The sequence below is a fragment of the Eleutherodactylus coqui genome, chromosome 7, assembly GCF_035609145.1.
Source record: "Eleutherodactylus coqui strain aEleCoq1 chromosome 7, aEleCoq1.hap1, whole genome shotgun sequence".
Lineage (NCBI taxonomy): Eukaryota > Metazoa > Chordata > Amphibia > Anura > Eleutherodactylidae > Eleutherodactylus > Eleutherodactylus coqui.
In genome coordinates this window covers 19976328-20040622 of record NC_089843.1, presented here as the reverse complement: position 1 = coordinate 20040622, position 64295 = coordinate 19976328, and the positions used below count along the sequence as shown (strand labels likewise).

The window sequence follows — 64295 nt, the reverse complement described above, 5'->3', positions numbered from 1 at the left end:
AGGGGGCTGTCATTCTCTGTACCCCCTCGATGAAGTATATATGTGTGTAGTATATGAGCAGAGGGCTGTCATTCTCTGTATCCCCTGGATGTAGTGTATATATGTGTGTAGCATATGAGGAGAGGGCTGTCATTCTCTCTACCCCCTGGATGTAGTGTATATATGTGTTTAGTATATGAGAAGAGGCTGTCATTCTCTGTATCCCTCTGATGTAGTGTATATATGTGTGTAGTATATGAGGAGAGGCTGTCATTCTCTGTATTCCTCTGATGTAGTGCATATATGTGTGTAGTATATGTGGAGAGGACTGTCGTTTTCTGTACCCCCGGATGGAGTGTATATATGTGTGTAGTATATGAAGAGAATGTTAAAATCGCGATCGCGCAAATTCGCGATTTATCACGATTTTAGCTTTTCAAGTCCCATAGACCATAGACCCCTAGTGTGTAGTCACCCTAAGCCTGAAGTACCCTGCGTTGGTTCGGAAGCTCGCTGTAACATCATGTATTTTTGTTATCCATTAAAAGCTATCATATCTACAAGATTACGTGGCTTCTCTTGCTGGGAACAATCACATATATCTGTGTAGTATATGAGGAGAGGCTGCCATTCCCTGTATCCCTCTGATGAAGTGTATATATGTGTGTAATATATGACGAGAGGGCTGTCATTCTCTGTATTCCTCTGATATAGTGTATATATGTGTGTAGTATATGAGGAGAGGGCTGTCATTATCTGTATCCCCTGGATGTAGTGTACATATGTGTGTAGTATATGAGGAGAGGCTGTCATTCTTTGTATTCCTCTGATGTAGTGTATATATGTGTAGTATATGAGGAGAGGGCTGTCATTCTCTGTATCCCTCTGATGTAGTGTATATATTTGTGTAGTATATGAGGAGAGGCTGTCATTCTTTGTATCCCTCTAATGTAGTGTATATATGTGTGTAGTATATGAGGAGAGGCTGTCATTCTTTGTATCCCTCTAATGCAGTGTATATATGTGTGTAGTATATGAGGAGAGGCTGTCATTATATGTATCCCCTGGATGTAGTGTATATATATATATATATATGTGTGTGTGTAGTATATGAGGAAGGGCTGTCATTCTCTGTACCCCTCTGATGTAGTGTATACATGTGTGTAGTATATGAGGAGAGGCTGCCATTATCAGTATCTCCTGGATGCAGTGTATATATGTGTGTAGTATATGAGGAGAGGCTGTCATTCTCTGTACCCCCTCTTGTAGTGTATATATGTGTGTAGTATATGAGCAGAGGGCTGTCATTCTTTGTATCCTTCTGATGTAGTGTATATATGTGTGTAGTATATGAGGAGAGGGCTGTCATTCTCTGTAGCCCCTGGATGTAGTGTATATATGTGTATAGTATATGAGGAGAGGCTGTCATTCTCTGTATCCCTCTGATGTAGTGTATATGTGTGTATAGTATATGAGGAGAGGCTGTCATTCTCTGTATCCCCTGGATGTAGTGTATATATGTGTGCAGTATATGAGGAGAGGCTGTCGTTCTCTGTATCCCCTGGATGTAGTGTATATATGTGTTAAGTATATGAGGAGAGGCTGTCATTATCTGTATCTCCTGGATGCAGTGTATATATGTGTGTAGTATATGAGGAGAGGCTGTCATTCTCTGTACCCCCTCTTGTAGTGTATATATGTGTGTAGTATATGAGCAGAGGGCTGTCATTCTTTGTATCCTTCTGATGTAGTGTATATATGTGTGTAGTATATGAGGAGAGGGCTGTCATTCTCTGTAGCCCCTGGATGTAGTGTATATATGTGTATAGTATATGAGGAGAGGCTGTCATTCTCTGTATCCCTCTGATGTAGTGTATATGTGTGTATAGTATATGAGGAGAGGCTGTCATTCTCTGTATCCCCTGGATGTAGTGTATATATGTGTGCAGTATATGAGGAGAGGCTGTCGTTCTCTGTATCCCCTGGATGTAGTGTATATATGTGTTAAGTATATGAGGAGAGGCTGTCATTATCTGTATCTCCTGGATGCAGTGTATATATGTGTGTAGTATATGAGGAGAGGCTGTCATTCTCTGTACCCCCTCTTGTAGTGTATATATGTGTGTAGTATATGAGAAGAGGGCTGTCATTCTCTGTATCCCTCTGATGTAGTGTATATATGTGTGTTGTATATGAGGAGAGGCTGTCATTCTTTGTATCCCTCTGATGTAGTGTATATATGTGTGTAGTATATGGGGAGAGGCTGTCATTCTTTGTATCCCTCTGATGTAGTGTATATACAGTATGTGTGTAGTATATGGGGAGAGGCTGTCATTCTTTGTATCCCTCTGATGTAGTGTATATATGTGTGTAGTATATGGAGAGAGGCTGTCATTCTTTGTATCCCTCTGATGTAGTGTATATATGTGTGTAGTATATGAGGAGAGGCTATCATTCTTTGTATCCCTCTGATGTAGTGTATTTATGTGTGTTGTATATGAGGAGAGGCTGTCATTCTTTGTATCTCTCTGATGTAGTGTATATATGTGTGTAGTATATGAGGAGAGGCTGTCATTCTTTGTATCCCTCTGATGTAGTGTATATATGTGTGTAGTATATGAGGAGAGGCTGTCATTCTTTGTATCCCTCTGATGTAGTGTATATATGTGTGTAGTATATGAGGAGAGGCTGTCATTCTTTGTATCTCTCTGATGTAGTGTATATATGTGTGTAGTATATGAGGAGAGGCTGTCATTCTTTGTATCCCTCTGATGTAGTGTATATATGTGTGTAGTATATGAGGAGAGGCTGTCATTCTTTGTATCCCTCTGATGTAGTGTATATATGTGTGTAGTATATGAGGAGAGGCTGTCATTCTTTGTATCCCTCTGATGTAGTGTATATATGTGTGTAGTATATGGAGAGAGGCTGTCATTCTTTGTATCCCTCTGATGTAGTGTATATATGTGTGTAGTATATGAGGAGAGGCTGTCATTCTTTGTATCCCTCTGATGTAGTGTATATATGTGTGTAGTATATGAGGAGAGGCTGTCATTCTTTGTATCCCTCTGATGTAGTGTATATATGTGTGTAGTATATGAGGAGAGGCTGTCATTCTTTGTATCCTCTGATGTAGTGTATATATGTGTGTAGTATATGAGGAGAGGCTGTCATTCTTTGTATCCCTCTGATGTAGTGTATATATGTGTGTAGTATATGGAGAGAGGCTGTCATTCTTTGTATCCCTCTGATGTAGTGTATATATGTGTGTAGTATATGAGGAGAGGCTGTCATTCTTTGTATCCCTCTGATGTAGTGTATATATGTGTGTAGTATATGAGGAGAGGCTGTCATTCTTTGTATCCCTCTGATGTAGTGTATATATGTGTGTAGTATATGAGGAGAGGCTGTCATTCTTTGTATCCTCTGATGTAGTGTATATATGTGTGTAGTATATGAGGAGAGGCTGTCATTCTTTGTATCCCTCTGATGTAGTGTATATATGTGTGTAGTATATGGGGAGAGGCTGTCATTCTTTGTATCCCTCTGATGTAGTGTATATATGTGTGTAGTATATGGGGAGAGGCTGTCATTCTTTGTATCCCTCTGATGTAGTGTATATATGTGTGTAGTATATGAGGAGAGGCTGTCATTCTTTGTATCCCTCTGATGTAGTGTATATATGTGTGTAGTATATGGGGAGAGGCTGTCATTCTCTGTATCCCTCTGATGTAGTGTATATATGTGTGTAGTATATGGGGAGAGGCTGTCATTCTCTGTATCCCCCTGGATGTAGTGTATATATGTGTGTAGTATATGGGGAGAGGCTGTCATTCTCTGTATCCCTCTGATGTAGTGTATATATGTGTGTAGTATATGAGGAGAGGCTGTCATTCTCTGTATCCCTCTGATGTAGTGTATATATGTGTGTAGTATATGGGGAGAGGCTGTCATTCTCTGTATCCCTCTGATGTAGTGTATATATGTGTGTAGTATATGGGGAGAGGCTGTCATTCTCTGTATCCCTCTGATGTAGTGTATATATGTGTGTAGTATATGGGGAGAGGCTGTCATTCTCTGTATCCCTCTGATGTAGTGTATATATGTGTGTAGTATATGAGGAGAGGCTGTCATTATATGTATCCCCTGGATGTAGTGTATATATATATATGTGTGTAGTATATGAGGAAGGGCTGTCATTCTCTGTACCCCTCTGATGTAGTGTATACATGTGTGTAGTATATGAGGAGAGGCTGCCATTATCAGTATCTCCTGGATGCAGTGTATATATGTGTGTAGTATATGAGGAGAGGCTGTCATTCTCTGTACCCCCTCTTGTAGTGTATATATGTGTGTAGTATATGAGCAGAGGGCTGTCATTCTTTGTATCCTTCTGATGTAGTGTATATATGTGTGTAGTATATGAGGAGAGGGCTGTCATTCTCTGTAGCCCCTGGATGTAGTGTATATATGTGTGTAGTATATGGGGAGAGGCTGTCATTCTCTGTATCCCTCTGATGTAGTGTATATATGTTTGTAGTATATGGGGAGAGGCTGTCATTCTCTGTATCCCTCTGATGTAGTGTATATATGTGTGTAGTATATGAGGAGAGGCTGTCGTTCTCTGTATCCCCTGGATGTAGTGTATATATGTGTTAAGTATATGAGGAGAGGCTGTCATTATCTGTATCTCCTGGATGCAGTGTATATATGTGTGTAGTATATGAGGAGAGGCTGTCATTCTCTGTACCCCCTCTTGTAGTGTATATATGTGTGTAGTATATGAGAAGAGGGCTGTCATTCTCTGTATCCCTCTGATGTAGTGTATATATGTGTGTTGTATATGAGGAGAGGCTGTCATTCTTTGTATCCCTCTGATGTAGTGTATATATGTGTGTAGTATATGGGGAGAGGCTGTCATTCTTTGTATCCCTCTGATGTAGTGTATATACAGTATGTGTGTAGTATATGGGGAGAGGCTGTCATTCTTTGTATCCCTCTGATGTAGTGTATATATGTGTGTAGTATATGGAGAGAGGCTGTCATTCTTTGTATCCCTCTGATGTAGTGTATATATGTGTGTAGTATATGAGGAGAGGCTATCATTCTTTGTATCCCTCTGATGTAGTGTATTTATGTGTGTTGTATATGAGGAGAGGCTGTCATTCTTTGTATCTCTCTGATGTAGTGTATATATGTGTGTAGTATATGAGGAGAGGCTGTCATTCTTTGTATCCCTCTGATGTAGTGTATATATGTGTGTAGTATATGAGGAGAGGCTGTCATTCTTTGTATCCCTCTGATGTAGTGTATATATGTGTGTAGTATATGAGGAGAGGCTGTCATTCTTTGTATCTCTCTGATGTAGTGTATATATGTGTGTAGTATATGAGGAGAGGCTGTCATTCTTTGTATCCCTCTGATGTAGTGTATATATGTGTGTAGTATATGAGGAGAGGCTGTCATTCTTTGTATCCCTCTGATGTAGTGTATATATGTGTGTAGTATATGAGGAGAGGCTGTCATTCTTTGTATCCCTCTGATGTAGTGTATATATGTGTGTAGTATATGGAGAGAGGCTGTCATTCTTTGTATCCCTCTGATGTAGTGTATATATGTTTGTAGTATATGAGGAGAGGCTGTCATTCTTTGTATCCCTCTGATGTAGTGTATATATGTGTGTAGTATATGAGGAGAGGCTGTCATTCTTTGTATCCCTCTGATGTAGTGTATATATGTGTGTAGTATATGAGGAGAGGCTGTCATTCTTTGTATCCTCTGATGTAGTGTATATATGTGTGTAGTATATGAGGAGAGGCTGTCATTCTTTGTATCCCTCTGATGTAGTGTATATATGTGTGTAGTATATGGAGAGAGGCTGTCATTCTTTGTATCCCTCTGATGTAGTGTATATATGTGTGTAGTATATGAGGAGAGGCTGTCATTCTTTGTATCCCTCTGATGTAGTGTATATATGTGTGTAGTATATGAGGAGAGGCTGTCATTCTTTGTATCCCTCTGATGTAGTGTATATATGTGTGTAGTATATGAGGAGAGGCTGTCATTCTTTGTATCCTCTGATGTAGTGTATATATGTGTGTAGTATATGAGGAGAGGCTGTCATTCTTTGTATCCCTCTGATGTAGTGTATATATGTGTGTAGTATATGGGGAGAGGCTGTCATTCTTTGTATCCCTCTGATGTAGTGTATATATGTGTGTAGTATATGGGGAGAGGCTGTCATTCTTTGTATCCCTCTGATGTAGTGTATATATGTGTGTAGTATATGAGGAGAGGCTGTCATTCTTTGTATCCCTCTGATGTAGTGTATATATGTGTGTAGTATATGGGGAGAGGCTGTCATTCTCTGTATCCCTCTGATGTAGTGTATATATGTGTGTAGTATATGGGGAGAGGCTGTCATTCTCTGTATCCCCCTGGATGTAGTGTATATATGTGTGTAGTATATGGGGAGAGGCTGTCATTCTCTGTATCCCTCTGATGTAGTGTATATATGTGTGTAGTATATGAGGAGAGGCTGTCATTCTCTGTATCCCTCTGATGTAGTGTATATATGTGTGTAGTATATGGGGAGAGGCTGTCATTCTCTGTATCCCTCTGATGTAGTGTATATATGTGTGTAGTATATGGGGAGAGGCTGTCATTCTCTGTATCCCTCTGATGTAGTGTATATATGTGTGTAGTATATGGGGAGAGGCTGTCATTCTCTGTATCCCTCTGATGTAGTGTATATATGTGTTTAGTATATGAGGAGAGGCTGTCATTATATGTATCCCCTGGATGTAGTGTATATATATATATGTGTGTAGTATATGAGGAAGGGCTTTCATTCTCTGTACCCCTCTGATGTAGTGTATACATGTGTGTAGTATATGAGGAGAGGCTGCCATTATCAGTATCTCCTGGATGCAGTGTATATATGTGTGTAGTATATGAGGAGAGGCTGTCATTCTCTGTACCCCCTCTTGTAGTGTATATATGTGTGTAGTATATGAGCAGAGGGCTGTCATTCTTTGTATCCTTCTGATGTAGTGTATATATGTGTGTAGTATATGAGGAGAGGGCTGTCATTCTCTGTAGCCCCTGGATGTAGTGTATATATGTGTGTAGTATATGGGGAGAGGCTGTCATTCTCTGTATCCCTCTGATGTAGTGTATATATGTGTGTAGTATATGGGGAGAGGCTGTCATTCTCTGTATCCCTCTGATGTAGTGTATATATGTGTGTAGTATATGGGGAGAGGCTGTCATTCTTTGTATCCCTCTGATGTAGTGTATATATGTGTGTAGTATATGAGGAGAGGCTGTCATTCTTTGTATTCCTCTGATGTGGTGTATATATATGTGTGTAGTATATGAGAGGGCTGTCATTCTCTGTATCCCTCTGATGTAGTATATATGTGTGTTGTATATGAGAGGAGGGCTGTCATTTTCTGTACCCCCTGGATGTAGTGTATATATGTGAGTAGTATATAAGGAGAGGCTGTCATTCTCTGTATCCCTCTGATGTAGTGTATATATGTGTGTAGTATATGGGGAGAGGCTGTCATTCTCTGTATCCCTCTGATGTAGTGTATATATGTGTGTAGTATATGGGGAGAGGCTGTCATTCTTTGTATCCCTCTGATGTAGTGTATATATGTGTGTAGTTTATATATAGATAGTGGCGCAGTATGCATGTGTTATTCTCCCCGCCCTAGTGGACAGTTATACGGCAGCTGTTGGATAAGAGGAAATAAGGGGGGGCTCATGGTGCAGTGGATTGTGGGTAGAGGACAGACGGCATCCTGGGAAGAGCTCGGTAAGGTCTAGAAGGATCTGAGGTTTGGTTACATTGTAATTATTGTTGTACGTTGTATATTATTGAGCCTGCAGCCATTATATGCCATGTACCTCTGCAGACAGGCGGTGTATATACTCTGTATACTGTGGTGCTGGCAGCCTGTCCTACCTCCATCTGCAGGTGACAGCTGCGGTCCCTTGCTGTCATTCCTCTCCGGGCTCGCAGGGGTTTTGCAGGGTTTTCCTGACATGAGATTCGTGTGTTTTACGTGTTTCCATCGCGCCGGCGGCGGCTCTTGTTCTCTTGTTTCCTATAGAGGAGCCTATTGGGAAACACCAGAAAAATGTCAAAAACAAGAAAAACACGCTGCGCTTATTTCTGACTGTTTACAAGAGATTTGCCAGAACCGCGGTGCCCGGAGCGATAGAAGTAGTTGGCACCACAAAGAAAAACGTCCGATACGCTCGTCAGTTTACTTTAAGAAGTGTTATAAAACCTAATGAACGTTGGGGTAAATAAAGGGGTATTTGGAGCAGATTTTTAGCGCGCGTTCGTTTTGGTGCATTTTTGACGCAGATCCAACAACACGAAGAGATTGGTTTTTTTCTTGATTTTGCCCCCATTTTTGATTGTTATTTTAAATGTTGACTAATTATTTTGTATCAGTAGATGATGCAGAATAAAGTGTTTGGAGCTAAACCTATTCCTGAAGCGGGGCGATTCTGGCGCCCGCAGTGAAGGGATTGGCGTACTCTGCGGAGCACAATAAACTACATGAAGAGGGTGGGTTTTCACGTTTTTCCCCCATTTATGCATTAAAATCAGTAATTAGACTGCTGACTATTTTTTATATTTGTACATAAAGCAGAATTTAATTTGTGATGCAGAACATTTCAGAATACAAGTTGGCGCACGCAGCACGGAATGTGAAAATTGGCGCATTTTTGGTGCAGCTTTCCTATTTTTGTTGCGGTGTAAATTGTGCCAGATTTGCACGTTTGTGCGACATTCTGGAGAGGTGGCGGGAGTTATGGCTGTCAAGCTCTATAATGACGTGGCGCGATATGTGCCAATATCCATATATAAGGGCCAATGTCCCATCGACATGAAGCGAACTTCTGGACGCGGCGTACTTTGCCCCAAAAAGGCAAAAAATGTCAGCATCAAAATTACAAAATGTAGTATTTTAAGACAAGGACCGTGGGGGAGATTTAGGTTGTTGCTTAGATCAGTTTCCATTTTTGAGACTTTTTGATCCTTTTTTGCGTCCCGGTTATCACTTTTCTAAAAGTAGGCTGGGTTTAGTAAAATGAGGCCCCGCCTCTCGCAGCCCAAAGGGCTCAATATAATTTACACCAGGGACTGCCGTAAATTATAGAATGAGTCCACGTAGATCTCACCTCGTGGCTCTCAGACTGTAAAGATTTGGCGCAGTTCACTGCGGTGGCACGCTGTGGATATAAGACTATTACGCTAGTGTATATAACCTTCTCCCTGTATACGACACCGGACGTTAGATCATCTGCTATCTGCGGGTTGTGGTAACTTGTAAGTCCTACTGCGACCCAACTGAGGGCGCCGAGTCACGGAGCGCACAGCGGTCTCTGGTCGTCACTGATTTCACTGGTTGTGCTTACACTATCAGGATTCTCGCGGGTTATTACTACACCGGACGAAGAAACTTGTGCGCACGAGCGCAGAATTTGAATATTCTATAAAAAATAAAATTAAAATCACAGTTCTTGCGCCAATACGCTCCGTAGCGGCGGGAGTGTTAGCACATGCGCCCATCTGAAGGAAATGGGACGCTGAATTGTCACGGATTTCACAGCGAATTGCATGTGGATTGGTGTGAACGGCGCTCTGGACTTCCTGGGAGCGGTCCATGCTGGAATAAGTCACATATAACTTACGACCAAAATCCATCCAAGTTAGACTCTCTGCGAGCTTCGTGTCAGTCGTGTTTACATTGCGATACGGACGGAAGTTGCACAAGAAAAGAACCTATTGCTGTGAATGGGTTCGCGTACGCCAGTGATTCTCCGTAGAGATGCCTCGCACACGGCGTAGCGCACTACTGAGTGTCCTTGTGCTCCGCGATGGGAGTTGCGCACGAGAACCTTGTGTGCATCTCGCGTCACCCATATTAATACGTCCCACGTGACGTGGCGCCGTGTGGTCCTAATCTATAAGGACTGGAGCAAATAAAAAAGTGTGGCTTTAGGGTTTAACCGTTTCTTGGGAAGTGGTCGTCATTCCACGTCAAGTGGCCTAATTTGGGAGCGGATCCCGGCTCGACCGCCTTCAATGTTGCTGCCATGTTTCCAGGATGTTCCTCCACCGCCTGCGGAGTCTCAGCTTGCTGTATAGTTTGGTCGAGGCACCAGAGACATTTCATAAAAGTTGCTCTTCCCTCGCAGGTCATTGCGAAAAATATCCAAGTTTGTGTTGCCGCTGTTCTTGACCGAGGTGAACTCTCTGAAACTTGGTCAACTTTTTGTGTAGAATTCGATGATGTTCCAGGCCGGGCTCCCTCAGCGTTGGTCGGTGGCTAATAAGGCCCAAAGCGGCTGCTTAATGTTGTCCCCACGCTTGGGAACCTTTAATATTAACAAATAGCTTAAAGGGGTTTTGTCATTTAAAAAAAAATCAATACGTCCCTCCCCCTCCCCCGTCAGTCTTCTTACCGCATCTTCTCCTCGCTGATCTCCTCCAATCCCCCGAGTCACCTCACCACAAGCCGGCCCGATCCTCTTCTTCTTGGTATGATCCGTCCATTCTTGGCATTCTTCTTCCCGCAGGTCGGTGTACCCGTCACTAGTGATGTAACCTTCACTGCCCAGCAGGGAGTGCCGATCTATTACCGAGACTGCGCTGACTCGCCGTGAGAGTTCATATAATATTGGCAATAGCTGGGCAGTGAACGCTACCTCACTAGTGCCCGGGCACACCGACCTGCAGGAAGGAGAATGCCGGCAATGTACGCTTCATCACCGGAAGAAGAATCGGCCGGCAGGAGGTGATGTGACCCGGGGGACACCAGGATCCAGGAGATGATCGCCAGGGGGAAGGTGCGGGAAGAAGACTGTCAGGGAGGAATGGGGGGGGGGGGGGGGGTATAGAACTTTTTTTTTTTAACAACAGAAGCCCTTTAAATCAGCTGGATTTGGCCAGTGCGGGCAGAGCTCTGCTGCACCGCATGCTTTGTACTCTCTTACTTACTGATTTATCCGCCACTGAAATTGGTTAAAAAAAATAATTTTTGCAAATGTTACCATTTTTTAAACACCTCTAACTCGAAAAGGCCGCCTTGAATTCTATTTTGCTTTGCGCCATTAGAAAGAGCGGGCTGTAATCCGTCTGTTCCTGGAGCTTGTTAAGGGGAACATTCAGTTACAGTAATGTGAAGTCCACAGAGATGCGATAAGTTCGTTATTGTCAGCGTATATTACATACCGAGGAGCTATAAGGTAACTTTAAGGCCGGCTGCACACGAGCGTTCCGGATTCCACATGTGTGTTCCCGCAGCATTCCCCCGGGGTACCTGCTATTTCTGTACAGCGGACGCTCGCCATCGTTGATGCGCAGTACAGATTGGTTTTCTAAATACTTGTATTACCCGCGCCGTTACCAGGCGATGCCACATGTATCCGCGGATCATCTTCAATGTCAATTGTGGATGGCCAGAAGGTCCGCAGCAAAATAGAGCATGCAGCGATTTGTCCTCCTCTCGCGGAATACGCAATTTGTTTCTGCAAGTGTGAAGGAAAAAGTGGTTTTCACCTGCTTTTCAATGCCCGCCATTAGCTGCGGATCCTGCGTGCGAACGCCGACTGCGGGATCTGCAATAGAAAGCCATTCGTGTGAGACCGGCCTAAGAATGGTTCAAGAAGAACGATGTAAGAATGGCCGCACCATTACTAGAACAAGACAAAAAAGCCTGTACGTCTGCCTGCCGGGGCCGTGGCGCAGCTCTGAGACCGTTTATAGTGCGCCAACATCCCCCAGGCCCCTGGGAGGAGGCGAGGCCTAGACCTACCCTGCTCCCTAACGGGGGGCCATACCTGCATCGCAGTGACCTCACTGAGGGGTGGAGGCCTCACCAACGTGGCACCCTCTGCTGCCTCCCCTCCTGGCCGTGACTGTGCCTGGCGGAGCAGAGCCTTTACACAGCGCCTTCTACCTCTCCTTCCAGCTGTAGCCAGCAGGGGGCCCTGGGGGCCACACGGAGCTGCCAGCTCACATTTCTCCACAAGTTTTACCTCAGACTGTGCTTTTCCCTACCCGCAGCTGGCAGGGGCGCTCTCTTGGCCCTCGGGCGCAGCTGGCAGGGACACTCTCTTGGCCCTCGGGGTGACTCACACTTCCTGTCTCACTCCCTGGGGTTTATGGGAAATGTAGTTTTGTCCCCACATACATTGTTCCTAAGCCCTTAACCCCTTAGTGACCGCCTCATTGTCTTTTTACATCCTGGCTTAGTGGGCTTTAATCCTCAGGGGGCGTAAGAACACGCTCGCTCTGGGGATTAATGTCGCGGGGCTCTCGGTGTGACAGCTCCATGCTGTTGGCTGTTGGAGGTACCCGACAACCTGGAGCTGTCATGGAGGGCCACGATATGTGCACCCCGGTCATGTGATCAGCGTTATCCAATGGATGACAGCGATCGCATGAAAGTAAATAAAGAGTTGTTAAGGTTTCACCTTCCCCCCATGGATCGGATCCATGAGGGGAGCTGAAACTACTCCCCTCCATCCTCTGCGTCGTCCTGCGGCATTCTGGTGCTTCCAGGACCTGACGCCGTACTCTGCACATGCACCCCAGATGTAAAACATCAGGCGCATGCGCAGAAGGCCGGGGGGGGGGGGGGGGGGGGGGGGGTCTGGTAAATTTAAAATGTCCCTGCTCCCGGCTAGTAGGAGTAGCTGAGAGCAGGGAGATGTCACAGGTAGCCGCTGTACGCGCTTCCCGGTCACATGATCACCGTTATCCAATGGATAACAGCAATCATGTAAAAGTTAAAAGAAGTGTAAAAAAAAGTTTTAATTCCATCTCCCCTCACAGATCATATATACAGGATCATACACAGACTGCCCACACATTCATGGCCTAAGCCTTACCTGTGATACGGTCATCAATAGGACAGTCCGTGCCTGCTTCAAACAACTGACTGGTGTGCTCCGCCTTGTTGGATATTATGGGTCCGCACGCGTGTTGACAGTTCTTTACATTTTGCTTTGGCAGACCGCACCGTCCCTCCATACTGTGCCGTATCAATCTGATTTGCTGGGAGGTTGCTCTATCAGGCGCCGCTTATCTCTACGAGTATTTGATTGGTTTCTGACAAATTTAAAAAAATAATCTTGCAGTAAATATGTCTGCGGCAAAAAAATGGCATTCTGGGTCATAAATGATGTGCGTAACCGAACTCTACAGGTATATTTGGTGACAGGCCGGGGGAGAAAGTGTTTTACAACACGCTCGTGTGAGCCCCGCCATACTCTTCTTTTTTTCTTCTTCTTTCTCTCTCACCTCTCCATTCTCTCTGATTTTCTTCTTTCTCATATTTTTTCTTCTCCATTTTCTCCTCTTCAATTCTACTGCTTTCTCTTCTTCCTTTTCTTCTCTCCTCTTCTTTTCTTCCAGTTTCCCACTTTCTCATCTTTTTTCTCCTTTCTCTCTCCTCTATTCTTCTGCCTTCACTCTTTTCATCTTCTTTCTCGTTCTTTCACTTCTTTCTTCCCTCTTTCTCCTCTGTCTCTTCTTCTTCTCCTTTCTCTGTCTCTCATTCTCTACTTATTCTCCCTTCTTGCTCACTCCTCTTCTTTTCCTTTCTCTTTTACTCTCTTTCCTTCTTCTCTCTTTCTCCTCATCACTTCCTTGTCTCCTTTCTCTTTTTGTGGTGTGTCTGTTCTTCTCCTCTTTTCTCTCTCCTCTTCTCCTTTCTCTGTTTCTTGTCTTTTCTTCTTCTTCCTGCTTTTACACTTTTCTACTTTCTTATCTTCTTCTCCTTTCTGTCTCTTCTTCCTCTTCTCCTTTATTTTTTTCTCTTCTCTTCTTCCTCTTCTTCTTCTTTTCCTTTCTCTCTTTCTCCTCTGACATTTCTTCTCCTTTCTCTCTGCCTCCTCTTTGTCCATGTTCTCTTCCACAGATATAAGCATTGGATATTTCCAAGATGCATGCACCTGAGGTTATCACATACTTATACTTGTCTTGTGTCTCTGCAGGTACGTCTGCATACAGACCTGAGGGACCATGGCTGACTACACCATACGGGTGTACAAGAACAGGGACTACAATGCCGTCCGTATGCTGTTTGCGGAAGGCATGCTGGAGCACATACCGGCTACCTGTGCTTACTTGCTGAAGCTTCCCCGGGCCCAGTTTGTACTTTTCATATCATTCATCACCCTGCTCTTAATATCCCGGTCCTACTTGCTCTCTCTAGTAAGTCTGGCCGTTGTGTTCACCGCAGGACGGCGCTTGTTGACCTCCGAGTACCACCAGTATGTGGACAAGTGTCAGAGAGAAGACTTACTTGACATCGAGGAGTCCTACATGGCAAGCAACAACTCTTATTTCTGGGTGGTTGAGTCTAATGGCAGGATCATTGGCATGGTGGGAGTCCAGCCAGCCCCCCGCTCTACTGAGGTGATGGTGCTGAGGAGGCTATCGGTGACTAAGGACAGGAGGCACCAGGGAATCGCTGCCGCTCTCTGCCAGAAGTGTATAGATTTCGCACGGCAACGTGGCTTCAAGGTGTTGACTCTGGAGACGTCAATGATACAAGTGGCTGCTCAGAAATTGTATGAAAAACTAGGTTTTCAGAAAACAGATTTCAGGATCGTCCCATCCCTGATCGGAAGGTTTGCCAAATTCTCTATTATGACCTATGAATATCGGATTAAAGATTAGTAGGATGGAGGAGCCGTCACATCACAGACTGGACAACTGTAATCCTTCAAGGCCAAGTCATGTCTGCAGAGCAAAGGAAATTTGTACATGAGCGGTTTGTCTGATAGACAATATGGCGGCTGGCGTGGGTCATCTGATCGCCTGTTATAATACATTTCTCCATCATTATATCATTTACCATGCTCCGTATGGAGAAAAACTCTGTGGGGAAACCCAAACACCAATTCATATAACTGGTCCTCTTCTCATTGCTCCATCACATCCGGAGATCAGAAACCCTTCTGACTGCAAATGTTTTATTTTTCACAGTAGAGAATGTAATAAATTATCTTAATAAAACATCTAAAATAAAAATAATCTTGTTTGTGGAGAAGCCGGTAATATTATAATGGGGGCGACTCAACCTTCTGGCCATATATGAGAAAGCCAGAGCTGCCCGAGATTGGGCCATGATGGGTGAGATAGTGAGCGGGTCTGGTGAGGGCACTTATAACATGCCAGGAGCTGTGTAGATGTGTCGGATTGTTGGGGCCGTTGACCCGTCCATCTTCACTGATATCTAGTAAGGTAGGATTGCTCATACACAGATGGTAACAGCACTTGACTAAGAGTTAGTACTGTTTCTCCTTGTGGAGAGCACGGAGTAGGTGTAAGGAGACTTATAAGCCATGCAATGCTCCCTGGGAAATTTGGTATGCCTCTGCAGTGCCACCTACTTGTAGTCAATGTTCGACCTTCTAACATGCCTTGTAACATGGCTAAGGCCCAATGTCCACGGGTGGATGTGATTTATGGAAGATCCACAAATGAAGCCCCCCATAGGGATACATGGGTGTCTGCAAATATATTAAAGCATGCAGTTTGTTTTATGGACCTTTCGGTCTGGAAAACAAATCCCAGCATGCCCCATTTTGCTGCAGGCCCTAAGATAAACCACAGATTAGGTTTTTCCTGTGAAAGGCCTCCTTCCCACGGACTGATTTCTGCCGCGTAATTCACGGCGGAAATCCGCTGCGTTGCCCGCAGCTATTAGGTTCTATAGAACCTAATAGCACAATGCTTACGGTGATGAATTCCACCACGGAATTCCGCACCGTGAAATCACCCGTCCACACCCGCGGCATGCTCTATTTGCAGCGGGTGTATGCGCGGACGGCTTCCATTGCAGTCAATGGAAGCCCGTCCGTCACGCTAACCGCTTCCCCGCCTACCGCCGCCGCGTCATATGACACGGCCAGCCACGTCATGTGACGCGGTGGGCGTGTCATGTGACATGGCCGGCGTGTCACATGACGCTGCGGTGCGTCCCGCTGAAGCGTCATGCGGGAGCGAGGGCGCCGGATCCGCAGGTAAGTTTGGGGGTCTCTGGCCGGCGCCGAGCGGGCTCCGCCGCGGCGGAGTTCGTCACAGCCGTGTGCAGCCGGCCAAACTCCCCTCACAGTAACTTGGACAGGTCCCATGCTACCCCCAGGCCTCAGTCTACCCTGCTGTCTCCTCGGCTGTGGGCCCGCTCCTCGGACGCTGCAGTACCAGTGCCTCCAGTAGTATGAATGGCCTCCAGTAGTAATAGTGGCCCCTGTACCTCCAGTTAGGCAGTGACCATACCACAAAGTACTTCACCTCAATCTCTAGCTCCACCATGACCACCACTTGTGTAATCAGACCACCACCGCCGGTGTCTGTATTCAATACACGTCCGACAGATGCCGGGGGAGAAGTCACATCAGCAGGTTCAAGCACTTTGGATGTAATTAGCAGCGGGGCCGGTGGATAGATGCTGCTTACCATCGGAGCACCAATGCACAGTTGGCAGCAGTTCAGCAGTAAATTTCCAGTGAGAGGCGTCCTTTAAAGGGGTTTCCAGGACTTTAGTATTGATGATCTATGCTCAGCGGCATTTAAATGCCCCGATCAGAGTTCGGGGGTCTCAGATGTCCTGTGATGAGATCACAGGCTGCTGCTCGATTGCCATGGCAGCCGAGGGCTTTCTGAAGGCTCCCAGGGCTGCCATTGCAGATTGCCTATCAGGCCATGCCTGTGGCACGCCTTGATACACTGCCTGTTTGTGTATACTGCAATCCTATGGTACTGCATTATACCACAGGAGTGATCCAACCATCGCAGGTTCATGGAAAAATGAGGGAAAATTAAAGTTTTAAAAAACCTTTCCCATATTTATAATTTTAAAATCATGTTTGGCGCTGCTGCATCCGTAAAACTCCAATCTATCAAAGTAACCCATTAGTTATCCCATATAGTGAACAAAAAAAAAACAACTCCAGAATTGCGTTTTTTTGGTCACCAAACTCCAAGAAAAAGACTTACAATCGGTATAACTATACTGTATTAAGTGTAGTCACATGACCGGACTTGTGCGCATATTTGCGTGTTCAATGCGCAGGGAATACAACCCACTGATTTCTGTGGATTCGTTCTCAATCGCGTATTTTGTCTGAGCCATTCTGTCACGCAAAAAGATACGGAACAAATTCTATTTTCCTGTTGATTTGCGCAAGGAAATAGAACGAAGAACTAATTTCACTAATTGCCATTTCAGCGGCCGGGTCCGCGGCTCCGCGTTATTTTGCCTACAATTTGCATGTACAGAGAGTACAATCAGGAACGCAGGGGTGCGCAAAAACCGCAACACTCGATGCGCAACTGCGCTGCGTAAATGCACACGTAAATGCGCATACGCCCGTGGAAATCCAGCATAACTCGTACTATGGAACAATACAACTCGTCAAACACAAACAAACCCTCAGACAGCCGAGGCAACAGAAAAATAAGAGTTACCATTTTTTGAAAATGGGGGAGAAAAAAACGAAAATGAAAAAAAAAAGGGCCTGCGCCTTTAAGCGGTTAATCCGGCGCACTGAGCCGGGACTGACCGCCTGAAAGGCCATGTGACCAACGAACCTGACATTACAGACCCCAGAAAGAGGCCGCGGTATTCGCCCGAGCACTTCGGCCCCTTCAAACACACAATAGGTGACCAGGGGTGTCGGCAGGGGCGTAACTATAGGGGATGCGGTTGCACCCGGGCCCAGGAGCCTTAGGGGCCCATAAGGCCTCTCTTCGCTTTATAGGGAGCCCAGTACTATGAATAAAGCATTATAGTTGGGGGCCCTGATACAGGTTTTGCATTGGGGCCCAGAAGCTTCAGGTTACGCCTCTGGGTGTCGGTAGTCGGAGCCCCACGATCTGATATGGATGGTCAATCCTAAAGATCAGTCATCAACATCCAAGTCCCAAAGAAACTACTTTAACCCTGTGACTTCCAGGAGCCGTGGAGACACTGCGATGCGCCTTCTTCGCTGCCTCAGGTATTATATCTCCCGACCTTTCATATCAATAGATGAGGCTTTATTGCTTTCCCCGGCAGCGGAGGCGGAGCCAGCGACGCTCGGCGGGGTCAGGAGGTCACTATGATAAGGAGCACACGGGGACTCTTCCCGAGGACGAGTCAGGAGAAGACGGTCACCAAGACTGCAGGTGGGTCTCATAATCCCCCGGACTCTGCCCTCTCTGGGGAGCAAAAGGCGCGGTCCCATCCTGATAGTGGGAAGGAAAAGGACAAAAACTGGGCTGCCCGGCTCTTCTGCTATATGTTACCATGTAGGAGTACATAAGAGGTGCATCATCCTCTGGGACACCAGGGCAGGGCTTTATAGAGTAGTTCTGTTAGAAATACCCCCTACTTATTCTGTCTACCCCCCCCCCTTCCCCATTGAGGCCCCTCCCCTTATTTAGGCCCCTCCCTCTGTCGAGCCTATGTGAAAAAGCAGAGCTGCACTGTAAAGCATGTGGAAAACAGTATTAGCCTGAGCCTGCAATAGGACAGAGAGAGAATTTCAGATGGCTTCAAACTCCTGTGGAGTTATTGATCATAGCAGTGCCCAAATAGAGCAGAACTGCAGTGTAAAGCATTGGTGGTTTCATAGAGCTAGTAGTAATGTTCTAAGTGTTACACTACAGACTGTGTCATCTGAGATCTTTATACTGAGGTGAGCTTGGAGGGCGAGTACTTTGCTCATTTTTCTTGTGAGATATGGAGTTCCAGGTGATAAAACCTGCGTTATCACATCCAGGATAAAGAACGGCAAATGTCCTGACTGCACTGGATGACAGACCGGAGGCGCTGCGCTCTGTATGTACAAGGAATGGACCCTTTACTATCCCCATCTTGTAGCGTTGGAGTCCTTTGGTGTTCAGAACCGCAGCAGATCATTATAGTGCAGATTCCATCAGGGGCTGAAATCCTTCTGCAGGAATACCGGCCCCTGCGGACAGGAAGCTTCTTGTAGTTGCCGCAGATTAGATGGAGGTGCTGACATGTTCTGACCAGCTGACAGCAAGGGGTCAGCGATTTATGCTGCTTGTGCCAAATTCTGACCTCTCATCAGCAACAGAACTCTGGCTCCATCTGACCAGGAGATGTTTTTCCGCTGCTCAGTGATACAAGTTTTGCGCTCCTCCTGGAGTCTCGTCTTAATGTTTCTCTTGTACAGAATGGCGCAGGAACTGGTCGTCTGCTGTTATAGCCTATCTGTGTAAGGAACGGCGAGTTGTGTGTTCAGACGTGTTAGTTGGAGCTCCAGTGTTGTAGTCAGCTGATAGTGCAGCCTGTTGGTCAGAACGATTCCTGACATCCTCCTCCAACCCCTTTAGGTGATGAGTTGTTCCTGACACATGATACCCCCCCCCCCCCCCCCTTACGCCCGCGGTTGGCAGTGAAGCCCTGGCTAGCTTAGCACCTGCAGCATCCCATAGGAAGACTCCGGTCACCTGACATACGTGGGGAGCTGGGAGGGTCTAGTGCTGGCTTAACATGCTCCTTCCCGGAGAGAGACCACGCAGCCAAGGCCAGAGTATCACTGCAGGCCACCTGGGACACCCATAGAATAGGGAATGCCCACTAAACAGGATAACAGGGGTTGTACTTGTCACGCATGACGTCACCGTTCCTACACACACCCGTATGACCCTCGGCGGTTAATAAATTCAGCAACACACAGTTCTTAGTACCACAGGTCTCTAGGAACAGTTAGAGCATGGCAATAAGCTTTACTTGAAACTTGAAAGCAGGAAAATGACTAGATTTTAGAACGTAGTACCTCCACACAGCTCTTACAGGCTCAAAGATGCACATGAGTGAACAGAGATTATTATCTTGCAGTACCTCCACCCCATCTTGGAGAGGCATGGGTGTGACAATTAAAGGGCGTACCTCTGCACGCTGATCCAGATCTTAGATGGCCGCAAAAGAAAATTGGAGAATTAGTTATTACCTCTGTACAGCCTTGGAAGACAATTGCTACTTACAGATGCTCTCCCTCTCGGTGGCTCACTCCATTCACATCCAGCTTACAAGCAGCACGGGAAACCTCTCCTCCTCTTCCATCTTCAGCACAAGAAGGCTGAAGGTGCCTCCACGTGGCTCTGTGTTAGGTGGAACCGTGATGGAGCACAGATTGAAGACCTTTTCCGCCTACAATCACTCACATTTATAATCTCTCTGACATGACAAACTTCATACATTTACATGCAGGTTTTGGATTTTATTAACGTTAACCTTTCAAGCACCGCAGCTGTGCAACACACACACTGGATATGACATAACAGCTTTGCACAGAGCATCCACATACATGTATGACATTTATGGAGGGGACCAGGATGAAGTACTGCGTCACTACACACCGATGACCAGCCTCGTTGAAAATCCCTCAGATCGCTGGAATCTCCGATCTAATGTGAATTCACACTGAAACTGATCCACGGAAAACTTGTCATGTGATTTTAATGCTCCGGGGTCACGGGGAGAATTTCCATACAGAGAAGCACCAATTGTGAGAGGGCTGGGGGTCTAATAAAGGGGCCGTTCATTGTATGCATATTGTTATCCTTAAAGGTTGGTTGGCAGTGGTCACCCCGTAGATGTAAGTCCTCCTGCTCCATGTGATTGACAGTAGTCAGCTGCCTCAGTCCTAGATCGGTTTGGTGATCTTTTTATAAGTTCCACTACTGTGTACTGTATTGTTTGCCTTGCTGCTCCTGTAGATCCCTCCTCGTGGTCCCTGATCCATCATGCATTCATTCTATTGATTGTTATCTATGTATATTATTCCAGCTTTTGTTGTCCAAGGAGCAGATGATGGCGGACGTCCTCATAAGAACTTATGAGAGCAGAGACTATGATGCAGTTCGAGCGTTGTTTGCCCGAGGGATGGTGGACTATCTTCCCAGTACCTGCAAGTACCTGTTGAGGCTTTGTCGAGTTCACCTGATAATCCTCGCGTCCTTCATCACTTTCTACTTGGTTTTCAGATCCCTCTTCATGTCTTCATTGGGTGTCGTGGCTCTTTTGGCCGGCGGTCGTCTGCTCCTCATATTGGTCTTTCAAAACGTTATAAACAAAGCCCACAAGAAGGACTTGCAGAACATAGAAGAGTCCTACATGCTGAGGCAGAACGCCTGCTTCTGGGTGGCAGAGACCAATGGTCAGGTTGTTGGCATGGTGGGTGTCCAACCTGTGCAAGGTTCCTGTTATGATGTGGTGTTGAGACGTTTGTCTGTGGCCAAGGACCATCAGCACAAGGGGATCGCTACAACTCTCTGCAGGCACGTCGTTGACTTTGCCCGTCATCGTGGATACAAACATGTGACTTTAAATACATCAACCATACAACACGCTGCCCATAAGCTCTATCTGAACATGGGGTTCAGGAAAACGAGATCCAAAAAGATCTCAAATTTCTTTGGAAGACTGGCAAAAGCTTCTATTACCTATTACTCGTATGATATACAGACATAACTTGTGTTGCTCCATGTCATCATCACCGATGGATCCAGAGAATGAGATAGATGGGCTCCTGCCCAAAACTATAAATCCACCGCTTCTGTGGTCCTACTGAAGTCTGTCCCATCTATAAATCCTTTTCATAGATGAGGCAGAGAAGACCATCCTGAGCCATACAGCTCAGAATAGAAGCTAAAGTATGATAGGATGGTCATCATTACCCCCATCTATGGTTAGGATTCAGACCCCTGACAGGTCATCCCAGTGAATCGTTCCGGAACGATCATCAGTAGTGACTGGAGGCGAAGCGGACAGGGAACCATTCTGGCCCGCCCGGCTCCAGTCACAGTAAACAGGCAGTCATTCATAAGTGAGATCTGCCTGTTCACATGGGATGATGCATACAGAAACTGAACGACGAACACGAAGCTAATTTTTATTCATCGTTCACTCAGAGCAGCCTTTACACTGAACGATATTTGTTTGGATTCCTGTTGGATGCCGGAATCTGAACGACTGACCGGCCCGTGTAAAAGCCTAATCGGCCCAATCATCACAGGATTACACTGAGAGCTGACATAATAAAACATTATAAAAATTTAATCTGTTTATTTATCTGGCTTTAATTAATAAGACAAATGCTTGTTGGTATAGTCCTTCAACAGCATTTAGAGATCTGCTCTACAGCAGCCTCATGGGCCATTCACACAATGGACAGGAGGGGCCCGTTGACTTGTATGGGATACTGTTCTAGACATGATCTGTGACTTGCAGGGGTCATTTTGCAGGACAGCCATATGTGCCTCTTTCAGGACATCTGTCCAGCTTTTGTCCAATTTTCGTGCCGTCGGTCACCATTAAAGTCATTACTAGCTGGGGTGCCAACGCTCTCTGGCTGGGAATCACTCACTGGCATTTTGGCCGGATGCACACACTAATGGCAGTGTGTGCATCCGGGTTCCTCCTTCCCTGACCTCTTCTCCTTGGTTCCGCAGAAGGAGAGGAGAAATAAGGAGGCGCTACTGCAGGCACAGACACTTCTGCCCGCAGCAGCGCTAAGAAGATGAGGAGGAGGTAGTACATTGGTCTCAGGGGGGCTACTGTGGGGGTCACTATTAATACTGGGGCCAATATAGGGGACACTATTACCAATACAGGGGACACTATTAGTACTGGGGCTAATATAGGGGACGCTATTACTACTGGGGCCTCTGTGGGGGTCACTTATGACTGAGGCCACTGTGGGGGTCACTATTATTACTATAGCAGATATAGGGGTCACTATTACTACGGGGGGCACTGTGGGGGTCACTGTTATGACTCGGGCCACTGTGGGGGTCACTGTTATTACTATGGCAGATATAGGGGTCACTTTTACTACTGGGGCCACTGTGGGGGTCACTGTTATGACTGAGGCCACTTAGGGGGTCACTATTATTACTATGGCAGATATAGAGATCACTCTTACTACGGAGGCCACTGTGGGGGTCATTATTACTACTGAGGCCGCTCTGCACATGGCAGCATTCCTCATGCTGACTTAGGGTATGTTTACATGTGACGGAAATGCTGCGGAATGTCCACAATAGAAATTTCTGCTGCAAATTCGGCAACATTGCCGCATCCAAAACCATTTTGACTGGAAATCAGCTGCGTATTTGCAGCTGATGTCATTCTATGCACCGCTCCCCCTCACCTCCTCTGAGGGCTTTCTGCTGTTAGCTCTCCCCGGCTTCCGGTTCCCAGTGGCCTGGTCAGGTGATGCTGGTCAGGTGCGGTGATGCTGGCCAGGTGATGCTGGTCAGGTGCCGTGCCGCTGGTCAGGTGATGCTGGTCAGGTGCCGTGCCGCTGGTCAGGTGATGCTTGTCAGGTGCGGTGATGCTGGTCAGGTGCAGCGCCGCTGGTCAGGTGATGCTGGTCAGGTGCCGTGCCGCTGGTCAGGTGATGCTGGTCAGGTGCCGTGCCGCTGGTCAGGTGATGCTGGTCAGGTGCCGTGCTGCTGGTCAGGTGATGCTCATCAGGTGCGGCGATGCTGGTCAGGTGGTGCTGGTCAGGTGCGGCGCCGCTGGTCAGGTGATGCTGGTCAGGTGCCGTGCCGCTGGTCAGGTGATGCTGGTCAGGTGAGGTGACTACAGGCCACTGGGAACCATTAACCGGGGAGCGGGAAGCCCTTGGAGGAGGTGAGGGGGAGCGCCACATAGTATAAATCAGCTGCAGACACATGGCTGATTTCCAGACTAATTCTGCACCAATGGTACGGATATTGAGTGTTTATTGGATGCGGATATGCCATGTGACTTGTTCCCTGTCTTTTTTGAAATGGCCCTGTGCATTTTGTAAAATCATGGGTCGTGATAAGCCCCGCCCCTGACCACACCCCTTTGACCCTGGGAGAATCTGATCACCTTATATAGGCGTTACCTGTCAGTGTGATCCTGCACAGCATACAGGCTGCGGACCACGTGTGGCGTGGCCGAGGACTTTCTGCGCTCCGTGGACGGTGATATGATTATAGTCATGTCACGTTAGCAGTGCCCTAAACTATACCAGCTGCTAGCTGTAACATTTAGGGCAGCAGTAGTGATGACTTTACTAAAGACCGTCATGTGACCAGCTGCGCTGCCGGTCATGTGACTATCATTATGTTCAGAGAAGGCCCTGGGGGTGGCGGTGCGCAGAGTCTTGTAGTAGGTTTATGCTATACTATACAGCTACTTACTACCCTCTTTCCCTGAAAATAAGACATAGTATGATTTTCCAGAATTTTTGAGGATGCAAAATGATTTTTCAGGCTTTTTGAGGATGCTTGAAATATAAGCCCTACTCCAAAATTAAGCCCTACTAACAGTTAATTTAAAAAGTCAATTTAAATAGTGTCCAATGTACATGTGAAAAAGTTAAACCTTTTTGAACAAAAATGAATATAAGACACTGTCTTATTTTCTGAGAAACATGGTATATACTTTATGTTATCTATATAGCAGGTATGAGTAGGTTACTACAGCAGTAGGGCTTATTCACACAGCCGTGTATATGGGCCAGGTTTTCACACACCGGCCGATATACGCTGCCCCCTGATGCATTGGTTTACAATGCCTCAGTGCACAGGGGCGTGTCTCCGCAGCGTAAAGGCATATAGTCGGGTGGCCTCACATCGGAGGCGGCAGCTGCAGAGACTCCTATGGGAGCCAATGACAGCTGCAGGAGAAGCGAGGTGGGAGGGAGTTTAGCAGCGTGACTACTACACTCTGCCGCCCCTCTCTTCTCCTTTCCACCCCTTGCCACTGTTTGCAATGGCAGGGGCAGGATGGGGGCGGAGCTAAGACCCGCCCCCGCCTCACCCTTCCCGTTGCAAACAGCAGCAAGGGGCGGGAGCTCAGCACACTAGCCCCCGCCCCGTCCCGCCTCCTCCCCTTGCAGAGAGACGGTGAGGGGGAGGAAAGGAGACGACAGCTATGCTGTCTCTCCCCGCCCCCCCGCCCAACGACATATACGTCGCTCCGTGCATTACACAGTAGCGTTTATTGGCCATCCGTTTTCACGGACCTATTTTGGCATTGAGGACTCAATTTTTGCGTGATTTTAGTTTTTTTTGTATTTTTCTGCCCCCACGGCCGCATGAGGCTTGTTTTTTGTGTGGCGAGCCGTACTTGTCATTGGTACCATTTTGGGTGCATAATAATATATTTTAGAACTGGAGAGAAAACGCATCAATTCTGCCATAGTTTATTATTAGTTTTTTTTACAGCGTTAATCATGCAGCATAAATGACACAATGCCTTTTTTCTGCGGCTCGGTACGCTTACAACGAGACCAAAAATATCACTTTTTTTTATAAAATAATTTTTTAATAATATTCCTTTTCTTTTGAAATGTTACTTCTGTTTCCCTGGCTGCATCCAAAGACCCAGAACTGTTTTATTGTTCCACAGACGGCGCTCTGTCAGGACTTGTTTTTTGCGTCACAAGCTGTAGTTTTTATTTGTGCCATTTTGGGGTACATATGGCTTTTCTGATCACTTTTATTGCTCTTTTTGACAGGTAAAACGAACAAAGTAAGAATTTTGCCTCCTTATTTTACGTTTTTTGCGATGCTGGATTAATAGTGCGCTCAGTTCATAGTACAGATCATTACGGACACGATGATAACATGTGGGGTGCTTTGTTAAATTTTTTATACAATTAGGGGATTTGTACCATAGCAGCTATGACAAAGCATTACCCCTTGTATTAGCGATCATAGACAACTGCAAAGTAGGACGCCAGTAGCGGGTGTCCTGTTGCCATGGTGACCCGTCGTCCCTCAGCGATCACATCCTGGGGGTTTGATGACATCGCAGAGGGAGCACCCTTCCTCTGTGAACCATTTACATGCTGCAATCTACATAGATCGTGGCTCGCAGGGAGTTAACAATGGAGGGTCGCTGTCCTTACATACCCCAGCTGTTGCAGCGGAAGGCCGGCTATCGGTAGCAGACGGCTCCTGCTGCCGGATGGCACGGGCTCACTTCATAACCCGCGCCATCCAGTACCACACTGCCATGATGTAACCTCCCGTTCTGTGGCATTAAGGGGTTAATCACTAGATTGCAGAATAGACAGATTTTTATTTGCTTACTGACAATGTGAGTCGCTAAAAACCTCTCTGCGGCCCCAAGAGGTTCGCCGGCCTTTGTTTTGGCCCGATCTGCTGCCAGGTTGTGGGGGTCTGGATTAGGCGGCTTCACACGGCCGAGAAACTTACTTGAGATTTGTGTGCGGTGAGACGCACAAATCTGGCGCAAACATGAGCCCTATTCTTTTGCGTGGAGTCCCTGCGATGTTTTCCCGCCCCGATGCAGATCTCTTCATGTTCCTCGCATCGCCAATTGCTGTCAATAGGACAGTAGGACACGCGGCGCGGCGTACCATGCGCACAGCAGGTTTACCACGAAAGCAATGACACACTCTTACCGATCCTCTAACCCGCCTGACCGCCGCGTCGGAGGAGCGCTGCTACACAGGGGTGAGGGGGGAGTTTTTTGCTAGAAAAGCGACTGGCATCGGCGTGGGAACGCACGGGTTTCTCGGCCCGATATCGCGCCCGCCCGTATAGGAAGCCTTAGTCAGACGACTGCTGCGGTGTCCCTACAGATCAGGGAGCGTCCGACTAGCTGTAGGCTCTGCGGTCAGCGGGAAGGGTGCAGGAGTTTAGGATGTCTTTTCTAAAATATAGATTGTGACTAGAGATGAGCGAGCACGCTCGGAAAAAGCAGTTACTAAAGCGAGCATCGCCCTTTTGAGTAATTGCTTACTGCTCAGGGGGGCGGCGGGGGTGAGCGGGGGGCGGTGGGGTGTAGCGGAGGGGGGAGAGAGAGATCTCTCTCTCTCGCCCCCCCCCCCCCGCTACCACACACTGTCCCCCGCTCACCCCCGCTGCCCCCCTGAACAGTAAGCAGTTACTCGAGAAGAGCGATGCTCGCTTGAGTAACTGCTTTATCCGAGCGTGCTCGCTCATCTCTAATTGTGACTGAAAATTTAAAAAAACAGTGCAGACTCAGAGAGCCGCCCCGACTGACGGCCAGCCTCCCATTGCAACAGTGTGGGTCGGTGAGAGCACTGATCCCCACTGTTAACCCCTTACTGCCGTGATCAATGTAGATCCTGAATTGCGCGCTCCCCCTGTGATGCAAATGTCTCTCTGCTGTGTAATCGGGCTGATGGGTTGTCATGGCGATTGGGCGCATGACAATAGTGTCCCGGCCTGCCATAGCCTGTGATCATTACTGTAAGCGATACAGAAGTACTGTAAGGCCTAACTCCCACGGGCGGATTTCTGCCGCTTGTCACGAGGCGGAAATCTGCGCCGTTGCCCCGCAGCTATTAGGTTCCATTGAACCTAACAGTGCAATGCTCACGGTGCGGAATTCCACCGTGGAATTCCGCCCCGTGAAATAACCCGTAATCCCCCGTGGCATGTTCTATTTGCCGTGGATGTACGCGCAGATGGCTTCTATTGCAGTCAATGGAAGCCGTCCGTCACGCTATATTCACTGTAGCATTGCGAAAGATAGCGTAAAAACGCTTCCCTGCCCACCAACGTGCGCCGGCGCGGGACGTCGGGCAGCGGATCCGGAGGCGAGTATGGGGTCTCTGGGGGGGGGGGGGGCTGTAACGGACTCTGCTGCGGAATTCTGCTTGTGGAGCCTGTCACGGCCGTGGGCACTGGGCCTAATACAGTATCATAGTGATCAGAGCTTTTCTGGTTCAAGTTCTGTATAGGGACATAAAAAAAAATATAAAAAATAAAATAAAAATAGCAAAAGAAAAGACTACATGAAACAGTAACAAAAATAACCATTTTAGCCCGCCTTCCCTTTTATAAAAAAAAAAGAAAATGTAAAAATAACCTCAAAACATATATAACCTGAGCCCACCATTTATCCTGCACAGCAAAAAAACTAAAACTCAATAAAAATCGCAACTAAAATGCTTATTTTGTTCAATTTAACTCCCAGAAAACGCGATAAAAGTCATCAAATGTGCCCCAATATGGGAGCAATAAGACTGCAGCTGGTTGTGCCAACAACAGACCCTCGCAGCACTCCGACCATGGGAGAAGAAAACGGGCATGGGACTCCGAATGCAGCAATGCAAACATTTTTTTCCAAAAAAGGGTTTTCATTGTGCAAACGTGGAAAGACCTAAAATAATGTCTAATTTTGGTATCGGAATCGTACCGACCGGCAGAAACAAATCATCATGTCATTTGTGCTGCATGATTAATGCTGTAACAAAAGAAACTCCGGCGGAATTGATGTGTTTCTCTGGCGGCCCCCCAAAAAAGAAAAAAAAAATGAGTGAAAGTTTTACAATACATTCCAAGTATCAATAAAAACTGCAGCTCGCCGCACAAAAACCGAACCTCATACCGCCGTGTTAATAAAAATAAAAAAATTAAGTTACGGCTTTTGAAAAGTGGAGATGAAAATGCCCCAAAACGTTGTTGTGTCCTTTGTTCCCAAACCGTCCGTGTCACTAAGGGGTTAAGCAGGAGGACTCCCCGTCTTGGAGCAGCTTGATTTTGGAGTTTGGCCTTTAGAACATACAGATCATAGAAATGCGTTGTGCAATAAAATGAGAGGCGGATATTATAGGAGGAGGGAGCTTTATTGCGGCATCACATAATATGGAGCGAGCGATTATAAGATAACAGAAGATTATATAATGAATTACATGCAGTAAAGCGGACTGCTCTTAGTACAATCACTGAGCGAGCGGTGGAAGAGGCGATCAAAAGCTAGCAAGATATTAGCAATATGCAAAAAACTATGGAGCTTATCTACTTAACATACTCGTCTCATCTGGTGGCGCCTCCTACCTCTGTCCTATCCCATCAGTGTTCTATCGGCTTTAGCTGGAGAGCATAAGATGTCCAAGGAAGCCTGCGGCATTACAAGTCAACCGCATCAGATAGAAAACTGATCAGAATGGAGCCATAACATCCATCATAAGGCAGGCAACACTGGAAGCCATGCCACCAGGATGACAGGAGGCTACGCTTGTCTTGACTACAGATTTTTACATCTGTCCTAATTCTTGGCTCACACCGTAGTCCACATTGTAGTCAGCGAGCCACCATGGACATTTCATCTTCCTATTTGTGTTCCTTTGGTACGTGACTTTAGTTTTTGAAGTCCTCTTCCTCATTGAAGCCTTACAACTGTAGTCCAATATAGACAATCAAGATTCAATGTGACCTAGCGCAATAAAGACTATATACAAGCATCATCCATTTGCTACAGGACCGTGATCCGAGGCCGTTCCCAACACGTCTAGTTCCATAACGGAGGTCTCTTCCCCACAATGACCTGGATCATTCTTGCCCACAATGAGCTGACCTGGGTTCTTCGGGGTGTCTATTTCTGTAGGCAGCCCTAGGTCGTTGTGCAGGTTCAAGTTCTCGACGGGTTCTTCAGAATTAGTCACATGACTGTTAGGGGAGGAGCCCTGTCTTCTTTTCTCCTTAGGTGAACTCTCATCAAGGAGTGGTTTCTCAAGTTGGGATGTGTCTTGTGACTCTCCGTCTCCAGACTCCTCATCGGGTGTCTTTACACAGTTTTTTTGACCTGTTAGAAGAAAGAAAGTTTAACCACTTTTATGACGCGCCCCTTTTTTGTTTTCGATTTTTGTTCTTTCCTCTCCACCTTCAAAACAATCATAGCGTTCATTTTTTGGCAATGTAGCTCTCTGAGGGCTTGTTTTTTTTTACGGGACAAGTGTTCTTTTTCAATCGTACTATTCAACGTGCTGAAGATCTTTCAATCATTTCTAGGTGGAAAATCTTTGGGGAGGGGGCTTGTTTTTACAGCATACGCACTGCGACATAAGTGATATGCTGACTGTATTCGATACAATTACTGCAATACCAAATTTATTTATTTTTTTAAAATAAAATATTTTTTCAAAGAAAACCTGTCGTCGTCTTCTGACCGTCGTAACGTTTTAAATCTACTTATTGATGGGGCTGTGGAAGGACAATTTTTTCTTTGAGACGAGTTGACCAAGAAAGCCGGTTCTAGCCTTGTGTATCTTTTTTTTCTGACAATGTTCACCGTGTAAGATAAAAATGTGTTATTTTCATAGATAGGACTGTTTTAGGGGATTTTTTTATTTTTAAAAACAGGAAAGGTTTTTTCTTTAATCTTACAGTACTAAAATAAACTTTTTTTCAACTAAATTTTTTAGTCCTCATATGGGACTTGCTTATACTATATACTGCAACACTTCAGTATTGCAGTGTATGGTATTTCTTTCAGCATTCTATTCTAATATAGCAAGCCACTAGCCCGTCTAAATGGGCAGTAGTACATGGCAGACCTGGAGCCTTCAGTGGGCTCCGAGTTGTCCTGACAGCAGCATTTCAAGGGTTATTGGCGTGAAAGCTGTCACAGTTGTTGCGAGCGGCTGCCAGATGTCAAAGACAGCCAGCATCCACCGAGTACTGAGCAGCATCGGCTATCATTCCCGTTCCATACAAACCCTCATAAATGTACTTCCTTTTGGATGAAGGGGTTGATTTCCTTTTTGTCTAAAATGAAGATCAATGATTCGATGGCTCTGCATACACGTGGGTGCTACAAAGCGTCTGCCCAATTTTGAGGCATTTACAAAACATCCCAGGCAAGCAGGGGTTAACCAGTAGTTACAGAGAGCTATTTAGAGTCTGCCGGCAACTGGCCATATCTCATTGGTTGCTGGCAGGCACAGCTCTGATTGGTCCGATGCAGGAATGAGGGGTTATCGTGGCTTTATCAACCTGCTGTGGAATCAGGGCAATAAGGCTTTCGTGCCCCAGGTCAGACCTAGCTAGATCGGCTCATTGTCTGGGACGGTCAACCTCATACAGGAATCGGGGGTTAGCAACCCAACAAAAGCTTCGGGGGCAACTCTGAAAAGACGGAGCTCTACTTATAACAACTTTAATTGGGACAAGTCCTTTTCACTGGAGCAGGAGTAGTCCGAGACTGAAAAACCCGTCACAGACTAAACTAACTGAAATGAGTTTTTATTGATAAATTATTAAAAAAACATGTATGTAGAGTACGAAGATGAACACGTAAACAAACAGCACCAACTACATGTGATACCATAATGTACTGAAGAGACAAGCGCTGTAGGGTATGAAGAGACAAGCGCTGTAGGCTATGAAGAGACAAGCGCTGTAGGGTATGAAGAGACGAGCGCTGTAAAGTGTTCTAGGTTTCTGAGTACTGAATGTACTCTCACTGTAGGGTGTTCTAGGTTTCTGGGTACTGAATGTACTCTCACTGTAGGGTGTTCTAGGTTTCTGAATACTGAATGTACTCTCACTGCAGGGTGTTCTAGGTTTCTGAGTACTGAATGTACTCTCACTGTAGGGTGTTCTAGGTTTCTGGGTACTGAATGTACTCTCACTGTAGGGTGTTCTAGGTTTCTGAGTACTGAATGTACTCTCACTGTAGGGTGTTCTAGGTTTCTGGGTACTGAATGTACTCTCACTGTAGGGTGTTCTAGGTTTCTGAGTACTGAATGTACTCTCACTGTAGGGTGTTCTAGGTTTCTGAGTACTGAATGTACTCTCACTGTAGGGTGTTCTAGGTTTCTGAGTACTGAATGTACTCTCACTGTAGGGTGTTCTAGGTTTCTGGATATTGAATTTACTCTCACTGTAAAGTGTTCTAGGTTTCTGGGTACTAAATCTACTCTCACTATAAAGTGTTCTAGGTTTCTTGGTACTGAATGTACTCTCACTGTAGGGTGTTCTAGGTTTCTGAGTACTAAATGTACTCTCATTGTAGGGTGTTCTAGGTTTCTGAGTACTGAATGAACTATCACTGTAAAGTGTTCTAGGTTTCTGAGTACTGAATGTACTCTCACTGTAGGGTGTTCTAGGTTTCTGAGTACTGAATGTACTCTCACTGTAGGGTGTTCTAGGTTTCTGGGTACTGAATGTACTCTCACTGTAGGGTGTTCTAGGTTTCTGAGTACTAAATGTACTCTCATTGTAGGGTGTTCTAGGTTTCTGAGTACTGAATGAACTATCACTGTAAAGTGTTCTAGGTTTCTGAGTACTGAATGTACTCGCACTGTAGGGTGTTCTAGGTTTCTGAGTACTGAATGTAATCTCACTGTAAAGTGTTCTAGGTTTCTGAGTACTGAATGTAATCTCACTGTACGGTGTTCTCGGTTTCTGAGTACTGGATGTGCTCTCACTGTAAAGTGTTCTAGGTTTCTGGGTACTGAATGTACTCTCACTGTAAAGTGTTCTAGGTTTCTGGGTACTGAATGTACTCTCACTGTAGGGTGTTCTAGGTTTCTGGGAATTGAATGCACTCTCACTGTAAAGTGCTCTGGGTTTCTGGGTATTGAACGTACTCTAACTGTAAAGTGTTCTAGGTTTCTGGGTACTGAATGTGCTCTCACTGTAAAGTGTTCTAGGTTTCTGGGTACTGAATGTACTCCCACTGTAAAGTGTTCTAGGTTTCTGAGTACTGAATGTACTCTAACTGTAGGGTGTTCTAGGTTTCTGAGTACTGAATGTACTCTCACTGTAAAGTGTTCTAGGTTTCTGGGTACTAAATGTACTCTCACTGTAAAGTGTTCTAGGTTTCTGGGTACTGAATATACTCTCACTGTAGGGTGTTCTAGATTTCTGAGTACTAAATGTACTCTCACTGTAGGGTGTTCTAGGTTTCTGGGTACTGCATGTACACTCACTGTAAAGTGTTCTAGGTTTCTGGGTACTGAATGTACTCTCACTGTAAAGTGTTCTAGGTTTCTGAGTACTGAATGTACTCTCACTGTAGGGTGTTCTAGGTTTCTGAGTACTAAATGTACTCTCACTGTAAAGTGTTCTAGGTTTCTGGGTATTGAATGTACTCTCACTGTAGGGTGTTCTAGGTTTCTGAGTACTAAATGTACTCTCACTGTAAAGTGTTCTTGGTTTCTGGGTACTGAATGTACTCTCACTGTAGGGTGTTCTAGGTTTCTGGGTACTGAATGTACTCTCACTGTAAAGTGTTCTAGGTTTCTGGGTACTGAATGTACTCTCACTGTAAAGTGTTCTTGGTTTCTGGGTACTGAATGTACTCTCACTGTAAAGTGTTCTAGGTTTCTGGGTACTGAATGTACTCTCACTGTAAAGTGTTCTAGATTTCTGAGTACTGAATGTACTCTAACTGTAGGGTGTTCTAGGTTTCTGAGTACTGAATGTACTCTCACTGTAAAGTGTTCTAGGTTTCTGGGTACTGAATGTACTCTCACTGTAAAGTGTTCTTGGTTTCTGGGTACTGAATGTACTCTCACTGTAAAGTGTTCTAGATTTCTGAGTACTGAATGTACTCTAACTGTAGGGTGTTCTAGGTTTCTGGGTACTGAATGTACTCTCACTGTAAAGTGTTCTAGGTTTCTGGGTACTGAATGTACTCTCACTGTAAAGTGTTCTTGGTTTCTGGGTACTGAATGTACTCTCACTGTAAAGTGTTCTAGGTTTCTGGGTACTGAATGTACTCCCACTGTAAAGTGTTCTAGGTTTCTGAGTACTGAATGTACTCTAACTGTAGGGTGTTCTAGGTTTCTGAGTACTGAATGTACTCTCACTGTAAAGTGTTCTAGGTTTCTGGGTACTAAATGTACTCTCACTGTAAAGTGTTCTAGGTTTCTGGGTACTGAATATACTCTCACTGTAGGGTGTTCTAGATTTCTGAGTACTAAATGTACTCTAACTGTAGGGTGTTCTAGGTTTCTGGGTATTGAATGTACTCTCACTGTAAAGTGTTCTAGGTTTCTGGGTATTGAATGTACTCTCACTGTAAAGTGTTCTAGGTTTCTGGGTATTGAATGTACTCTCACTGTAAAGTGTTCTAGGTTTCTGGCTACTAAATGTACTCTCACTGTAAAGTGTTCTAGGTTTCTGGGTACTAAATGTACTCTCACTGTAAAGTGTTCTAGGTTTCTGGGTACTGAATATACTCTCACTGTAGGGTGTTCTAGATTTCTGAGTACTAAATGTACTCTCACTGTAGGGTGTTCTAGGTTTCTGGGTACTGAATGTACACTCACTGTAAAGTGTTCTAGGTTTCTGGGTACTGAATGTACTCTCACTGTAAAGTGTTCTAGGTTTCTGAGTACTGAATGTACTCTCACTGTAGGGTGTTCTAGGTTTCTGAGTACTAAATGTACTCTCACTGTAAAGTGTTCTAGGTTTCTGGGTATTGAATGTACTCTCACTGTAGGGTGTTCTAGGTTTCTGAGTACTGAATGTACTCTCACTGTAGGGTGTTCTAGGTTTCTGGGTACTGAATGTACTCTCACTGTAGGGTGTTCTAGGTTTCTGAGTACTGAATGTACTCTCACTGTAGGGTGTTCTAGGTTTCTGAGTACTGAATGTACTCTCACTGTAGGGTGTTCTAGGTTTCTGAGTACTGAATGTACTCTCACTGTAGGGTGTTCTAGGTTTCTGGATATTGAATTTACTCTCACTGTAAAGTGTTCTAGGTTTCTGAGTACTGAATGTACTCTCACTGTAAAGTGTTCTTGGTTTCTGGGTACTGAATGTACTCTCACTGTAAAGTGTTCTAGGTTTCTGGGTACTGAATGTACTCTCACTGTAGGGTGTTCTAGGTTTCTGAGTACTGAATGAACTATCACTGTAAAGTGTTCTAGGTTTCTGAGTACTGAATGTACTCTCACTGTAGGGTGTTCTAGGTTTCTGAGTACTGAATGTACTCTCACTGTAGGGTGTTCTAGGTTTCTGGGTACTGAATGTACTCTCACTGTAGGGTGTTCTAGGTTTCTGAGTACTAAATGTACTCTCATTGTAGGGTGTTCTAGGTTTCTGAGTACTGAATGAACTATCACTGTAAAGTGTTCTAGGTTTCTGAGTACTGAATGTACTCGCACTGTAGGGTGTTCTAGGTTTCTGAGTACTGAATGTAATCTCACTGTAAAGTGTTCTAGGTTTCTGAGTACTGAATGTAATCTTACTGTACGGTGTTCTCGGTTTCTGAGTACTGGATGTGCTCTCACTGTAAAGTGTTCTAGGTTTCTGGGTACTGAATGTACTCTCACTGTAAAGTGTTCTAGGTTTCTGGGTACTGAATGTACTCTCACTGTAGGGTGTTCTAGGTTTCTGGGAATTGAATGCACTCTCACTGTAAAGTGCTCTGGGTTTCTGGGTATTGAACGTACTCTAACTGTAAAGTGTTCTAGGTTTCTGGGTACTGAATGTGCTCTCACTGTAAAGTGTTCTAGGTTTCTGGGTACTGAATGTACTCCCACTGTAAAGTGTTCTAGGTTTCTGAGTACTGAATGTACTCTAACTGTAGGGTGTTCTAGGTTTCTGAGTACTGAATGTACTCTCACTGTAAAGTGTTCTAGGTTTCTGGGTACTAAATGTACTCTCACTGTAAAGTGTTCTAGGTTTCTGGGTACTGAATATACTCTCACTGTAGGGTGTTCTAGATTTCTGAGTACTAAATGTACTCTCACTGTAGGGTGTTCTAGGTTTCTGGGTACTGCATGTACACTCACTGTAAAGTGTTCTAGGTTTCTGGGTACTGAATGTACTCTCACTGTAAAGTGTTCTAGGTTTCTGAGTACTGAATGTACTCTCACTGTAGGGTGTTCTAGGTTTCTGAGTACTAAATGTACTCTCACTGTAAAGTGTTCTAGGTTTCTGGGTATTGAATGTACTCTCACTGTAGGGTGTTCTAGGTTTCTGAGTACTAAATGTACTCTCACTGTAAAGTGTTCTTGGTTTCTGGGTACTGAATGTACTCTCACTGTAGGGTGTTCTAGGTTTCTGGGTACTGAATGTACTCTCACTGTAAAGTGTTCTAGGTTTCTGGGTACTGAATGTACTCTCACTGTAAAGTGTTCTTGGTTTCTGGGTACTGAATGTACTCTCACTGTAAAGTGTTCTAGGTTTCTGGGTACTGAATGTACTCTCACTGTAAAGTGTTCTAGATTTCTGAGTACTGAATGTACTCTAACTGTAGGGTGTTCTAGGTTTCTGAGTACTGAATGTACTCTCACTGTAAAGTGTTCTAGGTTTCTGGGTACTGAATGTACTCTCACTGTAAAGTGTTCTTGGTTTCTGGGTACTGAATGTACTCTCACTGTAAAGTGTTCTAGATTTCTGAGTACTGAATGTACTCTAACTGTAGGGTGTTCTAGGTTTCTGGGTACTGAATGTACTCTCACTGTAAAGTGTTCTAGGTTTCTGGGTACTGAATGTACTCTCACTGTAAAGTGTTCTTGGTTTCTGGGTACTGAATGTACTCTCACTGTAAAGTGTTCTAGGTTTCTGGGTACTGAATGTACTCCCACTGTAAAGTGTTCTAGGTTTCTGAGTACTGAATGTACTCTAACTGTAGGGTGTTCTAGGTTTCTGAGTACTGAATGTACTCTCACTGTAAAGTGTTCTAGGTTTCTGGGTACTAAATGTACTCTCACTGTAAAGTGTTCTAGGTTTCTGGGTACTGAATATACTCTCACTGTAGGGTGTTCTAGATTTCTGAGTACTAAATGTACTCTAACTGTAGGGTGTTCTAGGTTTCTGGGTATTGAATGTACTCTCACTGTAAAGTGTTCTAGGTTTCTGGGTATTGAATGTACTCTCACTGTAAAGTGTTCTAGGTTTCTGGGTATTGAATGTACTCTCACTGTAAAGTGTTCTAGGTTTCTGGCTACTAAATGTACTCTCACTGTAAAGTGTTCTAGGTTTCTGGGTACTAAATGTACTCTCACTGTAAAGTGTTCTAGGTTTCTGGGTACTAAATGTACTCTCACTGTAAAGTGTTCTAGGTTTCTGAGTACTGAATGTACTCTCACTGTAGGGTGTTCTAGGTTTCTGAGTACTAAATGTACTCTCACTGTAAAGTGTTCTAGGTTTCTGGGTATTGAATGTACTCTCACTGTAGGGTGTTCTAGGTTTCTGAGTACTAAATGTACTCTCACTGTAAAGTGTTCTTGGTTTCTGGGTACTGAATGTACTCTCACTGTAGGGTGTTCTAGGTTTCTGGGTACTGAATGTACTCTCACTGTAAAGTGTTCTAGGTTTCTGAGTACTGAATGTACTCTCACTGTAAAGTGTTCTTGGTTTCTGGGTACTGAATGTACTCTCACTGTAAAGTGTTCTAGGTTTCTGGGTACTGAATGTACTCTCACTGTAAAGTGTTCTAGATTTCTGAGTACTGAATGTACTCTAACTGTAGGGTGTTCTAGGTTTCTGGGTATTGAATGTACTCTCACTGTAAAGTGTTCTAGGTTTCTGGGTATTGAATGTACTCTCACTGTAAAGTGTTCTAGGTTTCTGGGTATTGAATGTACTCTCACTGTAAAGTGTTCTATGTTTCTGGCTACTAAATGTACTCTCACTGAAGGGTGTTCTAAGTTTCTGGGTATTGAATGTACTCTCACTGTAGGGTGTTCTAGGTTTCTGAGTACTGAATGTACTCTCACTGTAGGGTGTTCTAGGTTTCTGGGTACTGAATGTACTCTCACTGTAGGGTGTTCTAGGTTTCTGGGTACTGAATGTACTCTAACTGTAAGGTGTTCTAGGTTTATGGGTGGGATAAATCACTTCTGAGCCATATGATGAAATAGCTCTTAACCCTGACTAGAAACGGATGCAATAATTCAACTGTCCCTGCGCGTTTCTCTGGAGGCCGCGGTGGCGCCATGCTCCAGCGTGCGGGCGCAGCGCGCAGCCGTGCGCGCATGCATGCCTGCTATGAGAGGCGCATGCGCTCTACCTCTGTGAGTTATAGTGTCTGGCTGAGAGCTCCGGTCAGCTGGCTTGATTGGTCTGCGTCCAAGGGGCGGAGACTCCTAAATATAGTCTGGCAGCTGCTGACAGCAGTTGCCAGTTATTGGTTCCATTCCCTGTGTGTTTGACTTCGGTCCTGCTCCACTGGAAGTTACCCTGTCTCGATCCAGCTCTGCCTGTGTTCTGTGGTTTTCCTGTCGTGTTGGTTTATTCCATCGGCCTAGCCTGTCGGTACTAGTAAGATGTCCTCTGCACTAGGCAGCGTAGGTTCAGTGTTGGCGGCCTGGACCTGTCCACCTTTGGGACTACCTCCAGGAAGGGACATTGGCGTGGGTGAGGGTCAGGGAGTCCCACGCCGTGTGTACCTCTGCACACTACTAGTACTGTAACACTAAGGTAAACCACCAGTAGGTGCACCTATTTAGTAGCCTGCTCTCGGGCCCCTGGACGTGTTCCCAGTTACCCTTTGGTTGGGAGACAGTAGACTCACCGTGAGAAGGCCTTCATCTATACCCCACTGTTTCCTAGGCTGGGGCCCGTTCCTTGGACGCTGCACATGTTTTTTAAATATTTATGAACAAGATAAGTCCAAAGTGGAGGCCGTGCTCGTGCCGTGGACAATTTGCGTACAATAATGGTAAGAACTTGTAAGGCCTTGCTTGGGCCACAATTAAGTGTCCTAATAATCCTGTACTCAGGAGCAACTAGTCTTCATTATAGCACGGTCTCTTTATGTCCCTATCAATGGCGTATACTCACTCTGGTGATGCCACTGATTATCAACGCGGCTGAAGTTGTGACTCATTCATAGTGAGACATTGAGGAGAATCAAGCTGTCTCCTGGCAGAGGGCGGTAAGCAAGAGATCTGTTCTACTCTTTCCAGAGCCTGCCTATAAGGTATACGCTGGTTGCCCTGTCAGGGTCAGCTCTCTCACTGGCACGGTCCTTCTGCACATCTCATGGGCACCGGAAATCCCAGCTCACATCCGCCCACCAACAGCCGGTCCCACCTCCCCTGGCTTCCTCACCACTTTAAATGGCTTGCACATAAATATGACTACAAAACATATCATAAAACAGTAGGCATAAAGACATGAACCTCCCCCTCTACACTGAGCAGCTTTATCCCCAAGGGAGGGACTTTATAACTTCACTATGACTCCACAGACCTAACATTGTGGTTTTCTATACTGACATCCACTGAAGACAATACTTTCCAATTAACCATCTTGCAGGAAAGGTCCACTTACATTTAGAACACAATATAGAGAAAACAACCAGGATGATGATGAAGATGAGGATGAAGAAGATTATGAAGAGGACAATGCTCCAGCTTGGAAAGTTTGCTGTGGTCTCATCACAGTTATTGTGATCTGGAAGACAACCCATTCACGTCAATGATGTTGTGATTTTCGGCTGCATTCATATGAACAGTAGAATGTTGTGGAGGTAAGAACATACACATTGACTAAGAAGGTTATTTTGACTTACCATTAGTCAATAATTTAATCTCTGAAGACGTCTTGGCACCTAAAGGGTTGGACGATTTACAGCTGTATGTCCCAGAACAACCCAGATCCGAGGCGTTAATACACAAGTAGTAGGACAGGTCCCCCCTCGTGATGTTCCCCGTGATCTCTTCTCCATCTTTGAAGAAGGTTACGTTGAGCGGATCTGATTCCTGGACACAGCACTCTAGGAGGACACGACATTGGCTGCCATTAACCTTCCTCAGGGTCGGCTCCTTCACGGGTTCTGTAAGAAGAAGAAGCAGGTGGATGGCACATTATAGTAACATAGTATGTTAGGCTGAAATAAGACAATGTCTATCCAGTTGAGCCTGTTCTCCCCCCACCCCCACCCCCATTGATCCAAAGTGTTATAGTAATAATATACGCATTCTATTGTATGTGTGTGTGTATATATATATATATATATATATATATATATATATATATTTATTTTTTTTTCATATGTTTCTCACATCAGCCTATATATATTTACATATAGTCTTCTTTCTTAGTAAAGGGATAGCAGCTAAGTGGTTAACCTGTTCATGTTATACACTGATATGTATTAGATTCTTATGCTGTATCTCCCATACACCGATCTCAGGCCTAACACTGCTCTACTCCAGGTCTTTCTCAGATGCCTACTGCTCATAAGGGGAGCTGCTCATACCCCCTACCTTCGCCCTCTTTAGGCCAAGCAGTGATATTAATAAATGTATTCTGGTTTTGTTTATACGGAATCAGTAGTAACACACAGCTTAAGGTGTTAACATGTCAGTCATTACGAACTAAGCCAATCATGAGTTATTATGATTTCAGGGGGTATGTACTTTGCTGCTGTATCATTTGGAGTATATCTATACCGTGATGTTGTTAATAAACCAGAAGCATACTGATGATTGACCAACATTGTGTCAGACTCAGTGCATGCACTTCTCAATAATTAATTTGGAGCAGTACAGCGAAGTCATGGAATCCTTTTGGTTCCCATAAGAAGAAGGCAACCCCCCCCCCCCCCCAATTATACAGAATGACAGAGAGAGGCAGCACTTTTCTTTTACAAAAACTGAACTTAAACAACATAATGGTTAGATGACTTCATTCCATTGGAAGTCTCTTTATACTTGAATGTCACTGCATTAAACATCATATAACTTGATATATTTCATGTAGCACTCAGGGGCCGGGCCACAACAAGTCATCTACTAAATCGTATTTACTTAATGTGTCTGATACTGACTCACTACCAAAAGCCTAGACCCTTATCACCTCATAGGAACTGCATCTCTACTCACAAAATGCCCAACAACATTGATGTCAATTTTCCAGTTTACTTCAGGTCTAAACCCGCTAAGATAAACTTCCTCATTAGAGATGAGCGAGCGTACTCGGATAAGCACTACTCGTCCGAGTAATGTGCTTTATCCGAGTATCACTGTGCTCGTCTTGAAAGATTCGGGGAGCGCCGCGGAGCGGGGAGCTGCAGGGGAGAGCCGGGAGGAACGGAGGGGAGATCTTTCTCTCCTTCTCTCCCGTCCGCTCTCCTCTGCTCCCCGCCGCAACTCACCTGTCAGCAGCGGCGCTCCCCGAATCTTTCAAGACGAGTACAGCGGTACTCGGATAAAGCACATTACTCGGACGAGTAGTGCTTATCCGAGTACGTTCGCTCATCTCTATTCCTCATGGATGGGTCAGGTGGATTGTTGTGCAGCGTCCGAGAAGTGGGCCCTCAGCCTAATAGACAGTGGGGTAGAGTTTGGGCCTTGTCACAGGGTTCTACCATCTCCCACCCTGAGGGTAGCCAGGGGACTAGTCCAAGGAACCGAGAGCAGGCTATTAAATGGAGTAACCCAACTGTGGTTTACCTTAAGTCCTTTGTCACATGTGACACCACCGTTCCGTCCTCTGCGGTGAATTCCAGAGGTGTAATAAAGAGTCCACATACACAGAGTTGACTTTTAAAGGCTTAACTGGGAACTGTCCGTAAAGCCCGTTTACTTGAAAAATAAACTTGAACAACTTGGAAACAGTCCAACACGGAGGAATCACGGGATGACAGAGGAGTTCCACAGGCCCAGTTATCTGTGGGTTTTGATTCCCAGCCACTGTTTCTCTTTCTCTCTCAAACTCTCTACTGGCATACACTTACGCTCTAGGGTAGGCACCCAGCGCTGCACGGTGGGCTCTTGCAGACTTGTGGTTTCTCTTGGTCGTAGAGGCGTGGGTATGTGGGGCCCAGGACATACACGTGGGGGGTTGTGCTGGGAAGGACTGGGGCCATTGGTTATAGTGAAGTCTACCCTCCACATCAATGTGTACAGAGACATTCCAGACAATGTGACATCACCTACCCTATGGCAATACTATGGTAAAGCTCCATGTCTCTACCAATATGACCAAGCATCATGTCATACAGCACGCAGCGTGGAGGAGGGGTTGGAATATTAGAAGATGGAAAAAAGAGAATGATGGAAACATGAAATGTTGACACTTGGAGAGGTAATAGTCATCTGTAGGACTCACCAATCATAACCAGATGTATGCGAGCCACAACTGTCATGTTCACCTCTTGCACATAGGTTGTACTGTCGTCTTTGGTCAGGTTTCTCAGGACAAATGTCCCATTTCTTGAGAAGAAGTCGGCACGCTCATTATATGGTGGCCTCACACTCCATGTACCATGATGATATGTAAGTACAAGGTTTCTATCTTCTGTTCTTAAATCGTATAAAGATCCATCAGTGATATTAACTGGAGGGAAGGTAAATGATGACCCAACAGCCTTGTATTCTGTGACATCAGCAAACCCCAGAGATAGTCACACAGAAAGAAAATAAAGTCACAAAACAAATTACACTTAAAGGCTTACTGTGCTACAAGAAAACACTATACAAATGTGATACAAATATAGACTATATACATTATATAAATACAGAGAATAATGCTGTGATAGTCCATAGAACTGTAGATTATGTTGGGTCTATTCTTCTTCGCCTTTGGTAATGACAACTGAAATAAAGCCCCAACTCCCACGGGCTTTACAATGTTAACTAGTCAGAGAGAAAACCAACCTCAGCATTACACGAGCCTTCACACCTACAAGAATGGGAGGTACTAGGCATATAAGAGCGGAGCTACACTATCTTGTCCATGGATGTTGAAGCAGTATGAGACTAACCGAAAAGTAGCAGCAGCCTCTCCTACAGGAACCAGAGGTACTAGTAAAGAAAAACATGGTCACCCTGTACATGGGTGGAGAGCCAGCATGGAATCAACCCAAGAGCTATGTGAGCATACACTCTAATGAGTAGGAGAGGTACAAAGCAAAGAAGAACATGGCTACCCTATCTTATCTATGGATAGGTGAACTAGTATGAGACCAACTCAAGAGTAACATTAGCCTCTCCTAAAAGAATTGTAGGTACTAGGCAAAAAGAGGGCTATACTGTGCATGGACGGTGAATCAGTATGGAACCAACCCAAGAGCCTTCAGACATACAACAACAGATGGTACTATGCAAAAAAAGAGCAGGACTATCCTGTCCATGGATGGAGAAGCACATGGATCCAACCCAAAGGTAACAAGCCTAAATTCCTTATTCCTGATTGGCCTTCTCAGTATTGACTCTTGGCTATTCAGATCCCATATCTCTGCCTAATACCCTGATGATCCAGAATGAAGGAAACATGAAATGTTGACACTCAAGAGAGACAAAGGTCATCTATAGGACTCGCCAATTACATAGAGATGTATGTGAGCCACAACATTCATGTTAACCATTTGTTCATAGATCCTAGTGTTGTCGGTTGGGTTTCTCAGAGCAAATACCCCATTTTTCTCGAGCAGAAATCAGCACATGAGGTATAAGGAGGAATTACTTTTCTAGTGTCATAATATGCATCTATACACATTTTACTGACTGTTCTTTAATCATTTAAAGTTCTTTTAGTTATATTTACTGGAGGGAAGGCACCTGATGACCCCACAGCCCCACATATCTTATTTTCCTGATATCAGCATGCTCTAGAGTTATTCACAAAATAGAATAATAAAGTCACAAAATGTCTTAACGTACAAATCAGGGAGAAAACCAACCCAAGAGTTACAGGAGCCTATACTACAATGGGAGGTACGAGGCAAAAAAAGGAGCACGGCTACCCTGTCAATGGATCCAGAACCAGTATGGGGCCTACCCAAGAATAACACCACCCTCTCCTACTAGAGTAAGAGGAACTAAGCAAATAAGAGCAGGACTATCCTGTCCATTGATGAAGAACTAGCATGAACCAACCCAAAGGTAACACCAGCCTCTCCACTACAATAGCAGATACTTAACAAAAAAGAGCAACGCTATTCTGCCTATGAATGGAGAACCAGTATGGAACTAATCCAAGAGGTAGTTCCATACTGGTTCCTGAAAAAATGGGATATACTAGGCAAAAAAAGTGCAGGACATTCCTGTTTATGGAAGGATATCAATATAAAAAATGAGGCGGCTGAGGAGCTCATAAATAAGAGAGCACTTGGGCCATGCTTAGCTTCTTCCCCTTTATCACCAGTGTTGTGCACTGTCAGAGGAGATGTCACCTGTGGTCACTGGATATAACAATACTGTAATCATTTGTATGGTCTGTAAAGTGCCTGTGTATAGCTAGTATATACTGCTATAAGGTCACTGTATGGGCGGGGGGTAATATCAGCCTTTGTGTAGTGTTTTCACTAACACTACAGTGGTATTATTTGCTCTGGGGGTATTGTTTGGCCCCCATATAGTGCTATTGGTAGTATTGCTCTTTGTCATGGTGTTTATTCAGTGACAGTATGTTGGTATTAATCGCTGTGTGGTGGTAATATGTGATTGTGGTGTGGCGGTACTATATGGCCCTATGTAGGATTATTACTGGTAACATTGATCTTGGCATAGTGGGTTTTGTTGAGTGACGGTATGGAGCTAATTATATGGATGTGCTGATTACAGGGACACTGAGTGTGGGGTTTATTTGTAGTGTATTTGTGGCAGAGTAGTCGCTGCAGAATCCACCATGTGAACACACCCTAAGGGCTTTTACCCACTAGTGTTTTTTTTCTTGCGCTGCGAGAGCGAGTGAAAACACTCCCCAAGAAAAACGCTGCAATATTGCTCAGTGCTTTCAATGGGGCCGGCAGCAGCAGCGATAGCTGTCGCAGGGGTTTCCTTCATCCCTGCAGGGAAGTTAGCGATGTTGTAGGCAACCCCCGCAGCATGATTCATTGATGTCATTAATAAATAGCTAAGGGGAGCCACCTGGAGGACGCGCCTGAGAGGCGGAGAGGTGAGTATTTAAATTTTTTTTTCCCCACTTAGGGATGATTTTCAGGGAAGGGCCTATATTTCAAGCGCTTCCCCGAAAATCATGCTGCGGGGGTTGCCTATAACCCACTGCTTTTAATGGGGTTGGCAACAGCACCGCTGACCCCATTGAAAGCAATGGTATAATATCGCTGTCTTCTGCCCTAGCTGTGGCAGAAGTCCGCGATATACTCCCTATGTTGTCAATGGGGCTGGTGCTGCTGCCGCTGGCCCCATTGAACACACTGGCGATATTGCAGATTTCTTCTCTGTGATGCGAAGCTCTACTGAAACATTGCAAATGAGTATGAAACCATTGAAAATCGTTGGTTTCATAATTATCGCTCTCCCATCTCTGGGAAAAATATGGCTAGCGGGTAAAAGCCCTCAGGTTACATCACACATAGCGGTGTGGTTCCGCAGCGGATCTCACCCTTTGAATCGAAGGGATGAACTCTGCCTCAGATCCATGTCAGAATCAGCAGCTAATCTGCTACACGTGAACCTTCCCTTCGGGGCGATCATACTGGGACTACTAGCTATTTTCACACACACTGTGGATTTACTGCGGACATGTGGGGCCACGGTGAAGTGATCAGCCTCGACCTTTGGTCCCCTTCATCCACCACTGGATGGAGAACTAGTATGACCCCACACTGATGAGGAGCACTAACCCCGAAACAGCGGTCTGCATACGGTTATTCTGGCTTGGCTGACAATTCCCAGTCATTGTTATAAGGCTTGTCTAAAAAGTCTGACCCTGACTTGCAAGAATGCTGCCTTCCAATAGGTGGCGCTGGAGAGGTATTGTTCCATCTTCCCATTTAAAGCCAGGAAGATGACAGCTGACAGCTCTGTGCTTTCACCTGCTTGCAGGTATTTTCGGGGTTTTCCAGACTCGCACAGTTGAGAACCACAGGTACTCTCCAGTTCACACCTCTCTGGAAACCCCCTTCAGGCTGATAAGCTCTCTGGACCAGGTTCTGCACACGGTTTGTTACAGTGTATCAGTGCTGGAAGCTGCACAAGTCTCTCTCTCTCTCCTGGACGTCAGACTTAAAGGGGTTCTGACATGAATAATTTTTTTATGCTTTAGCAGCCATTGTTTCCTGGTCTGCCTAATGGACCCAGGGAACCCATGGGTTAATGGCTGCTAAAGCATAAAAATCTTATACTTACCTTGTCTCCTGTTGTTGTTGACATCGGGGGTCATCTCCCGGAAGCATATTAGCACTTTCTGCTTAGGTTAAGCAGCCTGACTAGAGCCACCTGATTGGTGCACGCTGTGCAGTCACGTGGTGCCGAAGAGCCAATCAGGTGGCTCTAATCAGCAGCGCTGCTTAACCTAAGCAGAAAGTGCTAGTATGCCTCCCGGCAGGCAGTCTTCTTCCTCCAGCAGCCGCGCCGCTCCGGGATCGCGCGCATGCGCAGTGGAGAGGTGCCCTCTGACAGGAGTCAGGACGGGCCGCGTCTCCACTGCGCATGCTCAGCACTCCGGAGTTCAGCCAGGACGGACGGGCCGCCCACAGCAAGCACTGCTTGTGACGTGCTTGCTGTGGCGGTCCGTCCGTTGACCTCGGAAGTGCCTGACGGACGGACCAGAGCAGGAAGTGGTCTTTTTGACCGCTCCTGCTCTGCTTTAAAGGCACAGAAGAAGATGCCGGCTGGAGGGGACATGCCTGGCGATCGGGCCAGGCCAGGCAAGGTGAGTACAATTTATTTTTTTTCATGTCAGAACCCCTTTAAAGCGTCTCCTGTTTTTAGCTCTATCAGCAGGATCAGATCATGAGGGGTCCTCAGCTCTGGGAGCAGGATGAGATCATGAGGGGGTCTTCAGCTCTGTGAGTAGGATCAAATCATGAGGGGTCTTTAGCTCTGTCAGCAGAATCAGTTCATGAGGGGTCTTCAGCTCTGTCAGCAGAATCAGTTCATGAGGGGTCTTCAGCTCTGTGAGCAGGATCAGATCATGAGGGGGTCTTCAGCTCTGTGAGCAGGATCAGATCATGAGGGGTCTTCAGCTCTGTCAGCAGGATCAGATCATGAGGGGTCTTCAGCTCTGTGAGCAGGATCAGATCATAAGGGTTCTTCAGCTCTGTGAGCAGGATCAGATCATGAGGGGGTCTTCAGCTCTGTGAGCAGGATCAGATCATGAGGGTCCTTCAGCTCTGTAAGCAGGATGAGATCATGAGGGGTCTTCAGCTCTGTGAGCAGGATGAGATCATGAGGGGGTCTTCAGCTCTGTGAGCAGGATCAAGTCATGAGGGGTCTTCAGCTCTGGGAGCAGGATCAGATCATAAGGGGTCTTTCTGCTCTGTGAGCAGGATCAGATCATGAGGGGGTCTTCAGCTCTGTGAGCAGGATCAGATCATGAGGGGTCTTCAGCTCTGTGAGCAGGATCAGATCATGAGGGGGTCTTCAGCTCTGTGAGCAGGATCAGATCATGAGGGGTCTTCAGCTCTGTCAGCAGGATCAGATCATGAGGGGTCTTCAGCTCTGTCAGCAGGATCAGATCATGAGGGGTCTTCAGCCCTGTCAGCATTTTCTGTATGGTACTGCTCCGGGAAGAGGAACACTCTCAGGGGGGAGACACAGGATGACACCGGCTCTACAGTTCACGTGATCTGTAAGATCCCGACCCTGCAAGGGGAATGCTCTCAGGGGGAAGACACAGGATGACACGGGTCCTACAATTCACATTATCTGTAAGATACTTCTCCCTGAAGGGGAACACTCTCAGGGAGGAGATACAAGATGACATCGGCCCTACAGTCCACGTTATCTGTATGGTACCTCTCCTGGAAGGGGAACACTCTCCGGGAGGAGACACAGGATGACACCAGCCCTGCAGTCCACGTTATCTGTTAGGTGACGTTTTTGGAAGGGGAACACCCTGGAGGAGGATGGGCGTAGGGTCACTCCACAGACTCTCACTCAGTACTTGTAGACAGCTCTGCACGGTGGACTCCTCACTTCACACATACTTCAGAGATTGCTTCTGGCATGGAAGATTTCAGGATACCTCTCCTCTCCTTCCATCACCTCACCAGATGAGGGTTGAAGGTACCCCCATGTGGCCGGCACTCCACTTCAGCCCCAGACGCATCTCAATCACTCACATTTATAGGGTACAGACATCATGTGACTAGACAGATATTGATACTTTCCCAGCCACTTTCAGACATTAACCTCTCACATGCTGCAGCTGTAATGCACATAACAGAAGACAAGACCCATAAAAGACATGGCATGTCATGTGACAATTATGGAGGGGCCAAAAATAGGTGTTTCGGGCCACTACAAATGCAGCTCTGGATGTGCCTAGAGTGTTAGAGACAATGTATAATAACATGATAACTGCAGCTTTGTATGTGTCTGGAGTAAAAGACACAGTGTAACAAAAGTAATGCAAAGGGACTATATGACAAATGGCAACATCATAATGTGAATACAGCTCTGGATGCAATTGGAGTAAGACACATAATGTAACAGAAGTACTATGAATGCAGTTCTGGATGTGACTGGTGTATGAGAAAGATCTTCATAACTGTAAATGCAGCTCTGGATGTGATTAGAAAATAATAGACAATGTACAATAACATCATATATGTGAATGCAGCTCTGGATGTATCTAGAGTAAAAGACGCAGCGTAATAAAACTACTGTTAATGCAGCTCTGGATGTGACTACAGTGTTAGAGACAATATAGAACATCATAACTGTGTATGCAGCTCTGGATGTGACTGGAGTATAAAAAACAATACACAATAGCACCATAACTGACTTCAGTTCTGGATGTGTCTCGAGTAAAAGGCATAGGGTAACTGAAGTACTGGGAATGCAGCATCACAAGGCTGCGGTTCGTACAGATGTAGGTCATGTTCTGATTTGCGCTGGAGGCTCTGAACGGATCTGGCACAAAATGCCAAGTAAAATAGCGCAGTGTGCTGCCTTATAGATCAGTGGGGTCATCTGGTGCCATATGTCTCCATCATAGGAGGGACCCTGCCCCCATGACAGAGCAGGAAAACACAATATGGAGTGTTGGGGTGAACCCGTCCTTAGATGAACTCTTGTCTCACTTTCAGTTTGAGCCGGGTCCAAAGATGCTATCAGTTTCTATTTACATAGCTACAGCATGACATATTGTGGGGCGAGTCACATATAAAGAGTCTGCAGTGCTGGGAATTTCCAGAAGCTGCAATCACCGATGAGGAATCAGTTTATGAAAAAACGGAGGAACATCAGACTTCTGAGACTGCGAACAACCAGAACTCAACCTCTTGTATCATCTCCCACCGAGAACCTACAGGATGGCAGAGCCTAAAACTCCAGAGACATTCTTCTTCTCAGAAGAGTCCAACTTGGAAATCCTTCAGAAACCTATTTTTAACCTACAATAGAGCTACCAATGGCATTCTATGGACTACGAAGGAAAGGAGAAAACCTCACATCTAGGGTCCAATATCAATCCACATCTAGTATGAACTGAATCTGGAATCTGGTTTGGAAACAGCAGCTGATATCCTTGTAGAGCAGCAATAGACCCTAGAGAAGGTTTCCAGAATGGCTCCCACCGTGGAGAATGAGACCAAGACATCGTAGCCTCTAATGGAAGGAAGCCTTAGACCTCTCTGATATCACAAGGACCCCACAGAAATCCTTCCTAAGATCATACTGTAGTGAAATGAGGCTGTGCCTGGGACTTCAGATATTAGACTGAGAAGCCACCGATGACTTTTACTTCTTCTGGAATTGTACTATGTCCATCAAGAAAATGATATAATGGACCAGATGAGTTCTTTATAATTGTTAAATATCAGTTTGTTGTACAACTTGTACCTTGCAGATGACAGAATGTATCTAGGTGGAATATGAAGGTAAGTCCTTGGGTGGGGTGGAGATGTTACAGGTTGTTGGTGGATTGGAGACACTTGATATAATGTTAGTTGAGTTAGGACACTGTACATGAGGTGGAGATATTGGATAAGGCATGGTTGAGGGGTGAGATTTGTACAATATTAGGTAGGGTGGAGATATTAAATATGGGATGTTAGGGCGGGCTCTTTATATGACATTCATTTTGACCATAGGACGGTTGGGGGTGCTCTTGGTGCAGTTGAAAATTGTGAATATAGAATGGTGGTAGGGTGGTCTAAATATGACACAGAGTATGGTATAGATATAGAATATAAGATACTCAGAGGGTCACCTTTATATGACAGAGTACAGTGTTGATTTTGACTATAGGATGCTCGGAGGGTGGTGTGTATATATGACATAGGGAACAGTGTAGATATTGACTATAAGATGGTCAGAGGGTGGTCTATATATGACATAGGGTACAGTGTAGATATTGAATATAAGATGGTCAGAGGGTGGTCTATATATTACATAGGGTACAGTGTAGATATTGACTATAAGATGGTCAGAGGGTGGTCTATATATGACATAGGGTATGGTATAGATATTGAATATGAGGGGGTTGGCACTGATCTTTGTATGACTTTGGGAGAAGTTGAGATATTTAATATGGTTGGAGCGCGGTCCTGATAAGACAAGGAGTGCAGTATGGACACAATTCATGGTTAACTTTATGACCTTACAAAAGACATGACCCTTCAGAGACATCTTGTACTAACTGTAGCATGCCTCCGTACCCCTGATAATTTGTATTAGTATTCTTTATTATCACTGTACATTACATAACAGTAGAGGGAACTATTACAGACTATGGTACAATAATACAGGAGAAATTAAAAAAATGTTAAGATGAAGGAAGGAAATAGCGCCCCACCCAGGATGAACCTATAATCTAAGACTGTTTACAGTTGACTATGAGGAGAGGATGACTTCTGCCCGCATACACTGCGGTCATTATCTTAAAAAACTATTTGTTGATATTGGGTTGAATCAAGATAGGGGTATGGATGGACCCCATGGCAGTCCTCTGACATATAGTCTAAGCGTCCTGTTACACAGGATGACCTGTAGGGCACAGATACCCGACAAGTCGCCCCAGCGATGAGCGTTCCTGAGCTTTTATACAGGAACGAGCATCACTCAGTAAATGAAAGCGGAGCGGGCCGGGGATCCCTGCAGCTCACCCGCCTCCATTCACAACACGAGGCGATTCGTTGGTCTGTCTTCTGTGTGCAGAAATTTAACGGGAATGAGAAGTGAACGAATTCTCATTCGTCATTCAGTCTGGGCTTTTACTATGAAAGATAATCATTCAGATTCCCGCTGGATGCAAGAATGTGGGTGATTTATCGGCTCGTGCAAAAGGACCCCAAGGGCTCCCACACACTTGTGTTGGCGTTTTTAGTTAACACGATTGTCAATGGGACTTTCTAATGGAATGTCCCAAAAACACAAGTTGCATTGCGTTCCATTGCGTTTTTAACATTAGAAAGTCCCATTGACAATCGCGTTAACAAAAAACGCCAACACAAGTGTGTGGGAGCCCTGAGCCGGACGCAGTAATCCCCACAACCACTATATAAAGGCCGGCAGTATCATACACATACAGGACGATACACAACATGGGGGTCTCACCTGCATCCGCACACTGGCTGACTAGGAGTATAAGCAGGAACACGGGGGGCTGCATGTTAGACGAGGTCAGCGAGAGGCGGTCAGCATGCAAACTGATTGTATAATGAGACTGTCAATACAAACATTCTTTTTCTATAAAGACTGGAATTCCCCTGATCACCTGAGTTATGGGAAACATTTCATCACCACAAGATCACGCCACCTTACCGCACCCCTCTGACATCATCTTCACTTTTCTGTTTTCTTTTTTTGACCCCTTCAGGGCCAAGACAGATTTAATGCATGTTCCATTTGTCAGTCTATGGGGGGACCTCTGTAGGCCGTTGTGTATCCCAGTAATGGTGACCCTGTACACCCTCTTTTCATGTTAGCAGGAGGTTGACGCCATTCACTTTACTAAATAAATGACTAAATCTTTTGACCTTGTTTTCCTTGTCACTTTATTTGCGCCGTATCTCACGTACCTAACCACACCGCTCAGAGACGTATCCAAGCATATATGGACTGGTCTGTGGTCTATGCATGGCATAGAGTGCAATAGGGTCATATCACATGAACGGTCTTCCAGCCCCCTCCAGGAGATATGACCCATCCGAAACTAACTGTACAAGAGTAGCTCCGGGTACTTTATATTATTATCCTTTATTTAAATAGCAAATCTCTGAAAAAGAGAATATATAGAAAAAAATTCACAGAAAGCAGCCATATACTTACTTATATAAGACGGCGGGTAGAAGCACCACAACTTTCACTAGACTTGCACATAGATATAGCATACCAAGGGTGTCAGGCCACAAAGTACATGTAGTGCACCCTGCAGGCTTCCAGCCTATTAGTAACACCATGTCTCAGTCCAGTGGCTGCCCCGCATCTTATAGGTGAGCCACACCGGCACCCCGGCCAAGCTGAGTGGCTCTGTGGCGCATTGGACTTCTAGACGGAGAGTGATCCAGGGGTTGTGGGTTTAGGACCCACCAGAGTCGTCATTCCCAGCACAAGGGATATTGTAGCTTGGTGTGTATTTTTAGGGGATCTGTGAAAGATGGGTATAGCATACTGGTCTTGGGTTATAACCTACCTGGGCCCTCACTTGTCAGCTGGTGTATCTTGGCCAAAGTATTAACCAACAGCTCATATTGATCAATATGTATCAGTAACATGCAGGTTGGCTTTGATCGCTGGGGGAGCCCGGGGTGCCCGTGTGGTTCACCTATGACATGCAGGGCAGCCACTGGACTGAGATATGGTGTTACTAATAGGTTGTAAGCCTGCTGGGTGCACTACACGTACTGTGACCCCTTTGCATGCTATATCTGTGTGCAAGTCTATTACTAAGCAGTATAAGGAAGGTTGTGATTGGTTGTTCATCAGCACCTTCACCTGTGCAGTGGCTCCTCCATCTACCAGTCCGGCTGTCTGCATGCTGGGGGTTGTGGTGCTTCCACCTGCCTTCTTGTATCAGTAAGTATATGGCTGCTTTCTGTGATTATTATTTGAATGGCACCTCCATATTATGCAGCAATGTTCATTTCCTATCAGTAGTAGTAACATGTACACACTCCTGTACACTACATACAGGAAATGGCTTACAGCATAAAGAGACAGGAAGAGACCGCACCCGAGTGCCGTGTAGTACTGCCGCCATATACTAATGCTATTCAGGTTGTTTTCTTCACCTTAAAAACTATTTGCTGCTATTAGGTTTGAGACAGGGGTAGTTATGGACCCCATGGCAGTCCCCTGACATATAACCTCACCTGACAAATGTGATCTTAGGACATGCGCAGTACAAGGGGGGTTAAACTCCTGATTTCCCACGGATCCGAGGTATGTCCGCAGTGTCAGCTGCAAATGTGCCGTGGATCGGACGGCTTCCATTTACTTTAATGGAAGCCATCAGTGCAGGATCCGCACAAAAATAGACAATGCTGCGATTTGTTTTCCGGACCAAAAGGTCTCCAAATCAAATCTGCATGGTTTAACCGATTTGCGGGCGCTCATGCATCTCTATGGGCGGCTTGATTTGCGGATCTCCTCTGGCTGTGAGCCCGGCCGGTGACCCTGCATACATGTTTCCACTGTATGGTGTATTACCGCAGTGGTTCGCCAGCGGTCAGGCGCAGTATAGTGTTTTCTTTTGTTTGTATTTACCGCACCATCAATGTAGGCCGCCCGCGCTGACTCCACATACAGTATCCCGTACATACCGGGCTATGCAGTATATAAGGTAGTTCTCACCTGGAACCGCACAAGTAATGAGTAGTATTGAAAGCAAGAATACGGAGGGCTCCATGCAGGAAGCAATCAATGAGGCGTGAGCATCAATGACAGGTCCGGAGGGTGAATGAGTCCTGATGACTTGTGAACAATCAATGCCAGGAGTCATGTGATTTCCCAGAGGTTTACGACATCCCACTGTTAGCAAACAATGGAAATCCCCAAAATGTAATAGTAGAAGTCCTGCTTACTAGAAATGGTCTGTGTACAAAACAATGTCTCAGTCACCAGGCAACTAAATTCCATCAGCTTTACTGCAGCCTCCTGACATTAAGTTTTCACTTTTTCTTTCCCCTCTAATGGCTCCTTCATACTGGCAATCGTGATATCGTCACGGGAAAATTGTGACAAAAGCACAATTTTGTCCATGAGATGTCTGAGCATCAGCGATGCTTTTTCTTGCAAATACATCGCGGCCGCTTGTGATTTTCTTGCGAGATTTTCTCACGATAATAGACAATAGGAGTTTCCAATGTTAAAAATGCATCGCATGAAAAATCGCAAGTTTGTGCTTTACGATACACAGGAGGCTCCATAGAGAGACAAGGGAGATTTTTTAAAAAACGCAAAAAGATAGGACATGGCGCGATTTTTTTTTCACTCCACATTGCAGAAGAGAAAACATCACACTTGGGAAGGAGATCATTGGAGATCATTGGCCTCATAATCCAGCGTTTTCTCGCACTCTCACATTGTTCAAAAAACGCGTGATGTTCTTGCAAGTGTGAAGATCATTTTTATATGCACCACTAGATGTTAGAGGATTGAGGGTCCGTCCTTTCTAGTTTACTCCTTTATGAGCCAGTTACATTACATCACTCAGTCCTTCTGGTTTAGTTTACAGGTAAATTATATTGCAATCTGATGTTTTTATGAGATGTTCTCCTCATCTGGTATTTTATGTATTTTTTATAGGGAGACCATCGGCTGAGGGCACCTGGGATTACATTCATCAATGTTGGCCAATCACACTTGTTTTCCCTTTTTCTTTCCCTTTTTCCTCCCCGTCCCAACGCCCCCCCCCCCCTTTCCTCCCCCTCCGCTTCTTCCCTTTTCCCCTTCCCCCTTTCCCTTGTCTCCCTTATCTCCTTCAGTGGATTTGCCTTTTGACATTTTCTTTATCCCTGTTATAGTTTTGGATGCCTTGTGAATACAGAGCACACATCTGCATGATCTACGTATATGGGATATGGAGGTATTAAAGTATAATAATGTCCACCTCATGTCCTAGTGGCATATGAGACCTTATTGCGCCATAGGATGGGTCATGCAGCTCTAGTTTTGGAGTGGCGGAGATTTCCCTGTCTCAGGTGTTGGTTTTTCGTGAGGTAGTGTCGGGGAGTCATGGATGCAGCTGATATACAGCAGGCTAATGACACTGGAACTATGATGCTGGTGCGTGATTAGCGCATGCGCAATGATGAGTGACAGCAGCAATTTTTTAGTAGCTGCAACTCGGGTAGTTTCATTCTCTAGTGGCTAGAGGCGCGGGCATTGGCACATGCTCAGTCTGCATAGATGAACGCCAGGCATGACAGGTATGATTACACACCTTGCTCTATGACTCTCCTCATTGATGATGGATCCCACCGGACCCATGGCTCCTCAGGATAGGTTTGTGTCATGGTGTAGGTGTGTTTTATGTTAGATCTATGTATGTGATTGGTGGCGGGTTTAATATATATGGTGGCTCCCAGCCAGTATTGTATATGCTTGACATAGACCGGGTTAACAGTTGAAACGCTGCTGTGCTGTGGAGCTTATGCTCAGACGCTTCGATCAGATGATCTTTGTGTGAGTATAGATTGAATACCTCTGCTGCTGCTCTGGCATTGCGTTATATTTACAGGAAAGCTGTCACCAGAAAATGACCGATTTTATAGAAATCATATTTTTGTGTTTTAAAAATTTGGGGTGATTTTAAATTTTTTTTCCCAGTGACTGAATGATAATTTGAGACAAACAGAATGTGGTTATAGGCGCCCTCCTCTGCAAAGGGAACGGACCAATGCTGGCTGTGTATCCCCAGGTAACATACTGAGGAAGGGGCGCAGCAGTCCGAAATGCGTCTGCTGCTGGATTCATTGTCAATAAAAACAGAGGAACTGAACTCAAAAACACGCCTCGTGCCTCCTCGAGATGAATGGGATTGTGCCTACAACTACATGTTTTCCTACATTCGTCTCATGTATTTGCAGATCCTCCTTGGAATGTGTGACGTTTCGTGGACTGGCAGCACCCTCTCAGACTTGTTAAGAATCGATTAATCTCACTGCCATGTATAGAATAAGGCTGCCTGCGGACGAGGAAGAAATTCCGCGGCGGGATTTCCCGCGCCGCGCCCTTTTTTCCTTCTCATCTTTCATGAACGATAACTGGTTCACTTGTCGTTTAGTTTATGCCTAAAAATCAAGCAGCCATCAGCCTGTGTAAAGAGCCGACCATCCTGCAGCCCCCCCAGGACTCGCTGCAGACCCCCCCAGTACTCGCTGCTGCACCCCCCCAGGACTCGCTGCAGCCCCCCCCCAGGACTCGCTGCAGCACCCCCCCAGGACTCGCTGCAGCACCCCCCCAGGACTCGCTGCAGCCCCCCAGGACTCGCTGCAGCCCCCCCCCAGGACTCGCTGCAGCACCCCCCCCCCCCCCCAGGACTCGTCTCCATCATCAGACTCTGAGTTACTTCAGATTTCTAATACATCCAGAATACAACTAAAAGGGGAGCTGAGATCTGTGACTCCTATTGACTGTCCTCAGATCCAGGTTTGTAGGTCTTCCTGCTACCCGTGTAGCTGATGGCATTTATAGCTTGCAGTGATCAGAGATGTGTATACCCTCAGGCATTGCCATCCATCGCTGCTCAGGCCCCTCCCACTTGGCTGTGCCAGTTTTGTTTATTGAAATTTTCCTGTTTTTCTATAATGTCACTTTGGAATCTTTCTCAACTGAAAGTTTCTGTCAGACTGACGGTGTTAAAAATAATTTCCACTACAAATAGTCCTGTGTTCTAAGTCGTTGCTATACGAATAACATGTAGGACATTGATAAGCTATAAATGCTAGTCAAAATACTAACAACCACCTGTCTGTGAGTGAGTGAGTTACATGCTCCGCCCCTGATCACATGACGGTGACATCATAACAGGTCCTGTAAGCACACGGCTACTGTCTGGCTCTGCTGGTTAAAGAGGTTTTCTAGTCAAAGATACTATTGATGACGTATCCTCAGGCTAGATCATCAACAGTTGATCGGCTGGGGTCCGCCGCTCAGGACCCTGACCGATCAGCTGAGCGGGTGCATGTTCTCAGCACCGCTCATACACAGAGGTCAGAGTAGAAGTCTCCAAGCCGATCTCCATGTAGTGGCCGGCGCATGTAACTACAGGCGTGGCTCTTATTGAAATTACTGAGAGCCGTGCCTGCAGTTGCAAGTGCTGGCTACAACATAGGAGGCCGGCGCGGGGGCTTCCACGCCCACCTGATTATGAGGCGCTAACAGCTTGTGCCCACACAGCTGATCGGTCGGGGTCCTGAGCAGCGGACTCCAACCGATCAACCATTGATGACCTATCCTGATGATATGTCATCAATAGATTTCTCCCTGGAAAACCCCTTTAAAAACCTGTGATGACATCACCATTTGGGACTCATCTACACAACAGTGAGTTACACAAGCCCCTGTTAACTGTAAAACCAAGGAAAGTGAAAGAGGCCCATCTTAATTCAACTTCATTAACTGCAGAGTAATCTTCCAGAAAACAGCCTCAGATAACCAGGACTGTGGGAATTCTACTGAGTAACCTCTAAATACAAATAGAGAGCGTGGAAGATTCATTTGTTGTTGTACTAAACTGAACCGTGGAGCAACGTTATTTGTTGAATGCATGTCTCTGTTCCTCTGTCTGTCACACAGCTCTGCCGTTTCGCTGTCACACGCATGGCTTTTCTCCACTGTCTGTCACATGCATGCCTCTGCTCTTCTGTCTGTCACACGCATTGATCTGCTGCTCCATCTGTCACACGCACGGCTCTGCTGCTCCATCTGTCACACGCACGGCTCTGCTGCTCTGGTGTCACACACACGGCTCTGTTGCTCAGTCTGTCATCTGCTGCTCTGTTATATGCACGTCTCTGCTGCTCCTCCATCTATCACATGTGTGGCTCTACTGCTCCAGTGTCACATGCAGGGATCTACTTCTCTGTCTGTTACACACACGGCACTGCTGCTCCATGTCACACACATGGCTCTGCTTCTCCATCTGTCACACGCATGGCTCTGCTGCTCCGTCTTTCACACGCACGACTCTGCTGCTCCGTCTGTCACACGCATGGCTCTGCAAAGTGAAGGACCTGTGATGACATCACCATCATGTGACAAGTGTCTAATATAGTGGAAAATAATGTTCTCATCCTTCGCCCCTATACCTCTTTTAATGCACCCCAAGACTTTATTAGCTTTTGCAGCAGCTGACTGGCATTGGTTACTCTAGTTTAGTCTACAATCCACTAGTACCCCCAGGTCTTTTTCTATCTCTCTTTTCCCTAGCAGTGCCCCATTAAGTGAATATTGGTAACATCCATTCTTGCTGCCCATGTGCAGAACCTCACATTTATCAACATTGAACTTCATTTGCCATTTTTCTGCCCAAGCCCCCAGCTTATCTCGGTCCGTTTGTAGCCGCACATTGTCCTCCATTGTATTAATAACCTTGTATAATTTTGTGTCATCTGCAAATATTGATATTTTGCTGTGCAGCCCCTCTATCAGGTCATTGATAAATATATTGAACAGAATGGGGCATAACACTGAGCCCTGTGGCCCCCAGTAGTAATGGGGGCCCAATCAGAGTACGAACTATTTATTACCACCCAGGTGGAATACCCTACGCTCTTCCTAGACTATGGAGATGGAAACTCTTCATCTCTGGGTTTCGTAGGGAATAATGGGGATTTGCTTAGAGGACGTAATCCTTGGATTTGCCCAAATGGAGACTGGAATGAATCTAGATGCTTTACTGAACCCTACATGTACGCAGCTTCTGAGGGGGAGACCACTTACAGATTCAGTTCTTCTTTCTTCGTCCTGTGCTGACACTTGAACATAAAATGTTACATAACACATCAATCATATTTCCACATTTGTACAAACGTTGCAAAACATTACACTGTGCAAGAAATAAAAAAACTGTCATAACAGGCAGTAATTGATGCGTTCCTGTATGAGTAAAACCCGCGGATCAGACTGGTAACGCTGAACACTCGCGGCACGTCTCATTGTCACGTTAACAGCCTTTTCCTTTATGTAAGATGCTAACCGTTTGGGCGCCGTAATATTACTATTCCACTGTTTTTGGTGGAACATGGCGCTGGGATCCGGACTTCCTCCTGTGAGACGCGTTACTCTCAAGAGTCGCCCATCATATTCGGGTTGCACTTCCCTCTGTAACGGTTTTGCGGGCATACTACACGGTGAAAAGAACCCACGGATGTCAATGGCTTCGGTCACATGAGCCTATTTATTCACACAATGTACAATTGGGGGGAAAAAGCTCAGCGTGACCTTGTTGGGGCGTACTACACACTGTGATAAGCTGTTAAAGTGAATGAGCGGCACACCATTTCACCATCTCAATAAGTCATGTTTTTTTGCATGCCCAAATATGCAGCATATTTGTGCACTTAAAAACACCAGAGCAGGCGAGAAAAATGGGCGTAAGCGATTTTTGGCTGTCTAAATACAGTAAATATGGAATTTGCATGACTGAAATGTGCTTACGCCCATAGGAATGAGCCCCAATAGGCATCCCTATGGTAGCCCCAGTAGTAATAGTGAGCCCCATAGTGGCCCCTGTACTAATAGTGTCCCCTATCTATATATAAAGACGAAAGCACTCACTCACTGACTGACTCACTGACTCACTGACTCACCACTAATTCTCCAACTTCCTGATGTCGTAGAAACATGAAATTTGGCACAAGCATTGTGTCATAAATAGGAAAAGCTAATAGGTCCCACCTCGATTGTTCAATTCTAAGCGCAAAAGAATTAGCATCCAAATTTTATGTACATAATCTAATTCTCTCACTTCCTGATGTCATTTTATATGAAGGAAACGTTGCATGGTTACCTCCACGTGGTGTTTCCTGGGTAACGCAGAGAACTATGCAAAATGGTGAACATATGTTTTTCCTCGGTATCTCTAAAGTAACCACGACTTCATAAGATTTTCCGTGTGAACACCAGATAAACACCAGTACCAAATTAACTCGGGCGAAGCCGGGTATATCAGCTATATTGGTATAAGTACCTTTTGTATTTGTCATGCAGAAATACTAGTCAGTATGGTCGTCTCTTTGTTCTCGCCGTACCATCCGAATGGCGAATGACGCTCTACTCTTGCCTTCCAGGCCCTGTGTGAGATGAGTGTTACATGACACACAGATATTGTGCGGTGCCACTTCTTATCTTGGTCACCAAGCTTTATTCTGAAATACTTCTGATAGGCCAACTTTACCAAGTATGTTATTTTCCTCTGATGACAGCTGAGAGCTGCCCCTGATTGGTCCCTGCGCTGAGCCAATCAGAGGCAGCACTCACTCACCCATTCATGAAGTCATGAATTGGTAAGTGAGAGCTGCCTCTGATTGGTGAGGGCTGTGACCAATCAGAGGCAGCTCATTCAGCAGGCGGGGATTTTAAATCCCCGGCTGCTGAATACTACTCACAGCAGTTCAGGAGAACTGCTGGCCAGATGCGGCTGAACTCCGGCTGCAGGGACAAGGTGAGTATATATATTTTTTTTACTTTTTACACAGTTTTGGATGATTTTCAGGGAAGGGCTTATATATTTAAGCCCTTCCCGACAATTCATCCCGCGCTCGCCGGCAGCCCATTGCTTTCAGTGGAACCTGCTGTATTGCTGGCTTCATTGAATTCAATGGGCAAACATCGTTCTTCTCTGTAACAGCTGTGGCAGAGAAGAATGATTTGTGCAGTATATGTTCTCAATGGGGTCGGCGCTGCTGCCGCCGGCCCCATTGAGCGCACATAGAGAAGAACAGGAATCGCAGATCGCAGATAGGTGCGATCTGCGATTTCTTTCTATAATTTATCGGACGAGCGCATAAAAAGCGCTCACGTGTCCGATACCATTGCAAAGCAATGGTTTTATAAAATCGCCAGACGCATGCGCAAATCGAGCAAAAAAACGCCGTCTGACCGAGGCCTCATAGTGACAGTCGGCAGACGGTGTGTAACAGCGATTGTGAAATAGTTGTGCAATCACTTTTGTTGTTCTTTTTATTAAGCAGGTTAATGGTGAGCCGACGGGATTATTGTACAGGCCGATTTCCAAAAAATACAACAGCACTGGATTACATTATTCCCCATAACTGGAAAACCTTATGTGGCAGAAAAAAAATGGATATGATATTTGAGTTCAGCGCACTTAGGCCGCCCTCACACGGGCGTTTTCAGCAGCGTTTTCAGCCCTGTGCTAAACGCTGTACAAGGCTCCCATTCATTTCAATGGGGCCGCTCACACAGGGCTGAAAACGCTGCTTTGAAAAATGCTGCATGTTCTATCTTCGGGCATTTTCAGCTGAGTCTCCCATTGAAATGAATGGGCAGCGTTTTCAGCTGTGCTGAAAAGGCCGCGTTTTTCAAACGCCCTGTGTGAGGGAGGGCTAAAGTTACTGTAAGCCGCCTGTCTGCCTATCAGTTACAAACATCAGTTACAAAGCATTCTTGAAACGCCTGTCACTTGCAATCATAAAGTTCCATTAAACCTTGAGCCAAATGATACTGGACATCGATGCCATAGTTTAAAAGGGATTGTCTTTTTGTATCGCCCCGCTACATCTCGGGGCACACAGTCCATAATAAACCATCTGCATCTGGGCTGGCTCCATCCTGGTGAGGTCCAAGTCACAACAGACGTCGGCTCAGCATACGGGAGTCTATGAAATGAAGTGTCCGTGATGAAAAGTGCGTTGTCTCTCCAGAGCCCATGACAATTCTCAGCATCAACTATGGATTTAATGGCGTTGTGGATTGCAAAGAAAGGCTCAGCGCTTCTGAGAGTCTCTTTCAAGGTTTCTAGAAACCATTTGCTCTGCCTTAGGCCTCAAGCACACGGCAGGTCCAGACTCCAGCTGTGGAATTCTGCACAGAATGACCCTGCTTACCTGTCGTCTTCTTCACCGGTATCCGCGCGGACCTGTCTTCTTAAGGCTTCTCTGTACTGCGGATGGTCCACACGGCTCGCCGTCAGACATGTGCAGTGCACTTTTTTTTTTCTAAACTTCTGCTTTTCCCATGGAAGCGGATGGGCCGCAGGTTGGACGGCTTTCATTAACTTTAATGGAAGCCGTCCATGCAGGAACCGTAGGAAAATGGAGCATGCCACATTTGGTTTCTGCTCGTGTGCATGAAGAATCATTTTCCATGGCATGCTATGGAGAGTTATTGCTGCAGATTGAGGAGATGGACACCAGCCACGGATTCCGCAGAAAAACATCTGCCGGTGTGCATGAGGCCTTAACGGGAGGGCTTACCTCAGCCCACAGATTAAGAAATAACAAAGTGTGGTAATAAGTTCTTTCTGAGTTACAAGCAAACAGGATGAGCTGGTGGATGGCAAATGAAGCCTCAACAGCGTTAGGAGTCCTTTTAGAGTTTTTGAAAATGAATTGCTCAACCTCTATGGGAGTCTCTGGAAAATAACAATACAAAGCAGGATTGTCTCAACCTGAAACGGGAGTCTCTGCATTAACTTTGTCAAGTTGTTCACTTTTGGTAGCAAACTGGACAGCTGGAAGGTTTTGGATGTGGGGGAGGCAGATACCTCAATGCGGCTGGTGCATAAGGGTTTTTGTATGGGTGTATTACTTCATAATAAAGCTTTTCTCCCCGCTGAAGGTTGTGTAAATATTCAGGCATTTCAGGCCTCTTTACAGCCCGTCTGTTCACGAAAACTACCTCCTGGGATTCATCCTCTTGGATAAACCCGTATCCATTGTCAACTTGCAAAGAGAATACCGTGCCCGGAGTCAGCTGTAAGCTTTTTCTTCTTCCTCCGCCTTCCTTTGTTCTTCCCGGGTCCTTCTGACTTTTTGGGATTGCGGAGCTCTTCGGGAAGCATCCCTTAGAATTCGCTTTACTTCTGCTGTACTGATCTCTGTGTACTCAGACTCATCAATCAAAGTAATACCACTTGGAGTTGCAACAGTCGTATCTGTAGCAGTCATTGTGGTGGCTGCGGTATAGTGGCCCAGAACCAACGTGGCCCCTACATAATGTTATATGTTTGTCTTGCGCCAATGCCCTGTCAGTGTCTTAATTGTAGTGTGCATTAGGTATGTGTATTGCATCTCTGCAGCACTGAATGGGTTAATGTCTGGATTAATGTCTGGAAAATGTATCTTCTTGTATGTCATGTAACCTTGTGATATATTTGTGTGCAAGGTGCATAAAGAGAGAGTCATCGTGATCTTCTTCTAGAAGTAGGAAGGAGTGCTTGCAAAGAGTGGAAGTCTGCAAGCGAGTGAACCCCACAGGCATTGATCGGTTTGTGTGTGGAGAATGGAGGAAGCTGAGCGATTCCCTTCTGCTTGGCCTGGGCCTCCCCTACCCAGGATGTGTCAGTGCTACCACTAAGCACTGAGCGAGAGAGAGACCGCTGCTTGGGAGAGAAAGGCACCAGAAGCATGATTGTTGACCGCTAGAGTGTTGGAGGGAGAGAGTCACCGGGAGTGGGATCACACAGATAACTGGGACTGTGGATTGTCCAGATTACCCAGAGAGGTCCTCCCTGTCACATCACCTTCTAGAAGTATAATTTGTGTCAAACAACTGTTGTATGTTGAAGTGTTGCTATTGTTACAGTAAACAAACATTACCAACCGAACCCGGTTTGTCCAAAAAGTATCATTGAGATTCACAGCAGAGAATGGTACGGTGGCATCACAAGTGACAAAAAAATTGCAGGTGACCTCCCCCAGCAGTACCTTGGACGAGTCCTGAACTACCCCCAGGGGAGGAGATGGTAGCACCACTGTGACAAGGCCCTTATCTACCCCTCCATCTCCTTGACTGTGGGCCCGCTCCTCAACCGCTGGAAAAGAAACAGCAACAGAAACAGTAATAGGAGTACTGGCGATTTCTTCTGACTTCTGTTTCTTCAGCTGAGACGGACCTCAGAGATGTTGCCTATTCTGGCGCAGATGCAGCCTTAAACTCAACCTTGGGTTTAAGATTGGCTAATGGACGACTGGCTTACCAGGGCAGCAATTTCTACAAATTCCTTCATTAACTGGGTCAAGAGAGCAAAGGGGTCCTCTTTCACAGGACTAGGGTCTCTTCACATAGTGCAAATTTGGGCGCAGTTACTACTTCACCTGTCACTCTAGGCTTAATCGCAGGTGTTACTACGGCTGGTGGTGCAAGGAGTAGTGTTGGCAGCCTTCTCCATGGTTGCACAGACTTCAGCGCAACTTGGAGGTTGAATTTAGAAACAGGCCTCAACACAGGCCCATCTTCTGTTTGAAGGATTACAATGGGCCCGGTTTTAGGCACAATATTGGATACTGAAGAAGGCGTTTGGACTGCCAGGACTACATCTCCAGCCGGAGAGGGTAGTTCACCTCTGGAGGGCGGCTTGCTGGTTGGAATCAGTGGATGCCACTTGAACAGTCCATACATGGGGTATATTGCAATCTGCGGCCACACATCTTGCGATAACTCCAACCCTTCTAGAACAGTATCTTCGTGGAGTATCACTCATGGTGGGAATTCCAACAGGCCCGAGCGTTCTGGCTCAAACATGAGAGCAAGTCTCT

At 45.6% G+C, this 64295-nt stretch overlaps 3 protein-coding genes across 5 annotated transcripts; 2 read left to right on the top strand and 1 right to left on the bottom strand.

The window, feature by feature from the left end:
• Positions 1–7756: 7756 nt before the first annotated feature.
• Positions 7757–15052, top strand: LOC136573287 (probable N-acetyltransferase camello). 2 transcript variants are annotated; one of them, XM_066574587.1, is made up of 2 exons: positions 7757–7801; positions 14008–15052. In XM_066574587.1, the coding sequence occupies exon 2, from the start codon at positions 14036–14038 to the stop codon at positions 14693–14695; it is 660 nt and encodes a 219-aa protein (XP_066430684.1). In that variant the 5' UTR covers positions 7757–7801; positions 14008–14035; the 3' UTR covers positions 14696–15052. The 2 variants fall into 2 exon arrangements, with proteins under 2 accessions (XP_066430684.1, XP_066430685.1); XM_066574588.1 differs by having other exon boundaries at positions 7774–7823.
• A 5797-nt stretch (positions 15053–20849) lies between these two features.
• LOC136573286 (probable N-acetyltransferase camello) lies at positions 20850–21509 on the top strand. The gene has a single exon (XM_066574586.1). The coding sequence runs from the start codon at positions 20850–20852 to the stop codon at positions 21507–21509; it is 660 nt and encodes a 219-aa protein (XP_066430683.1).
• Positions 21510–28642: 7133 nt separating this feature from the next.
• LOC136572377 (uncharacterized) lies at positions 28643–53604 on the bottom strand. Of its 2 annotated transcripts, none has more exons than XM_066572897.1 (5): positions 53422–53604; positions 41822–42088; positions 39279–39542; positions 39038–39160; positions 28643–29603 (listed from the first exon to the last, which is right to left on the bottom strand). In XM_066572897.1, exons 1-5 carry the CDS (start codon positions 53567–53569, stop codon positions 29263–29265), a joined length of 1143 nt encoding a protein of 380 aa, XP_066428994.1. In that variant the 5' UTR covers positions 53570–53604; the 3' UTR covers positions 28643–29262. The 2 variants fall into 2 exon arrangements, with proteins under 2 accessions (XP_066428994.1, XP_066428995.1); XM_066572898.1 differs by lacking the exon at positions 53422–53604 and adding an exon at positions 51184–51302.
• Between the last annotated feature and the right edge of the window lie 10691 nt (positions 53605–64295).

Coding starts and splice junctions, on each gene's coding strand:
- LOC136573287 (XM_066574587.1), top strand. CDS start 14,036: ATGGCTGACTACACCATACGGGTGTACAAGAACAGGGACTACAATGCC.
- LOC136573286 (XM_066574586.1), top strand. CDS start 20,850: ATGGCGGACGTCCTCATAAGAACTTATGAGAGCAGAGACTATGATGCA.
- LOC136572377 (XM_066572897.1), bottom strand. CDS start 53,569: ATGACTCCTGGCATTGATTGTTCACAAGTCATCAGGACTCATTCACCC. Junction 39,161..39,278: donor GATTAAATTATTGACTAATG/GTAAGTCAAAAT, acceptor GTTGTCTTCCAG/ATCACAATAACTGTGATGAG. Junction 29,604..39,037: donor CTCTATATTGTGTTCTAAAT/GTAAGTGGACCT, acceptor TTCTTCTAACAG/GTCAAAAAAACTGTGTAAAG.